The following is a 72,089-nucleotide window of genomic DNA, read 5'->3' as shown; positions in this document are numbered from 1 at the left end:
GGAATTAAAGCTTTTGCTGCTGCGGTCATATGAGATAGGGAATTTAACCCCTCCAAAGACAAATTACTATTTGGTCTGCTTAATATTACTACATCTGGAGAAAGTTGAATTGTTTTTTTTGAGAATTGTAGCTATTTCTCTCTCTAATTCTTGCCAGAAGGGTTTTATTTTATTGCAGTTCCACCAAATATGCAAATATGTTCCCGTTTGCTCTTGACATCTCCAACATCTGTCCGTCTCCGTCAATTTATAGGCATACAACCACTCAGGGGTTTTATACCATTTGGAAAGCAGTTTGTAGTGGCTTTCTTGGAGTCGCACACATGGGGAGATCCCGTAAGAGAATTTAAAGATTTTCTTCAGTTCCGCCTCTGTTATTTTTGTGTTAAGATCTTTTTCCCATGATGATATATATGTTGGTCTGCCTAAGACATCCTGCGTTGTAATAATGTTAGTCAGGTGTGAGATTTTCCTAGCCTTTTTTATTTGGTTGTTCATTAGCCTTTCAAACTCTGTCCTGGGTCTTGATGATGGGTGCTGTATTTTAAAATTTAAAATTGTGGCCGAGAGGTGTGAGATGTGTAGATCTTGAAACTTCCTTTGTGGGGCAAGTGTACTTATTATGGTTTTAGAGTCTTTATGTATGATAGTTTGTAAGTCATGGATTGACAACCCTTCAAAGATTTTCCATAGATATTCTGGGGTACAGATCTTTGATTGTTTAATAATAAATGGAAGGAGGCTTAAGGGTGTGTTGGGTGAGGGTGTGGATGCTAGAATATGGGAAAGGGAGTCCCAGGTCTTGCAGACGCCCCTCAACAAGACACTGACGTCTCTAGAGCGGTAAGTTTTCGGGTTGGGGAGCCACATATCTTTAAGGAAGTTTCTTCCATGTGTCAGTTGTGCAATTGCTCTTAGTTTGTGGTTTTTTAACGGAAACGTTAATTCTAGCCATCTATTCACGTTGATTGCCTTATAGTAATCTAAAATGCTGGGTAATCCTATGCTTCCGTATTGTCTTCTCTTGGTCATTAATGAGTATGCTAGCCTCGGACGTTTGTATTTCCAGAAAAAAACTCGAGAATAGTGTGCTTATTTTTCTGAAGAAGGATTTTGGTATGTGAATTGGAAACATCTGTAATTTGTAGAGAATCTTGGGGAGTATGTACGATTTGGTAAGGTTCTTTCTCCCGAACCAGGATATGATTGGGAGGTTATATGATAGGAGGAATTCACAGGAGCAGGTAAGTCTATAGTAATTTCAATTATGCCCTTCACAGTTATAGACTAAAATAATAATTTTTATTAAGATCCTTTTAAAAAGAAATATATGGGCTATACGGACTCACATAACATAGACACAAAGGGATGTCACAATATCCCTTCCACACAACAACTGATAATTTTTTAAATCAGAAGGTCCTGATGGTAGTAAATAGCAAGGACACTTCGTGGTAAGATCAAAAATTGACCAATATGATGAAACCTACGAAGGTAGGAATAAACTCATAGGATTGTCCACGGATCATTCAATGTAGTCCGGGAGATGTATATGAGTTTATTGGTTGCGCTCAATTTCGGGCTCAATTCGGGCTCAACGCGTTTCCCCACAGTTTTTGTGGTTCATCAGGAGCAGAGCCTATATCGGGCTAACTACTTATGTTGTTATACACAGTTCTGTGTTGCGTGATAGGTAGACTTTTTGTGATATAACAATGATTAAATAACCTCTGATACTAAATAGACTTCCATACAATGTGGGATCCCTTTAACACTGTATGTTATCTATCAGATAGACCACTAGAAATAAAGGAGAGAAAAAGAACGTTTTCCTCCTCAGTAGAAGTTACACCTGTATTAGTACTTCATAGTATGGTACACTTAGGAACTATAAGAACAACATCAATTGCTCAAACACAGTCACCTATCAGATGGCAAAAGGTGCTGCATGTAGCGATTATGTATGCATTGCTTATAGTAGATCCAAAGAATAGTTTGGATTGTGGCTTATTGTTATCAGTCGCTGAGAGCAATACAGGCGCCTATATAGGCGGATTTGTTTCCTAAAGAAAGGACGTCTGTAACAGATGCCAGACTACCGTAATCAACTATGTTACATATGAAACCAACAGCAATATAGATAAAGATCAGCCTATTTAATAAAGCTGTCTTTGGCCAATTCAGATGTATTTAGATTGTTTTCCTTTCTGATGATGCAGAATGTATCATCTATTGGCTCAAAAACTAGCAGCTATGTTGCCTGCATGACCAGCAGCAGCATAGATAAGAATCAGCCAATTTGATAAAGCTGTCTTTTAGCCAGTTTCAAAGTGGTCAGATTGTTTTTTGCTCAAAGTGCAACGTGCACCATAAATTCTAGTGTCTATCTATTAGATCCAAGTATGTATCAGGGTTGAAAGAGATAAAAATAATAAATCAAATGATAAAGCAAATAATAAAGAGATGCAGCGTCTGTGGCTCTGATGGTGAGCCAGAGACATAAATGACAGCTTCAGAATGAGTGCTTTATATAGCCCCTAAGGGTACACCCTTCAGGGAGGGGTCTGTGGATTGGACCTATCCTGACTCACTTAGGGTTGTCCGGGGGAGTTGTCTTAGGGTTCATCATATAGTTACTCTTATAGTGTTCTTTTAAGTATAGTGAGATACAAGAGAGAAACAGAAGCCGATAAGGCCTCTCTCTAGCACTCTATGAGCGCTTAGTGATCGCTATAACAATTCGCCGATTGTTGGTTACGGAGCGTCACCGCCTGAAGAATAAGGTCGGGACGCTTCCGGGTTCTCTGCGCGTGCGCGAGTGGCGTAATGACGTCACTTCGCTCGTGCATGCTTTGCTATGCCGCTCAGAGCCTTAGATCGGAGGTTCCCAGCGTTCCCCTGTTGCTGGGCAACCCAGGAAAACGTCACTACGCACGTTACGCTGTATCTGCGTTCCACAGTGCCGCAGTGACGTCTAGTAGGTTGGTGTCACCTGTTCTCTGTTGCTAGGTAACTCCTTGCATCGACAGCGGTGAAAGTTAATGATGATCACTTTATGGGGCATATTTCCAGCATCACAGCGCTCAGAGTAAGTAAAGGTATGATAACATAATCAATTTGCTTTATATATATTGGCTACAGTATATCTCCCATAGTAAACAATACCATTAAGTGTTATTAAAAAGATAACTGATGGAATAATATCTGCATAATAGCAGTTAATATCAAAAACAATTTTTTGGAACACCAGGGATATATATATGCATTACCACCTAAGACATTATGGATATCATAGATCAGGATCACAGTAGTTCGTAGTCAGAGGATTTGATGCATTAGATTGCACTGGGATATAGAGATTATATTCCTCCTTTAAGGATTAGATGTATACTGGAGCGGTGTTTAATGAAGAGACTGGCAATTTAGAGTGAATTGTAGCAGGATGTTATAAGAAACAGTTGAAGCATAAATTGGCATTGAGCAGATGGATTAAGCGAATCCATGCGGAAAATCCATGCTGATTCTTTCTGTAAGAGGCGTTTATTTAGGTTACCTCTGCGACCGTATGATTTTAGTACTTCAATGCCTTCGAATTTTAAGGCAGATGGATCTCCGTTGTGTTCTGTCCAAACATGATCCGCCAATGGAGTAGATTCATGGCGTTCTATATTACCGATGTGACCCTGGACCCTGCGGCGAAACTGCTGTATGGTTTTGCCAATATAATTTTTTGGACAGGGACACGTTGCCATGTATACAATATATCTGGACCTGCAATTAATGAATTCTCGGCATTGGTACGTTTTATTTGTTGCGGCGCTGGTGAAAGTTTTGCTTTTTAGGATAAAGGGACATATTGAACAACCCTTACAGGGAAATGTCCCACATGGTTTGTTGGATTCTAGCCAAGTTTTTCTGCTCTCATCTATATGGAGATGGCTCTTGACAAGGTGATCTTTTAGATTTCGTCCCCTTCGGAATGTAATACAGGGTGATGGTGGAATAAATTCACTGATATCTGGATCTTTTTTCAGTATGTCCCAATAATGTGTTAAAATGTCCCGTACTTTGGATGATGCCGTATCAAAGGTGCCAATGACTCTAATATGTTGGTCATTATGGCGTTCCCTGGGTGTTAGAAGAATGGATCTAGGTTGTTGTAATGCAAAATTAAAAGCCTCCTGTACAACATTATCCGGATAATCTCTGTCCCTGAAACGTTTGATCAATTTCTTCCCTTCTTCTTTAAATGATGTATCGTCAGAGCAGTTGCGTCTCAATCGCAGGAACTGGCCTTTTGGTATTCCTCTCTTAAGAGGAGTTGGATGGAAACTCTGCCAGCCAAGGAGACTATTCGTTGCAGTCTCTTTTTGATATAATGTCGTTGAAATAAGGCCATTTTCCTTTTTTTGGATAAGTACATCCAGGAAGGGAAGAGTGGTGGTACTTGTTTCAAAGGTGACATGAAGATTAAGGGTGTTGGTGTTTAATGTATCCACAAAATTAGTAAAGGACTCACTAGAACCATTCCAAAATATCAGGATATCATCGATAAACCCGAGCCACAGGATGATATTGTCCGACCATGTGATGTTGTTTAGGACAAACCGTTCCTCCCACCAGCCCAGGTACAGGTTAGCATAGGATGGGGCACAAGGCGTCCCCATCGCTGTACCCCTGAGCTGGTGGAAGTACTTGGTGTCGAACATGAAAAAATTGTGGCTCAGTGTGAATTCTAAAAATCTCAAAACACATTGGTTGTGGTTGGAGAAGTGAGCCCCTCGTTGTTCCAGGAAGAATCTAGTTGCATTAAGACCCCCTTCATGTGGAATGGAGCTGTATAATGATTCAACATCAAGTGATGCTATGATAGTGTTGGGTTCGACTGAGATGCCATCCAAAAGACGTAGGACGTCCATTGTATCTCTCACATAGGAGCGTAAAGATGTCACATACGGTCGCAGAATTTTATCGATGTAAATACTCAAATTCTGCGTTAAAGACGTCCTTTCTTTAGGAAACAAATCCGCCTATATAGGCGCCTGTATTGCTCTCAGCGACTGATAACAATAAGCCACAATTCAAACTATTCTTTGGATCTACTATAAGCAATACATACATAATCGCTACATGCAGCACCTTTTGCCATCTGATAGGTGACTGTGTTTGAGCAATTGATGTTGTTCTTATAGTTCCTAAGTGTACCATACTATGAAGTACTAATACAGGTGTAACTTCTACTGAGGAGGAAAACGTTCTTTTTCTCTCCTTTATTTCTAGTGGTCTATCTGATAGATAACATACAGTGTTAAAGAGATCCCACATTGTATGGAAGTCTATTTAGTATCAGAGGTTATTTAATCATTGTTATATCACAAAAAGTCTACCTATCACGCAACACAGAACTGTGTATAACAACATAAGTAGTTAGCCCGATATAGGCTCTGCTCCTGATGAACCACAAAAACTGTGGGGAAACGCGTTGAGCCCGAATTGAGCCCGAAATTGAGCGCAACCAATAAACTCATATACATCTCCCGGACTACATTGAATGATCCGTGGACAATCCTATGAGTTTATTCCTACCTTCGTAGGTTTCATCATATTGGTCAATTTTTGATCTTACCACGAAGTGTCCTTGCTATTTACTACCATCAGGACCTTCTGATTTAAAAAATTATCAGTTGTTGTGTGGAAGGGATATTGTGACATCCCTTTGTGTCTATGTTATGTGAGTCCGTATAGCCCATATATTTCTTTTTAAAAGGATCTTAATAAAAATTATTATTTTAGTCTATAACTGTGAAGGGCATTATATGATAGGAGGGAAGCTATTTCCGATGGCAGCGGTGCTAGGTTGGTCTCAAATAGTTTTGAAAGATTATTTGTTATTTTAATACCCAGATAGTCTATATAAATATGTTATAAGAATGCGCCTCGATGCCTTTATCAGAGCATGTTATATAGTTTTAACATGAAAAGACAAAAAATGAGTATTAACTCACCTGGTGTCAGACGAGGATACCTTTCAAAAGGCACCTCGCTGACACCGTAATCCAAGTTGGCTTGTAGTCGAGCCTTTATTCCATCCAACCTTAATCGGAGAGCCGCAGGACAATTCCAATAAGCTAAACCGGATGACCGGGGCTTAGTTCAAATACACCAAAGGGAAGAAAAAACGACTATCCGCGCTCCAAAGAATATCGGGCTCCGATACAGGATGATAATGTCCTTCTTTATTAGTAATACATATCAGGTTCCGCGAGCAACGCGTTTCGGTAAATAGAATACCTTTCTCAAGCTCTATGCATTTACGAATGACTTACAAACATAAATAGACACTCACATGTCCACGGGATTAACTACAGCTAGTCGCTGTGTAGCTCCGTAATTAAAGGGGGCGTGGTAGAAGCCTCCCAGGTAACTCGCATGTCATCCAGGTGGAAAACTTGGAACGCCCTTCAGCGATCCACGTACTTCAACAAAACTTTATTTGGATTGCTAATGAACAGCAATCTCTATCCAGCATATGTGCACACCCGTCATCCAGTGTTCCACCTGGATGATGTGTGAGTTACCTGAGAGGCTTCTACCACGCCCCCTTTAATTACGGAGCTACACAGCGACTAGCTGTAGTTAATCCCGTGGACATGTGAGTGTCTATTTATGTTTGTAAGTCATTTGTAAATGCATAGAGCTTGAGAAAGGTATTCTATTTACCGAAACGCGTTGCTCGCGGAACCTGATATGTATTACTAATAAAGAAGGACATTATCATCCTGCATCGGAGCCCGATATTCTTTGGAGCGCGGATAGTCGCTTTTTCTTCCCTTTGGCAGATAGTCTATATGGTGTTCTGACCAAGCGTAAGGTGATGATTTCTTGATCTCAGCTGCTCTATGTGGGGGTAAAGATATATTCAGTATCACTGATTTATTTTTATTCACTTTTAGGTTAGAGAAACTGCCATATAGGTCCAGAACTTGGTTTAAGCTGGTTAGCCCCTGCAAAGGATTCGAGATCAAGAAGAGTACATCGTCTGTGAAAGCTGCCGATTGAATGCATTCCCCCCCTATATCAAGCCCCTGTATTTCTGGGTTTTGTCTGACAGCTTGTAGTAAAGTTTCTAATGTGAGGATGAATAATGTGGGGGATAATGGGCAGCCCTGACCGGTACCATTTGTTATATTGAATGGTTGGGATAAAATGTCATTTACTTTTAATCTTGCATATGGCTTTGTGTACTGAGAGAAAATGGCTTCAATTAATTGTGGGGGGAAGTTAAATTTCAGGAGAACTGCTCTCTGTCCAATCCACTCGGTCAAAAGCTTTTTCATCATCTATTCCTAGAAATACTAATGGAATGTTCTTTTTTTGGCATGTTGTATAGAGTGCAGGAGTATTGCAGAATTATCCCTGCCCTCTCTACCCTTTACAAAACCCCTCTGTTCATCCATTATTAGTTTGGGGATAATCTTACTTATACAGCTTGCTAGTAGTTTGGCCCAAATTTTTATGTCTAAATTTAATAGGGAGATTGGTCTATAGTTGTTACATTGAGTGGAATCTTTGCCCTCTTTATGTATTAGGGTGATATGGGCTTCTTGTGATTGTTGGGGGAGTGGCGCACCTTTCAAAAGTGCATTTAGTGTAAGCCTGAGATGCGGTAGTATCGTCTGCTATAAGGTTTTGTAGTAGCCTATAGTCAGGCCATCAGGTCCTGGGCTTTTGCCACTGGGGAAGCTATTAATGATCTCGGTGAGTTCATCTTGGCTTACAGGAGCTAATAAGTCTGCCGCTTCTTCCAGGCTGAGAGAGGGAAGTGTCAAATTTTTTAAGAATGTGTTCATTTTTTTGTATTTATTCCTCAGGTTGGCTTGAGGTGTTTTTGCATCTAGATTACATAGTTTGGTGTAATATGCTTGGAATGCTGCAGCAATACCCTGAGCGGATGAAGTTTTCCCCCCTGATTCTTTCCTAATTTCCTTATCTGGGTCTTTTCTCTCGCCTTTTTTATGAGTGCTGTCATTAATTTCCCTCCTTTGTCTCCATGTGCGTAGACTTTTTGTTTATAGATCATGTGTGATTTAGAAAACTTTTTATCCAGAAGGGACTTTAGTTGGTCTCTGAGGGAATTGAGTTCCGTTTGTACTTTTTCTACTAGTGAGAGCTTCCTTTTCTGTTCTAGCGATGCTATTTTTATTAATATCCCATCGATTTTCTTTTGTTTTTGTTTCTTGAGTTTGGAGCCTACAGAAATTAATAAGCCTCTGACATAAGCTTTGTGTGTTTCCCAGATAATGGGGAAATTTGTATTATGCTGTGAATTTATTTCAAAAAATTCTTCAAGACCTTTCCTTATCTCCTGTTTAGGTTCCTCTTCTTTTAGTATTGATTCGTTCAGGTGCCATCTCCATTCCCCCATATTATTTGGTAGAATATTTTTTTTATAGTGTGTATTGGGGCATGGTCAGAGATTGTGATGTTGTCAATTTGTGATTTTAAGACTGCATTTAGTAATTTTGTTGATATAAAGATATAGTCGAGTCTCTGGTGTGAGGCGCGGACCTGTGAATAGAAGGAGTAATTTTTCTTTGTTGGATTTTTGTACCGCCATGAGTCTATCAGGTTCATATCTTGTAGAGTGGAGTGGATCCTTTTCAGAGGTCTCTGCGAGACCTGGGACCTCCCCCTCAAGGAGTCGAGGAGTGGGTTTAGAGTGATATTTAAGTCTCCACCTAGGATTATATGTCCTACCGCAAAGGATTTTAGTCTGTGTAGGGTCTCTATTAGCCAGCTGGTTTGGTGCGTATTTGGAGCATATAAATTGGCTAGAGTGTAATGTGTTCCGTTGATTGTGCCTCTGACAAAGATGTATCGGCCCTCAGTGTCCGCATTCTGTTGTTCGATTTGAAATGGCAGGCCCTTATGAATAGCTATGGAAACTCCTTTTGAAGCTGAAGAGGGGTTGCAGCTGTGGTACCATTGTGTGAAATAATTCATCAGGAGAGAGGGGATCTTGTTGCTTTTAAAGTGTGTTTCTTGTAGAAATACTATTTTTGTTTTGCTTTTCCTTAATAGCCAGAATACATGATGTCGTTTGTTAGGCAAGTTTAATCCTTTAATGTTAAAAGAGGAAACGGTTGTTTTTTTCTAGTTGGGAAGGTGCGGATGTCTGTTGGCTGGATTTGTTGTTTGATGAGTTGTAAGAACTATAGGGGGGGTTGAATGTCTGGTTGGCATATTATAGAGTATTCAGCTTCAAATGGAGGCTGAGTATGAGACAAGAGGGGGAATAGGGTAAAGGATTACAGAAGGAGATGGGTTTCTAACTTGAACTTCTTGACCAGAATAAAATATCTGGTTAACCTGGTGGCTAACTGTTTAAGTGTAACCGCGTGGATCAGAAGCACCCCGACAACACCGCAAGGTGTATCATTGTTGTCGGAGTCTCTCTCATCGACTTGTTACCTCCTGTAAGGGAGGATCGTGTTCCTGATGTGTGTGTTGGAGTCTCACTCACATTTGATGTTCATTTCGATGGTGTGGGGTCGTGTGACCTCTCCCACAGGACATGCACTATCTAGTACGTCTTTTCGTCCGGGAGATGGCCTAAAACGCCACACGAGGAGAGCTGGTGCGTCCCGACCAAGAGGGGGAGAGAGGGGAAAAGGGAAGGCGGGAGGCAGGGGAGAGAGAGAAATGCAAAGAGGAACAAGAAACAAGCAATACTATGTCCCCTCTCCCATCCCACCTCGACATAAACAACATCAAGAGTCCAAATGTGTTATATGTGTATCCTCCGATATCCTATGAGCGGCCCATCCGGCAGAGGGCCCCAGGCGGTCGCCCTCCGTATGACCCCAGAGGCCCTACAATGCCCCACACACCGCCCCGCTCCTGTTTAAAGAGTTCGCCTGGAAATTCCCAATGCACAGACAATGTATCCATCCACTGACACCGCTATTCGGAGGCACATCAGACTACCGAGAATAAGAACTTCTAATCCGGCTTCAGAGCTCCCTCATGCGGATCATGCTCGCTGCTCTACCCAGTGTTCATCGCAATTTGGAGTATACCCCTCATAAATGACTAGGAAGATTGCTTAGCAGGATATTTTTTACCCTTGGACGATTTAAACTTGGTGATTGTTTTCCAAGAATCCCCCTCTGGTAATGGGGGTATGGTGAAATCATACTGTGTGGGCATCCAGGAAGGTATCTCGATCGGATGGAAGGTGCGATGTCCTGGAAAAGTTGAATTTGAGAGTCACTGTATTTGAGCGGTTGGTGTAATCTTGCCGTGCTTAGTATTGCGTTCGTATCGGTGTAGGAGAGTAGGCCACAAATTACATCTGTTGGTGGGTCCTCTATCTTAGGTTTTGGTCTAATGGCTCTGTGGATCCTCTCTATTTGTATTTGTGAGGCCTTCTCTTCTCCTAGTAGATCTGTGAACAGTTCACCTGCCACTTTGCGGAGGGACTCCGCTGCCCAGGATTCAGATAGACCTTCAATCCGTATGTTGAATCGTCGACTTCTGTTCTCTTGGTCTTCTATCAATGTAAGGGCTCGATCGAGGTATGAGCGATGTACTTCTATCACTTGGGAGGTAGTTTTTGCATGTTTAATGATGGCCGAGCATGATCCCTCTAAATCTTCTACTCTGTGGCCGATGTGTTGTAGCTCCGTTTTTATGTCGGCCAGCTCTGTCATTATTGGTTGAGTAACCTTGAGAAGGGCTTTTTGTAAAAATGATTTAGAAATTTGTGCTGCCAGGTTGCTCTCTTCTTCTTCAATCTCGCTCTCTATCTCTGAATCCTGGGGTGCTTGTTCTACTGAGTTTTGTGGAGGTTGTGATCGTGGCATGAGGCTAGGTGATTGCGAATTCTTTTTCTTTAGGAACTTTTGCATGTCCGCTTGATTTTTTTTGTCTTCTTGGTGTGTCTGGCGGGTCACAACTGCTCTCTCTGTTGCCCTTCACCATCTTATGTTATTCTTGAATGTAGCTTGTATGTTAGTTAGTTAAACGTTGGAACCTGGTGCGTAAGACTTGAGATTTTTATCCCGTAACGGGTCATAGGGTGTCTCCCTCCACACGGTCTCCTCTTAGTCGGCCATTTTTAAGGCGATTTGCTGCCCATGGGCAGATGGTGTTTTGTAATAAAAATTGGTATCAGGGTCGGACTCTCTGCATGAGGGTACTAAAAAATTGCTTTGAGTTAGAGCTGAGTATTTAGTTCCTAAAAAAATTAGAGCTACACTCTGTTTAAGGATTCTGTCTACCCCTTTTGCCTCTGATCACACAGTCCGTGAGGCTAGAAGGGGGGGGGGGGGTGAGGAAGATGGCGGCAGTTATGCGTGGGATTACTAGCTTAGGGGGGGGAGGAAAGAGGAGGAAGGGCGCTGTTGGGAGGGGGTGGTTGGGCTTGTGATGGAGGCTCTCAAACTGTGCTACGGGTGTCTTATGTGACGGGGCTGGGGGTCTCGTACAGTTCAATACTCAGACACCTCCGCTGCTTCTATCAGCCTCCCCTTCGGTCCCCTCCGCATCCGCTCGTGGTCCCGTCGGGCTTCAGTGCTGAGCCGCCGGGTTTCTTCGGGACCGTTTCTGGCCTTTCTTATCTTCCGCCGCCAATCCGGCAGAGTCTAGGGTAGGTCCGCTGCTCCTTGTGCAGTTATCAGCGCTCTTGGTATTACTTCCACGCGCTGCTCTCCTTTCACGCCCAGAAATTTAGGTCGCGTCTCCGTGGAGGCTGCCAGGCCCCAAATTTCATGTGTGGCAGATTCTGTCAAAAAGCCCCTCCAAATGCTCCTTACCCTGCAGGGGTGATGTTGGAAGAGATGTACGGGACGCCTGGTGGCTTAAGAATGCCAAAGATGCAGCAAATCATCTATGGCTTGGGAGCCCGGGGACAGTGCGTCCGTACACTCTGCAGGCTTAGCCACGCCCCCTCGCTGAGCAAGTTCTTTACCCATATACACACGTTTTCACCCAATCCGAGCTGCCTCATTTTATATATCAATCTATTATGCGGCACAGTGTCAAATGCTTCAGAGAAGTCCAGATATATGGGATCAATAGACTCTCCCAGGTCCAGCCTAGAACTTATTTAATCGAAGAAGCTGATCAGATTGGGATGATTTAGTGAATCCTGCACTGAGTAGGGGGTTGGGCCAGATGACCCTCGAGGTCTCTTCCAACTCTACCATTCTATGATTCTATGAGACAACTAACCCAAGGAAACATGCCTGCATGTGGAATGTTTGTCTCGACAGAGATGACCTCATGCTTGAAACTAGGGACCTACCTTGTCCTAGATGATAAGTGATCCACAGCAAGACACAGTTAACACTACATATGCTGAAACCTGCTCAGACTCACAGGAGCATGCTGCTGTTCACACTCAACACACTGAACAAACAGGGTAAAAGTCAGCAGCCTCTAGTAGAGGAGGTGGTATATTTGAGCAGCAGACCTGGGGCATTGGCTGGCTGGAGCAATCCTCACCCAGCCAGTCCAATCAACCCCACCTGTGAACTGTGCTTCTAGAAACCCATGTAGTACAACAGATCCCAGCAGCACAACCCTAACACATTCTTTTGAATGCAGTCATACACATGAACAATGTTTTTCTTTACTGCGTTGCGGTGAGGAAAAAATAGCTGCATGTTCTATTTTTTCACATTCCCAGGAACAATACACCTATTGTTTTTAATTTGACCTTAAATACTTTGCATGGCTCTCGCATGTTGTGTGATTTGCATATGAGTGTGATACAGGGTTTTTCTACTGACACACTTCTGTTACTTTATCGCTTGTGAAACTCATGCGAGAGGATCAGAATTTTACAAAAGGGATGCGAGGAGGGTGAAACGCACTTTGCCGGGCTCTGATATCACCCTTGCCTGTGTTTAGGTAGCCTCACACAGAGATTTTATCCTTAAGACAACGTCCTTATTTAACCTCTTAAGGACGCTGCACATTTTTCCCCCCATTTTTGTTTTTTCTCCACCCCCTTTAAAAAAAATCATAACTCTTTTATTTAACCATCAACATAGATATCTGAAGGCTTATTTTTTTCATGACGAGTTATATTTTTAAATGGTACTATCTACTGTACCATATAATGTACTAAAGTTTTCTAATTAAAGTGAAATGGAAAAAAAAAGAAATTTTGTCAACTTTGAGTTCATCTTGTTTCTTGGCGTACACACTGCTAGAAAAGCAAGGTCAGGCATTGCAAAAGTTAAAATAGTCAAATAGGCAAGGGTCAAAACCAATAACATACAACATACAGGTTCTTTGTCACAACAGTTGAATGCGATTAATTGCTTAGGCATCCTCTTTAGATGAGCCAGAGAATAGGACAGCAGTATTCGTGCCAGTACAACCACATTTAGGACCTCCTTCAATTCAACCTTGTACGGAGGGCTAAGCAGTAGAGTGTACCACTGGCAATGTACTCAGCACAGAAATGGGCACCTCTGGAAGCAGTCTAGGTAATGGAATTAGCATCTTTGATTGCAGTCTGGGCACTGAAACTGAAACTAGCATGTTCAGCTTTGGTCCAGGCACTAGAAATAATGTCTATGGTTGAATACTCAGGATTGAAGGCTTCACTGGCAAGAAACTCGTAACTGTAGGTTTCACTGGCAGGACACCAAGGACTGAAGGCACCGCAGGTAGCGGAATGGATACAGAAACCTGCACATATGACTGCTGACTTGGAATGGGAACCAGCACTTCTGGCTACAGACTTGGCACCACTGGAGACACAGTAGGCTTGCATCTCTGGAAAAACAGTACACAGACAATATGTATAGCAATGAATACTCCAGTGTGATATTGGTTCAGTATGCCAGATAAATAATTGGAGAATGTAGGTGAAGCCAAGGAAATCCCATCAACACTGAGTTTATAGCTCTGGGTAGAACCAATAAAAAAATGATCCTTCTGTGCTGATATCCAATTTACAAATCCAGTTGGACAGCGACAATCCTGATGGTTTTTAGACAGGAGCTCCCCATCAAAAGATGTGACAGAAATAAACTTCTTCAAGGGTAGCATAGGTATCCTGTACTTGACCACGATGTATTGGTGGATAGAATTCCCAGCAGATCTGGAGTCTAGGAATGTCAAAAACCTAAAACTGCCACAGGTAAAAGACACAGAAAACAAAAACTTTGTAGAGGGATCTATGGCATCTAGGGTGGCCTATCCAACTGTTTCTAGCTAATGGAGATTATCAGGCTTCATAGGGCTAAACCTGCATAATTTGTGCGTTCACCTTCTCAAGTATTCCTCAGACAAGAGCTTAGTTCTTTCTACCTTCATAGGTACCTCAGGACAGAGGATGGGAGTAGGCTAAAGTGTGCTAGAGAAATCCGGAGATAAACCCAACAGCCATTCCAGTGATTATGTCTTCTGTGCCTTCACACAGGAATGATGAGCATTAACTGAGTGCCATGAAGTACTGGACATACATTGTCACTTACAGTATATGTAGCAGCATAGGTCACCTCTGTTGCATTGATACCGCTGTTGAAATGGATTGCGAAGTTTACTTCATTCAATGGCTGTTGCATAGGGCAGCAGTCTTAGGAATCAGTCTGCGCATGCGTGATAGTAAATGTTTGATGTGTCTATGGTTACTAGGATTGACATGACAACGCTCACATGAACTATACAGTTCCCGCACGTGCACAGTTCCACCAAATGAAATGCTATAGATGTAACCATACGGATCTTGTGGGATCTCGCGCATGCGCAGTAAGGATTTCTAGATGCTGGGATCTGCAAGGAGACTGAATGGGACCCAATGGTGATAAAAGATCTATAGATTTAATTGCCCTGGACATTTATGAGGTATGTTGCTCACTTGTTGGTTGAAAACACTTTGATTTGTCTGATGGTTTGCATAAATTGTATGATTTGTGTATGTATAAACAGCTTACAAAGACTACGGTCGAAGCATTGCTGCTGCTACTGTTCTGCTGTGGAATAAAAGAGTCCTCTTTGGGGAGAAAATTTGCACCTTTAATGTTGCTTGATTATCTTTATATGTGGACATTAATAGAGACGGAGCACACCAGAGATCTCTTCTGGATGCCTCCCATCATTCAGACTAAAAAGGCCAACAAGTTTGCTTGATTTTTAGGTGAACTGAAAATAAAATGACTCCATCAAGTGAGTAATTGTTGCTCACTTGCTTGGTTGGGTCCTGTGTTTACATGGGAAAACTGTCACCCATAATTGCTTTGCTGCGAGATTATTTAGTTGACTGTTATATTAACATAATACCAGTGCATAAGGCTGAAAAAAGATATATGTTCAGTTAAACCTGGTATCCTGCAGTGTTGATAGAGAGGAAAAGCTTCCCATAAGGTAGAAATGTGGCATGTATTCTTTATTTTTAACAGTCTTACAGAGAAAATCACAAGGCATAAGGTATGGGAAACATGGAGGCCAAGGAAGAAGTTCACTATCGTCACAACCTGCACAGCCTAACCATTAGAGATGAGCGAACGTACTCGTAATGAGTACTTACGCACCCGAGTACCGCCATTTTCGAGTACTTCAGTACTCGCGCGTAAAGATTCGGGGGGCGCCGGGGGGCGGGGAGAGGCGCGGCGGTGCGGGGGGTAGCAGCGGGGAACAGGGGGGAGCCCTCTCTCTCTCCCTCTCCCCCCCACTCCCCGCTGCAACCCCCCGTGCCGCCACGGCGCCCCCCGAATTTTTTCGCCCGAGTACGGAAGTACTCGAAAATCGCGGTACTCGGGCGAAAAAGGGGCGGGGCCGAGCACGTTCGCTCATCTCTACTAACCATCCATTTGGTAGTCGCCTAATGAGCTCACTTCTGACTTCATTGTGAAAGTATTGGGGTGCCATGGTCTATTAAGAGATGAAACATGAGACTTCCTATTCTAGCTGTGGCAGAAGCCATATTCGTATCATGTCCAGGTATAAAATATCCAGTAATCATGTACTCATGAAAAAAGTAGTCATATACTTTCCTACAGGCCATAGTGCAAAATACACTTAGTTGAGTCATGTATAGACTACACGTAGGCATTTGGGTTTTTCCCACACTAGATTCTGGCATTATGATTGTTAATAGAGATGAGCGAGCATACTCGTCCGAGCTTGATACTCGTTCGAGTATTAGGGTGTTCGAGATGCTCGTTACTCGAGACGAGTACCACGCGATGTTCAAGTCACTTTCATTTTCTTCCCTGAGAAATTTGCACGCTTTTCTGGCCAATAGAGAGACAGGGAAGGTATTACAACTTCCCCCTGCGACGTTCAAGCCCTATACCACCCCCTGCAGTGAGTGGCTGGCGAGATTAGGTGTCACCCGAGTATTAAAATCTGCCCGCCCGCGGCTCGCCACAGATGCATTCTGGCATAGTTCAGGGACAGTGCTGTTGATGCCGGAGCTGCTATAGGGAGAGTGTTAGGAGTGATTTTAGGCTTCAAGAACCCCAACGGTCCTTCTTAGGCCATAGAAATCGCAGATCGCACCTATGTGCGATCTGCGATTCCTGTTCTCATCTCTATATGCGCTCAATGGGGCCGGCGGCAGCAGCGCTGACCCCATTGAGAACATATAGAAAACAAATCATTCTTCTCTGCCACAGCTGTAACAGCTGTGGCAGAGAAGAACGATGTTTGCCCATTGAATTCAATGGAGCCGGCAATACAGCAGGTTCCACTGAAAACAATGGGCTGCCGGCGATCGCGGGATGAATTGTCTGGAAGGGCTTAAATATATAAGCCCTTCCCTGCAATTCATCCAGAAATGTGTTACAATAAAAATATATACCGTATTTACCGGCGTATAAGGCGACGGGGCGTATAAGACGACCCCTCAACTGTCACCTTATACGCCGGGAATACAGCGGAGCAAAGAATAAAAATCATTACTCACTTCCCCCGGCGTTCTGCGGCGTTCTGCGGCGCTGCTGCAGGCTGTCGCTCCCTCCTGGTCCCCGGCAGAGCATTGCTTTCTGGATGCAGGGCTTGAAATCCCCGCCTCCAGAAAACACACGTGCCTTCAGCCAATCACAGCCAATGACAATGATGTCATTGAATGGCTGTGATTGGCTGAAGGCACGTGTGTTTTCTGGAGGCGGGGATTTCAAGCCCTGTGTCCAGAAAGCAATGCTCTGCCGGGGACCAGGAGGGAGCGACAGCCTGCAGGAGCACCGCAGAACGCCGGGGGAAGTGAGTAATGATTTTTATTCTTTGCTCCGCTGTATTCCCGGCGTATAAGGTGACAGTTGGGGGGTCGTCTTATACGCCCCGTCGCCTTATACGCCGGTATATACGGTATATATTTTTATTTTTACACATCTCTGGATGAATTGCAGTGAAGGGCTTCTATATTTAAGCCCTTCCCGACAATTCATCCCACGCACGCCGGTAGCCCATTGCTTTCAGTGGAACCTGCTGTATTGCCGGCTCAATTGAATTCAATGGGCTAACATCGTTCTTCTCTGCCACAGCTGTTACAGCTATGGCAGAGGAGAACGATCTTTATGCTGACAGTGCGGGGGGGGGGGGGCACTCTTGCCGCTATTGTGGCTTAATAGTGGGACCTGGGAACTTGAGATGCAGCCCAACATGTAGCCCCTCGCCTGCCCTATCCGTTGCTGTGTCGTTCCCATCACTTTCTTGAATTGCCCCGATTTTCACAAATGAAAACCTTAGCGAGCATCGGCGATATACAAAAATGCTCGGGTCGCCCATTGACTTCAATGGGGTTCGTTACTCGAAACGAACCCTCGAGCATCGTGAAAATTTTGTCCCGAGTAACGAGCACCCGAGCATTCTGGTGCTTGCTCATCTCTAATTGTTAACTCTGCTCGAAAAGTGGAAGGTGGCTTTATAACTAAATAGTAAATATTCCATGAAACCATCGTTTTCCATTATAGTTTGCAAAATATCGCAAAAAGATCTAGTTTCAGGGTATATAACAATTGCAATCAGTAAGGATAACATTACAAAGTATCACACAGAATCTTCTACACAGTTGGCTGCAGGACGTCCAAATCTTTGCTTGCTCTGTAGGTTGATTTCTGAGGACTTCATGTGAAACTTGCATAGAACTGCTCCACTGTTTACACACTTACTGGTGAATGGACAGATGATTTTTGCTTACAGATGCAAGCTTTTGCCTTAAAATTGCAGTACCAATTGCAAATTGTGTGTCCACTGGGAGGATCTTCCCTAACATTATATAAAAATTACATTGCACATTACAAAAAGGACTGAAAGACTTGAAAATTAAGGGCACAAAATACTCTGTTGTTTTAATCGTCAGCTATTTTGTCTCATATCCGCCTAGCGAGGACTATTGAAGAAAACAACTTTTTGTTCCGCTTTTAGAAAACATGTCTAAAAGTAAGAATGTCCTTTTTGCCAAAGCAAACAAATGCAGTGTAGCTTTCATTTTATCGCAGTTGATTGAGAAATATAAGCTTGGTTGTGATTGGTTGCTATGGCCTACAAAAACAGTCTCACTGTTATACAGTTTTGCTCAATGAAAATTTTTAATTTCTGTTTTCATTGATGAATTTATATATCTGAGTGTCATTAAATGTGAGTTATGAGTGTTTCAAATCAGATTGATCAGTCTTTGAAATGTCTTTGAATATCTAATAAAAAGGGAAGAAAAAGTTGTATGCTGCATTTAAACTCGTAAAGTGTTAAGTTAAACTTTACTACATCTGTAAGTCTACAAAAAACAAAAAAAAACTTTAAATATAATTGCTAAGAGAATCTAAAGCTTTAACATTTTTTTATTTGTTAACGTCACAATAACTCCCCAGACCTCTTTATTTCTCAGACTGTAGACCAAAGGATTCAACATTGGAACCAAAATAAGATAAATCATTGAAAGCAAGGTGTCCTGTTCTTTAGACTCTTCTGAGTCTGTTTTCATGTACAAGAACAAACCTGGTACATAATATAAAATAACTGTGATGAGATGAGAGGTGCAGCTGGAGAAAGCTTTTATGCGTCCTGCTGAGGAACGGATTTTTAATATGGCGGAGAAGATAAAGACATATGAGAAAATGGTGAGTATGAATTGTCCAAGATAAATAACACAAAGTTCAAAGAATATGTAGATTTTTCGGCTTTCAGTGTTAGTAGTGGAAAGAGCAATGACTGAATTCAGGTCACAGAAGAAATTATTGATTTCATGTGAATGACAAAATTGTAGAAGAGATGTAAGTAAGGTATGTAAAAGAGAATGGAAAGCACCAAATAGCCAACAGAAAGCCGCCATTGCAATGTACATGTTCTTTCTCATGATTGTGTAATACTGTAAGGGGTTACATATTGCCAGATAGCGATCATAGGCCATTGATGTGAGCATAAAAACTTCACTATCACCAGAAAAGAAGAAAAAATATAATTGTGTCATACAGCAACTAAAATAGATTCTGTGATCCTGAGTCAGTGTGATAAAAAGTAGTTTAGGGACACAAGTAGAGGTGGATATGATACTTGCAACAGAGAGATTAACCAAGAAGAAATACATAGGGGTGTGTAATTTTGGCACAAAAGGCACAAGAAAAACTATTGCCAAGTTCCCCAAAATAGTAATTAAATAAATAATCAAAATTCCAAGAGAGAGACCAAGTTCGCCCGATGGAGACAATGAAAATACGACAATAGTAAATTCCTGTTTGGAGCTTCCATTTGGACAGTCATTCATGTTGTCTTCGTGGAGTTATATAAAATGTAGTCTAATTCATCAATAAATATAATGTAAATATGTTGACAATTTGCACGTAACAGTAGCTTTATGATGACATTGAAAGAGATTTTAAAAAACCCTACAGGTAACGGGCCATTACTGCCAAAATGCTGCTTTAGCTAATATTTGAGTTCAGCAAGAAAGTACAGACAATTTCATTATATATATACTATATTCATTCTGCTAAAAAATAATTAAGGGAACAGCTAACCATTATAATATAATCACTGTAAGTCTCTTACACTTCAGGGATGTCAATCTGTCCAGTTAGGAAGCAGAAACAATTGTGAATGCTTTTCACCTGCTTTGGTGCAAATAAAAGTTGACAACAGGAGGCCGCAGCAAGACACCCTCTAAAAAGGGACTGCGGTCAATTACTTTCTACTTCTGATACCCCTTATGTGTGGAAAAGAAGGTAAACAATAGACCAGTTTTATCGTAGGCAGAGAGTCATCAGATGGTACAAGAAGAATAATTGGCTTGATACCTGTTGTAGATTGGACCATATGCCTTCTCTGTTTCTTTTGACAGACTACATTGGGGTTCTGCTTTTTCTGTTTTGGAGAAACCTGGATTAGAAGGAACAATTTTAAAGGTGAAGAGAACTCTATCTACCCCCTTTAGAATAACAAATGGTGCCAGATCCTGGTATGACAATGGACAATTAAACCCAAGGCAGAAATGATTGGATCCCACCCTTCCATCCAAGGTATTCACATTGGATTGTGCCAACATAAAATCAGTCTTTTTGCTGATGATATTATTATTACTATAACTTACCCTTTGGAATCCTTGAGAGCAGTTTCTGGAGTTGTACAAGAATTTGGGAAAATCTCATACTACAAAATCAACCCCAATAAATCCCAGGTACTAGGCCCATTTATTCCAAATGACCTAAAAACATTATCCAGACCAAATTTCCATACCAATGGACATATGACAGCATTTCCTATCTACTAACTAAATTATGTTTTGCCTGTCTTAATTAGCTACTAATAATTTCACTCCTTTATTAGATGGTATTCAAAAAGAATTGAAGGGTATTGCCAAAAGAGAACTATCATGGCTAGGATGAGAGGTGCTTTACAAGATGATCATCCTTACCAAAATGTTATACCTCTGCTGCACCCTAATTATCCAAGTTCATCAATCTGTTTTACAGAAACTTCAACACCAGTTACATGTATTTGTTTGGGGAAACAAAAGAAACAGAATAGCTGCAAGCAACTTACAAAAACTAAGACTTACGGAAGAGAAAATATATGGTGAGAATTGTGCTTTGCAAGTTCACATATAATAAGGCATTATTGAGGATATTACTCACCCGGCACTCAGTGGGTTAACTCTAGCTAGGGAAATCCCACCAGCACCCTCCGTCCTGGCTGGCATGGAAAGGTATCTTTGTCCCCAATCCAGTGCTACTAGAGTGACGTCCAGTGCCGATGAGCAATCTGTTTCCAAGTGCTCACTGAATATGACACTTATAGCAAAAATAGGCGCCGCACTGCTGTGGTCAAAAGTAGCACTACTGCATGGTAGTGCAACGCATAAAGTTTCAATTCCAATGCTACGCGTTTCGGCACTATAAAAATGTGCCTTTATCAAGCATACATCTATGCTTGACATAGGCATGTTTTTATAGTACCGAAATGCGTAGCATCAGAAATAAAACTGTATGTGTTGTACTACCAACGGGACTTTTAGACAGAATGAAACATTACTTAGACTCCCATCCACAAACTTTCACACAAGTTCCCCATCCAATCTATGAGTTTCTGAATGATGCACTAAAACAAACATTGGATACTACTAAGCAATTATATGTATATAGTAATGGAAAAGCAGTGATCTCCAAGAAAATGCACAAAATTAATTGGGAAAAAGATCTTGGAACTACCTATTCTATGGCACATTGGCTCACCGCCTTGAAGTGGGCTCTAAAAGCCTCATTGTGTGCTAAAATTCAAGAAATATATCACAAATCGTTTTTACTGTGCAATTATTACCCCTCCAAATTAGCTCACTTATTTCCTGGCCTTTCCAGTCTCTGCTGGAGGAATTGTGCACTGGCACTATTCTTCACATCTTTTGGGACTGTCCTATCATTACTCCTTGGTGGAGAAATATGTTTAATCTCCTTACACAAAACTTTGGTATTAATATATTACCTAATCCAGCCCTGGCCTTACTGGCATTAGGAATAGAAGCTCTCCCCTCAAACAGTAGAAGGCTTTCATACCATATTTTTATCTCAGCCCTATTGGTGATAGCAAGGAATTGGAAATCTGCCAATTCTCTGTCTAAACGTTAACAAAAATGGTTTCTGAGCATTGTTTTATGAATGTTTGTTTTTAACCAAACAAGGTAGACTTTCTGCATGTCACTCCTGGTGAGATCCTTGGTTACATTTTCTCATATAAATGAACACATTTTTCTCCAACATCTATAGGTGGCCTTAAACCAGACTTTTTTCAGAAATTTATTATAAGTCAACATTCCAACTCTGACTTGGACTGTAACACTAACACTAATGCAATCATTTTATAACTTTTGAGTCAGGCCTGGCTGTCACAGAAACGCTCCATTTAAATTTAACTCCACAACCTGATGGTTATTTCATATTTATATACTATGGCACTCAAGTTATCCTTTTTTTCTCTCTTCATCTTCATATAATTTTATGTTTTCAACTGATAAATTAGATTTTAATATGTGTAGTAAAATTGAAGGTTGATTGTTATGTTATTGTAACTCTAACATAAAACTTAAATAAAAGTTATTGTTACAGAGAAAAGAAGGGAAACAGCATTATCCAAAATAACTTAATAGCTAACTATAATAATGTAGTATGGCAAAAAAAAAAAAAATCACAAAACTAATTTTGCTACCATAAAACATTACATTTCTCCAATTGATATTGTACTCACCTTATTGCATATAGATTGTCATAATGTGTATGCGATCTCCGGCATGTGAAAATGAAAAAACCCACAGATTTACAATTATATAATTGACAATATACCCTAATACTGCTAAAAGAAAAAAACACTTAGCACTTATTTATTCCAATTCTACAAAGAAACAAAAGAAAACAAGTTATTATTATACAAAATAAATGATGTGATGTAATGAGCTTTCATGCATTGAGTGCAATTCTACTGCTCATCTGGTGAGACATGAAAAAGCCATTATATAAGATGTTATAACCCTCTAGGGTTTGGTGTCAATTGGGAAATTACACGATAGATACCTTTTGCATTATGTAATTAACAGAAAAAATGAATGTTACTAATTTTTCCTTAATGAATGGTTAGAGAAAACAAAATTGTATATATACGACTATGACAAACATGACCACAAGAAAAAAAACAAGGTGTAGTATGTAATGTAGAACACATACTATATTACATATATGTTCTGATGTGTTTGGGCATTAATGGCAAAGTGGTGACAGAATAAAAGGTGTCATCTGTATGACGGGTGTCATAGTGCCAGGGTGCATCAGGGTGAAGCCCAGGATCTTTTTTCGGCTGCTGGGGTGTGGCAGGATGCTTTAAGAAGAGACTTATATACGCAGGTTATTTTTAAACCACAGATGTCTCCAAAACTAGGTGTTAGGGATATTCCAGAGACCCCAATAATATGTTGCTGAGTACCAAATTAGTAGTTGTTTCAGGCCTGGAGAAGTGAGTGACAACACAGACAGGTTGCTGCATTTCAAAGAGTTCTAAACTGTATTCTACAAACATAGACCTTTTTGGGGAGAGAAAGGGAGTGGCTTTATGCCAAAGCTGTATACAGCTGTTTTTTTTTGTTTTTTTTTAAAGAGGTGATAAATGATAACAGACCTCATTGCATAACACGTACATAGTCTTAACAAATCGCAAGCGTAGTCATGTCAAACTTACAACTCAACAGGCATTTCATGAGAAACTGATAAACAGTACATTTTCACACCAACTCAAGACATTACAACTAAGAAATGTTTTATGAGAATAGCTGTGCTGGCAATGCTGTTTGCAGGCCCAGAAAATCCATCTCTCAGCTTGCAAAAAAAATTAGGCTAAAGTTCATGAGATAGCTGACAGGAGATGAGAAAGTTAATGTTCATAAAAATGGCTGAAAGGAGACAAGAATGGAGGACAGGACCTGGATCTTAACATTTCCCCCATTTAAAACACTTCATCTGAAAATTCTTGGTGACGTTGCATTAATCCTTTCTAGAGATGAGCGAACGTACTTGGCCACGCCCCTTTTCTGCCCGAATACCGCGATTTTCGAGTACTTCCGTACTCGGACGAAAAAATTGGGGGGGGCGCCGTGGGTGAGTGGGGGGTTGCAGCGGGGAGTGGGGGGGGGAGAGAGAGGGCTCCCCCCTGTTCCCCGCTGCTATCTCCCACGCCGCCACGCCTCCCCCTGCCCCTAGGCGCCCCCCGAATCTTTTCACCCGAGTACTGAAGTACTCGAAAATCGCGGTGCTCGATCGAGTAATTACTCGAAACGAGTACGTTCGCTCATCTCTAATCCTTTCCAATCCACTGTCTAACCTCTGAAGACATTATGATTTAAAGCTGTACAGCTCGGATGTTGGAAGACGTCCGTCGGGGTTCTCTTACTGTATATTGCCAGCCTCTCTGCTGTCGGAGCCTATCCAACGTGTCACCTCATGCAGTACTGGCTTTAGCCGTGTAATGCTCCGTTGTGTATTGGCAGAAAAAGAGTAAGCCCCCTAGGAAAACCAGGATAGAAATTGGATTGGGGTTAAAGGTACATTCAAGGGTTCTATTTCACCCCTGCAGGACTTGTCCTTTTATTTTTCTTCTGTTTTTCTTGCTCGATTCCCACATCACTGACTCTTCAGTGGCTGTTTTATCTCATATATAGGCAGGCGCTCTGAAGTCTCCTTGCTTGTATCCGTCCTTGGCAGAACTAAATGTTTATCGAACATAAAATACAAAGAAAACATAATTACCACAGGGTAAAATAACAGATTGCATTATTATTACTTCTGTTTAATGTGAGGTTAGGCTAAGGGTTTTATCAAGACTGTTCCTGGTGTGCCTAAAAGATCCCATACTTAGATATATTAAACAAGGTTTACATTGTATACAGCAACACAATATACAAATGACCTCAGTGTCATTATGAATTACAGAGAATACACTTTTTAGTACTGAAGTTGAAGTAGGTACTGTAAACAGGTAGGTATGCAGTATGTCCTCACTACACTTAAGGTTTTCCATACACATATTAGTAATATTTAACATATCCCGGGCCAAGTATTCCCACATATTAGCATGCACTTCTGCCAATTGCATCCACCCCTTCTATGCCTTAGCTGCTCTGTTTCCTTAGCTGGTGGGAAACCAAAAAGGAGGAATGCAAAGATTATGGCAGTTATTCCGCATGCTATGAATGTTACAGTTTTCATTTTTCCTCCGGGGGTGCAGCTACTTTTTTGCAATGTGAGGTGAGGATCCAATTTGGCTTTCCTTCCAGCTTCACTGAAGTGCTGTTGCTGAGGAGGACTTGATAAGGGCCATCAAATCTGGATTCCAACACTCTACTCATGTGCCTCCACATTACAACCCAATCTCCAGGCTGCAGGTCATGTGTAGGATTAGGATCTGGAATGGAAGAGAATACTTGGTCGTGTGTTACTTTCAGACATTTGCTCAAGGATTGTACATAGTCAGTGTCCCAAACTATGCTTGCAGTTGTTGAATGAAGTACAGGCCCAGTCCTGGCAAACTGCCAAACAAAATTTCATAGGGAAAGGCCTGGGATACACCCAGAGCAGACATTATATGTTGCATTATTTCACCTGTGAAGTGTGTATGTCTGTCTGACTCAATTACTTCCGGTAATCCCATATTGGCAGATTACCTGATTCCTGAGCTTATTTGCGGTTATCTGTGAGGTTGCCTTGGTAACAGGGTAGGCCTCAACCCAACTTGAAAACACATCAACAACAACAAGCACATATTTATACATCCCAACAGGTAGGAGCTGAATGTAGTCAATTTGCAATCTCTACAATGGGTACAGTGGCCTAGGCAAGTGTTTTTGTGGCACCTTTACCTTCTGTCCTGGGTTGCTTATGGCAAAGATCATGCAAGATTGGACAAATGATGCTGCAGCTACAGAGAATCCAGGAGCCACCCATCCTTTCTGAAGAGTCAGTAGCATAGCTGATTTTGATAGATGTGTCTTTCTAAGTGTCAGCTGGGCTATCATGGGATGCAAGGATTGTGGTAGGCAAGTTCTGTTGACTGTTTGCCATACGCCGTCCCTGTCGCTCCTATTTTAGTCCATTTGGCTTGTAACTGTAAAGTCTTAAATATGTTTTAATGTCCAAGTTTTTGTCTTTGACTCATGCTCAGTAGCTTCTTTTCTTCGTTCTTCCATGGCTTGAGGTCCGCTGCCTTTGCTGTGAAGTCTGCTAGGGCATTGCCTCTTGCTTCTCCAGTGTCAACTTTGGTGTGAGCTTTCACCTTGAGAACTGATACTTTTTCTGGTAGGTGTAGGGCCTCCATGAGACTCTGCACTACTGCACCATTCTTAATTGGCTGTCCTGCTGAGGTAAGAAACTGTCTGGCTTTCCATATTGGGCTGTAATCCTGAGCTATGCCAAATGCATACAGGGGATCAGTGTAAATGTTTGCTGACTTACCTTCTGTCACTCTACATGCTTCAGTAAGGGTCTTTCAGTTCCACTTCTTGTGCTGAGACATGTGGAGGCAGTGCTTCTGCTTTTAGGACATCATGTTCTGTGACCACTGTATATCCGGTATGGAATCGTCCATCCTCACCCTGGTACCTGGAACTATCTACAAAAAACTCAAAATGTGCATTAAGTGGAGTTTCAAAACTGTTTCAAAACCTGCAGTTTCTTGTTGCATTAATGCTAGGTAACCATGCTGATGTTCTACTTCAAATAGATCTGAATCTTGCTGCAAAGAATTTAAAAATAACTGATCTGCAGTACCTAGATCACCTATGTCTCTCCCTCCCCCATTTGAACCAGAATCAGGTCCAGTCTTTAGGAGACGTTTACTGGCTTTGTGGAGACATGAGGCGGAGGACCCGCCTGGAAGGTAATTGGACAGGGGAGAGTGCGTTAGTAAAGCCCTTATGCTCCTCCACATCCTGACAGACAGCATTGAGGATAATGAGGTTACCCCCAATAGTTACTTTATCTCGATCCAACTCTGTCTGTGTTCTGTGGTTATCCTGTTATGTTGGTCTATCCTTGTTTTCTGCATAGGTACGGCAGTTCCTTCCAGTCTTGTCACTAGGTAGTGTAGGGTCAGTGTTGGCGGCCTGGACTTGTCCACCTTCAGGGCTATCTCCAGGAGGGACATTGGTGTGGGTGAAGATCAGGGAGTCCCACGCCGTGCGTACCTGTGCATACTACTAGTATTGTAACAGTACACTAGAGTGAGAAGAGAGGCTCCTGGTGGTAGTTTTGACCTACACGTGTACATTGACGTCATAGGGTAGCCAAGGGGGGTACCTGACGAGTTTAAAAAAAAATAAAAATTAGAGACCACGTTAAAGCTAGATTCGAGTCCATTTTTCCTGATCATTATGGTAAATAAAATGTTGACTGGATTAATGATGTTTATTAATGACTTTTCAAAATAGAATGGCCTTAGGTACGATTTTAGCTAAAAAGGGGAGTGTCTGTAAGATGATAGGGGAAACTGTACCTACATCCCAGACAACACGTGATCCGCAGGTAAAGACGCAGTTGCCATTAAGAAGCTGACCGCACTAACTAAACAAAGCTAACCTTTGGGACCAGTACTCGCCATGGATGAGCGGGTGGCAAAGGATCCTGGCTCAGATGGGCGTCGCTGTTGTATGTGAACTGATTATCTTTTCCGTTCTAGTCTGCGAAAGTAGGAAAGATGAACGGTGCCCTAAAATCTAAGATACAAGGCAATAGAGAAAACGGACTAAGTGCCTTTTATTAGCCTGTTTCCTCAGTAAGGTACATACCTAACAGAAGAAGAAAAAATAAAAAATACGTTTTAAAACATTGTGTATTTAGAACACTGTGATAGGTTTTTGCTAAGATTTTGCTTTATTTTATTTGCAGTGCACTCTGCTCATGCCACGCAACATGCCTAGGTTACAACGCCCCTGAGCCCGCTACCTTGCCGCCTCTGGAAAAGGGAAGTGGGAATAATCACCTCGTAGTTTTCCTTCCAGACTGATAGATATGATTATGCACTTACTAATTAGACAGAGGTTCAGTCATGTTGATCAGTCATTAGATAGTCCTAATTTTGCACTCTTTGTGGATGAATCGAGGTAGCGTCAAGAAGGCGGGTTCTACACAAGTTATGCAGTGTTTACCTGAAATAGTAAAAGCCGCACCTCTCCTAACCTAATGCGTCGAGATCCCAGGTGGTAGCCTAGACCTCCACATGTACAGAGATGCCGTAAGGGTACCTATGAGGGTACCAGATGAATATAAAGCCAGAGATCAAGTTAAAGCAGAATGGGTCTGGTCCTGTGGTAATCTTCCCTACACAAATATCCCCACCAATATTCCAGGAGGGCCGTGTGCACTGTCCTGGCTAAGTATCCTTATGTACCAAAGACCCGATTGCCATAAGCCCACAACCTTTGAGCCCACACCTAGGTATCGGAGGGGCATTTACAGCCTAAGCGACAGTTGTGAAAGACCGCCACTCTGCTGAGTTTTCAGAACATTCTACACTAGAGTTTATTCTGATAAAGAAGTTATTAATTATATTTGTCACCTTTATAGTCATCCTAATTTCTGTTTGTTGTTGCCTACAGTGTATTCCGACCCTGATGACTACCTGGTCCACCTGTTTCACTATGATGTCCAACAAAAAGCCCACTGTCAGTGCAAACGTCGTCATCATGGATCCAGAATATGATGATGTCGAACCATCCTATACCCCCATGGCAGTGATAGCCCCAGTCTACAACACAATGCAGATCTAAGGTCAATGGTGGGGGATTAGGGTGGGACAGAGTAGGGACACGTAGTGTAGTGAGGTTAGTGAAATAGATAGTTTCAAGGGGGGTTTGTAGTGGAAACCCAATATATCTATATTTTGGATTGTGGACCTTTGTAGTGGACAGTGAACCTGTTTTTATAGGTTTAGCATTCTGTATAATAAATGACAGTACTTTTCCATTGCCGGCTGTTCTGATACAAATATAGATATATACTCTTACATGTATGCAATATATCTACTTCCTTTAATGAAACTTCTATTCTCTAAACTCTGCTGACAAAATAATATTGAGCATAAACATGCTATATTTTTTCCATCTGCTTTGTAACTTTAGAAGAAGTAAAGTCAGACATAAATAACCGCAGTCTGAAGCAGCTACCGCAATAATAACCCAGGCAGTTTTACTGGAAAATTATGCAAATAACACGGGAAATTTATACAATTAATAGTTCAAGCTGTAATATCCAATCATATCGGAGGAACAACACGTGGGTCCAAGACAACCCACTCATCTCGTCCTGCTACCACATGATGGCCAATGGCAGATGACCGGAGGATGGAAGAATTTCAAGATGCTTATCCAATAATTAAACAATACGTTGTATCTATGTAATCTTTGACCTGCCCAAATGGGCAATATGTTAAACTCTTTAAAAGAGGCTGCGTGCCCAACAATAAAGCAGAATTGAGGAAGCTTATACATGCTGAACCTGTGTCAGTGTGAAATCTTCTTATGCGCATAATCAATTCATAATTCATCTGGAAGGGTGTAAGCATTCCTAATTGAGTAAGTCGTTGGACGCAAAAGGAAATCCATGACACTAGTTCAGCTGCGAAGGTCTCATTAATGCAGTAATGCTCCTCTTCTTTGGCCCAAACCAGTGTATCAGATAACTGTGGTAACACGAGAGCAAATATATAATGCCCAGTGCTGATCCCCTGACCCCAAGCAGGTGGAGGAGGTGGTCTTACAAGGCCAAGAAACCAGGACCAGGACCCACTATAGCCTGTGTGGGAAGTATGTGAGCAGGCCCTGGGTCCGGCTCGGTCCCAGCAAACACACTGTGGTACCCAAGGTGCCGCAGTTACATAGCAATGGGCAATCCGGGTCCCCTCACACTATTCATTCTGTGTTGGTGTCAGATAGCTCAATCGACACCGCAAGGGGAAAGCCATCTGCACTCTGCCCCCTACCCAAGTTAGTCAGTGTCTTTGTGCCAGACAGGTCAAACACCGCGATGGGAACTAAGTGTGCACCCACACCATGGGTGGGTCCAAGGAACTTAAAGACGGTACACATAAAGAAATCAGAGTGCCCAAACATGGCAGACTTTCACTGCGCCAAGGACATAGGCCTCTGCACAAACCCTCAGCAATCGCGGGCATGAGGTGGACTTCGATGCTAGTTCTGCTGTGAACATCTCATTAAGGCAGTAACGCTCCTGTTCAGTGGCCCAAACGAGTTTCTCCGATAATTGCTGTAACACGAGAGAAAATACATATTGGCCTCGGCCCACAATTGATGCCCTAGTCAATGAGTGTTTTTGGGCCAGATGGGTAAAACACCGCGATGGGAAGTCTGTGTGCACCCATAGTATAAACAAACCCCTGTAACATTCCAGTAGAAACGGTATAAGCAGACCCCTGTAACATTTCGGTTGCAGGAGTATAGGAAGACCCCACTACCATTTCTGTTGTAGAAGTATAGGCAGACCCCTGTAACATTTACGTGGCAGAAGTATTGGCAGGCCCCAGTAACATTTATGTAGCAGCAGTATAGGCAGACCCCAGCACCATTTATGTAGTAGAAGTATAAGCAGACCCCTGTAACATTTACGTGGCAGAAGTATAGGGAGGCCCCTGTAACATTTATGGAGCAGCAGTATAGGCAGACCCCTGTAACATTTACGTGGCACAAGTATAGGCAGACCCCTGTAACATTTATGGAGCAGCAGTATAGGCAGACCTATGTAACATTTACGTGGCAGAAGAATAGGCAGACCCCTGTAACATTTACGCGGCAGCAGTATAGGCAGACCCCTGTAACATTTACGTGGCAGCAGTATAGGCAGACCCCAGTACAATTTCTGTTGTAGAAGTATAGGCAGACCCCTGTAACATTTATGGAGCAGCAGTATAGCCAGACCCTGTGACATTTATGTGGCAGAAGTATAGGCAGACCCCTGTAGTTTCCAGATTAAGGGACGCCATACATGTTCATTGATGTATGTCATCTACTTACTCACCTGCCCGTGTGGCCTACAATATGTCGGCCAAACAACACAGGAGGTGAGGAGTAGAATTTCGAGTCACAAGAGTGCAATACGCATCAAGAAATTAGATCAGCCGGTGCCACGCCATTTTTATGACAGTGGACACTCGGTATGTCAACTGAAATTTCGCATCATTGATTCGGTACCTGAAACATCTAAAGGGGGTGACAGAACACGAATGTTAATAAAGAAAGAATTATATTGGATCTATACACTTGATACCATGACCCCGGAGGGTCTAAATCATGATTATGATATTCATATGTTCCTGTAATTATTTCCGTGCTTCTCTGCATTGATTATGCCATTTATATGGATTTTAATTCACTTGTGCATTTGTATTTTTATGTTTTCACAGTGCATTTATGATGTCGTTATGGCACTAAAGAATTTACGCTACATTGGATTGTTATGCGAATGAATAGCAAATTTTGGTGCATTGATTATACCCGATTATTGGTGGTAGTCCTGTGGTGGCTACAGCATTATTTGAATATTGAGAAATGCATGATGAGCTATTTTGACATTCATGTCCACTATGAGTGCCGTTATTGACCTATTATTATGATTATGTACATATGACATGCTATATTCGGATTTTTTGTCCAATTGCTTTGCAACAATTCATGATATTCTGTAGATGTCTGTTTTCTTCGAATATAGACATTTAAGAGTTAATGAGCAAACTATGGGGTTTTTCACATAGAGGCCACGCCCTTTTGGGAGGAGCCTACGTGTGTGGTTATGACTTAGCAACTACATAATGTATCTCCGACTTACTCCTTATTGTGTGTCTTTACACAACAATGCCTTATATATCTTGTGATGTTCATTATAGAAGCTATTTATTCAGGGCATGTCACATAGTGGGATCTGGATGCGCGTTTATGACACGCCTGATGACGCAGCACATCTCGGACATGTGATCACGCTCTATTGGCGCGGTTTGATTGCGTCAAGATGACTATCAGGAAATACTGATATTTCCTGTCTATCAGTAGCTCTATGGAGCAGGATTGGAATATGATGTGTGCCAGATGACGCGGCACTCTCTAGTCACGTGACCACGCTGTATGGGCGTGACGTAATGACGTCACGATGAACGCGATGAGACTTACACAGATTCTGGCCAGTAGGAGCCCCACATAACAGATCTCCATGACAACATATCCACACAAGGAAGTAAACGGTTGCTATCACAATGCTCCTCCATGGTTACAACCCCGCAACATGTGCATGCCATGATGACATCAATGAATGCAGGTGAATTTTATCATGTGATCTATTGTGACTGGTTTACTTTGATATTAGACACACTATATATTTGTATGTTGTTCACTTGTTGTCCATACTTGACAAAGACTCTTGTAGTCGAAACTTCGTGTTTATCTGTCTGGGAGGAAAGAAATAAAGAAAACGTCATTGCTTTGCAACTTGATCTGCTGCCTTCACTACTTTTTCAACATTTGTACTAAGAAACGGTTTGGTTTGGATCCCAAGCTCAGTGGGCGTGCAGGACACCTGTTCACCCTTATGGTATTTACATTGTGCTGCTGACAACCTTTTGCTTTTGGATGCAGCAGAAGTATAGGCAGACCCCTGTAACATTTAAATGGCAGCAGTATAGGTAGACCCCTGTAACATTTATTTAGCAGCAGTATAGGCAGATCCCTGTAACATTTATGGAGCAGCAGCATAGGCAGACCCCTGTAACATTTATGTGGCAGCAGTATAGGCAGACCCCTGTAACATTTCTGTAGCAGCAGTATAGGCAGACCCCAGTAGCATTTATGTGGCACAAGTATAGGCAGACCCCTGTAACATTTCGGTAGTAGGAGTATAGGCAGACCCCAGTACCATTTCTGTTTTAGAAGTATAGGCAGACCCCTGTAACATTTTTGTAGCAGCAGTATAGGCAGATCCCAGTAACAATCTTGTAGCAGAAGTATAGGCAGGCAGACCCCAGTAAAATTTCTGTAGTAATAGTATAGGCCAACCTCTGAAACATTGGGGTACCATGAGTGTAGGCGAAGGCCTGGAAAAATTAGTTGGATAAGAGTGTAGGCGTGGGCCCAAAAAATTTGTGTACCAAGAGAAACAAGTGTACCTCTGAAAAATTTATCAACCGAGAGGGTAGGTGAAGCCCATAAATATTTTTTGAAAGATACAGCTCACTGTTGCTTAATTTGTAACACAGCCTGGAGGCAGCCCTGTTGAAAAAATTGGTTCATATTAAAGTATCAATACTTTTAAAACTTAAAAATTGTAAAAACATTGTTAGATGAGCCTTTTGGGCCGCAGAAAAATTGGCAGTTCAGCGCGATGACATGTTGTTTCTGGAGGAGGACTAATATCAGAGACAGATTGACAAAGCTAAATGCCCAGTTTTTCCGGTGATAGAGAAGAGTGCTTTTATCTGTGGTTGCAGCGAAAAGAATCTTTAGGTTCTGCTGCTTTCCGCCGGTGGAGGAGAGAAGTCTGGGGAAATTCAGGCTTTGTACATCTTTATGAGTGTAAGCATGTCGGCACTGGCAGTTGACAGCTGGTTACACTTGTCCGTTTTGTGCACTAAACACCCTCTCTGACAAGACGCTAGTGGCAGGGCAAGCCAGCACCTCAAGGGCATAGAGCGAAAGTTCGTGCCACATGTCCAGCTTTGACATCCAATAGTTGTATGGAGCAGAGGCGTCACCGAGGACGGTAGTACGATCGGCTACGTACTTCCTCCCTACCATCTTTTTACAGTGCTCCCTCCGACTCAGCCTTGACTGGGGAGTGGTGACGCAGCCTTGCTGGAGAGCCATAAAGCTGGCAAAGGCCTTGGAGAGTGTTCCCCTGCCTGCGCTGAACATGCTACCTGATCTCCGCGCCTCCCCTGCTACTTGGCCCTCGGAACTGCGTTTTCTGCCGCTAGCGCTGTCAGATGGGAAGTTTAGCATCACTTTGTCCACCAGGGCCCTGTGGTATTGCATCACTCTCGTACCCCTTTCCTCTTCGGGAATGAGAGTGGAAAGGTTCTCCTTGTAACGTGGGTCGAGAAGGGTGTAGATCCAGTAATCCGTGTTGGCCAGAATGCGTTTAACGCGAGGGTCACGAGAAAGGCATCCTAACATTAAGTCAGCCATGTGTGCCAGGGTGCCAGTACGCAAGTGATGGCTGTCCTTGCTAGCAAGACACGCTGCCCATACACACTGAACAGATAAGAGGCAAGCAGCATGGGTACCCTCTGCAGTGTGCCCATCTGTCTCTTACCCCTCCTCCTGCTACTCCTCCTCCTCCTCCAAAACGCGCTGAGATATAGACATGAGGGTGGTCTGGCTATCAAGCGACATACTTTCATCCCCCTCTCCTGTTCCAACCGCAAAGCGTCGGCCTTTATGCCTTGCAGCGAACTTTTCAGCAGGCATAGCAGCGGGATGGTAACGCTACTGATTGCAGCGTCGCCGCTCACCATCTGGGTAGACTCCTCAAAGTTTCCGAGGACCTGGCAGATGTCTGCCATCCAGGCCCACTTCTCGGTAAAGAATTGGGGAGGCTGACTACCACTTCGCTGCCCATGTTGGAGTTGGCATACCACTATTGCTCTACGATGCTCATACAGCCTGACCAACATGTGGAGCGTAGAATTCCACTGTATGGGCACGTCGCACAGCAGTCGGTGCTCTGGCAGATTAAACTAATGTTGCAGGGTCCTCAGGGTGGCAGTGTCCGTGGTGGATTTGCGGAAATGCGCGCAGACGTGGCGCACCTTGCCAAGCAGGTAGGATAAGTGCGGGTATTTTTTTCAGAAACCACTGAACCACGAGATTGAAGACGTGGGCCAGGCATGGAACGTGTGTGAGGCTGCCGAGCTGCAGAGTCGCCACCAGGTTACAACCAGTGTCCCACACAACCATGCCCAGTTGGAGGCTCAGTGGCGAAAGCCAGAGGTCGGTCTGCAAAAGTTCGGGGGCCATGTGCCTCTTGTCACCTAGGCTGAGTAGTTTCAGCACGGCCTGCTGACGCTTGCCCAATGCTGTGATGCCGCACCACACCAACTGCTAGCGACTTGCTGCTCACATTTCTTAATTGAGAGGTAGAGGTTGCGTAGGAGGAGGGGGAGGGTTTAAAGGAGGTGGCATAGACCGCCGCAGATACCAGAACCGAGGAAGGACTTGCAATTCTGGGTGTGGGTAGGATGTGTGTGGTCCCAGGTTCTGACTCGGTCCCAGCCTCCACCAAATTCACCCAATGTGCCATCAGGGGCATATAGTGGCCCTGCCCGCCAGTACTTGTCCACGTGTCCGTGGTTAAGTGGACCTTCCCAGTAACCACGTTGGTGAAGGCACGATTGATGTTGCGGGAGATGTGCTGGTGTAGGGCTGGGACGGCACACCAGGAAAAAAAAAGTGGCGATTGGGGATCGAGAAGCGCGGGACCTCCGCCGCCATCATGTTTTTGAAAGCCTCCGTTTCCACAAGTCTGTATGGCAGCATCTCCAGGCTGATTAATTTGGCAATGTGCACGTTTAAAGCTTGAGTGTGCGGGTGCATGGCGGCGTATTTGCGCTTTCGCTCCAATGCTTGCGCTAGCGACAGCTGGACACTGAGCTGAGAGACATTGCTGGATGGGGTCGAGGACAGCGGAGGTGAGGGTGTGGGTGCAGGCCGAGAGGTGCTCGTGCCTGTGACCTGAGAGGGGGGTTGGATCTGAGTGGCAGGTTGGGGCACAGGGGAAGAGGCAGTGGTGCGACCCGGAGGTGGTGAACGGCCTTCACCCCACCTTGTGGGGTGCTTGGCCATCATATGCCTGCGCATGCTGGTGGTGGTGAGGCTGGTAGTGGTAGCTCCCCGGCTGATCTTGGTGCGACACAGGTTGCACACCACTGTTCATTGGTCGTCCGCGCTCTCACTGAAAAACATCCACACCTTGGAAGACCTAGGCCTCTGAAGGGTGGCTTTGCGCGAGGGGGTGCTTTGGGAAACAGTTGGGGGATTCTTCACTCTGGCCCTGCCTCTACGTTTGGCCACCCCACTGCCTCTTCCAACCTGTCCTGCTGCTGCACTTGTCTCCCCCTCTGAAGACCTGTCCACAGTTGGCTTAGCAAACCAGGTGGGGTCAGTCACCTCATCGTCCAGCTGCTCTTCCTCCGAATTCTCTGTGCGCTCCTCCCTCGGACTTACTGCCCTTACTACTACCTCCCTGATAGACAACTGTGTCTCATCATTATCGTCCTCCTCACCCACTGAAAGCTCTTGAGACAGTTGCCGGAAGTTCCCAGCCTCATCACCCGGACCCCGGGAACTTTCCAATGGTTGGGCATCGGTCACGACAAACCCCTCAGGTGAGAGAGGAACCCTCTTTTCCCAATCAAGGCAGGGACCCGAGAACAGTTCCTGGGAGTCTGTCTGCTCATCAGAATGTGTCATTTTCATGGAGTGAGGAGGCTGGGAGGAAGAAGAAGCAGCAGCCAGAGGATTCAGAGGTGCAGCAGTGGACGGCGTAGAAGACTGGGTGGTCGAAACATTGCTGGATGCATTTTCTGCCATCCATGAAAGGACGTGCTCACATTGCTCTGTTTGTAATAAAGGTCTACCACGTGGACCCAAAAATTGTGATAGGAAGCTGGGGACCCCAGAAACTTGTGTCTCTCCTAATCTTGCAGCAGCCGGCTGCGATTCACCTGGACCAGAAACTCGGCCTGTGCCCACACCCTCACTTGGACCTCCACGTCCTCGCCCGCGTCCACATCCACATCCTCTAGCCCTACCCCTACCCCTCAGCATGATGGATTACGAATAGAGCAGACACAGAGCGGTGTAAATAATTATGGAATTATTTGCGTACAGTTGGAGGCTGACAGTGGTATTATAACGCTAACTCCAGGCAGAAACAAAGAATACGGAAGGCTGCAAACAGGCCTAGCTGTGCAATACTGATGCACTGTAACTCCCTCCAGACACCCAGTAAATTTCAGACGGTCAGAGTTAGCCCTACGAAGGAGCTTTTATTTTAATTTTTTGGAAAAAGAATACAGGCTACATAGCGTGTATATGACTTTGCCTCTATAAGCGGCTGTGGCCATACGCTGTGCGTAAAGTTCACTTCAGACACAGACCGGTGTAAGAAATTATGAAATTATTGGCGTACTGTTGGCGGCTGACAGCTGTAATGTAACGCAAGCTGCAGCCAGAAAAAAATTATACGGAAGGCTGCAAAAAGGTCTGGCTCTGCAATAGTGATGCACTACAACTCCCAGCAGCCATGCAGTAAAATGCACACGGTCACAGGTAGCTCTAAGAAGGACCGTTGGGATTCTTGTAGACCGGATTCTACACTACCACTGTCCCTGTCTCACCAGCACTGCCCCTATACTCTGTATAATTGACTGCAGACTGAGAAGGCAGTAGCTGTAATAGCCTGCATAGCCCGAGATGAGAAAAAAGTTTTTGGTGTAAATCTGCTCCCAGCAGCCACAACAGTAATGCACACAGTCAGATGTGGCCCTAAGAAGGACCGTTGGGGTTCTTGTAGACAGGATCCTACACTACCACTTTCCCTATATCATCAGCAGCACTGTCCATGATCTCTCCCAGTGTGTGTCTGAGGCGAGCCATGGGCGGGACCGCTTTAAGTACTCGCGGTCACTTGATCTCACCAGCCACTCACTGCAGGGGTTGGGATAGGGCTGGGACGTCCCAGGAGAAAGTTGTAATGCCTTCCCTGCATTTCTATTGGACAGAAAATGGCACTAAACATGCAGGGAAGGAAATGGAATTGACTTGAGTACCGTGTGGTGCTCGTCTCGAATAACGAGCATCTCGAGTACCCTAATACTCGAACGAGCATCAAGCTCGGACAAGTATGCTCACTCATCTCTAACAGCCGTCATAACAAACAAAATAAAAGATACTGATTATAAAAACAACGCAAATAGGGATCCAAGATAATTAGCTAAGGACAATTCTAAGCCCCATGTAATGTTTATGAACATGGCCTACTAGATGATTTTATTAGTTAAAGCAAGTTACCGATTGTCTAGAGTACTAAATTTTTACAGTAATAGGGCTAGCTAACCAACTAATGTATTTTAGGATTAATTATTTTTTTTGTTAGCAACCAATACACAATAGTGCTAGATTACTTTACAGCTGCACAAAAGTGGTATATGTTAGTATGTTTTGCATTTTTGTCACACTTAGGTATTCTCATGCATCCAACATTTGACTGCAATTTAGAGCTAAAGGGAATCATGTGTACTGGTTGAAGCCTGTGATAGACCTTCCATGCTCCTTAGCAATAGTGAAGTAATAGCTCTGGGAGTATCACTAGTGGGGTTCTGGGGACTGGCTATAACTAGTGGCAGAGTGATAAATGGAATATCATGTGGTTTAGCAAGAGCACTTAATGCTACCTTATAGGCATTTGACTTATTACTGGTGGATGTGCAAAGCGCTTAAGAAGCTGTTCTACAGAACAGAAAACTGATGTTATTTGATGATTGATGTAAGAAATGTTGTGGTATTTGTTATTTTAACCTAACTGATAGTTTGATTGACTTCTGGGTTCCTGCTTCAGTCTATTTTTGGGTTTTTGCTTATTTTTCTGTATACTTTGTAGTGTCGTGGTAAATTGTATACTCTTTGGCTGTTGCATTCAGGTGTTTTTATAGAATAATTGATTCATGGGTTTGTTAATACACAGATTCCTAAGTTATGTTTGGTTAAAAAGAAAAATGTGGTTAAGTTGTTTAGCTAAAATCCACCTCAGATATGACTAAATTATTGCATCATGCTTCATCACCTATCACAGAACGCAGCATACATTAATCGTCTGCTTTCAGACCCAGGGTTAGAATAGAAGAATTAGGGACAAGGTGGGACCACCCTACGTGGATGTAATCAGAGGACGATGGATGGTTCCTAGAAACCTCCGCCTTCCTGGTGAGGTTGATGGTATGGGGGAGGGGCTGTACAGCAAGATGAAGCAGTCACAAAAGGGGGGACTGTTAGTTAAATGTCACTCTGTGTTGTATCCCATGCGTAGCCATTTTGCGAACAAGTAGCCATCTGGTATGCCTCTTTTCATTATATGCATTTGTCCTCTTTGTTGAGGGTTTATAAATATTCAATATTTACTCAGAAAGCCTTGAGTGAATAACCAAGGCCAGACTCGCAGTTGATAGCAATGTAGCATCTAGACTGGTTGGCAGGGAAAGATGACATATTTCTCGATGTTCACATATGTTACAAAATATTCTCTCTAAACAACTTATTGTTTATAAGTTAAATAGCTTACTGTACATTTGTGCTCTGAGAACCTAATCATGCATGCTTTTTCCACGCTTGCGTGCATTTGCCTTTTTAATTTTAGATGTTAAATTACTTATATAGCATATTCATATTATATTTATGTTTAATTGATCAATGATAATAAATGAATTATAATTAATTTAAATTATTGTAAATTTAAGCATGTGCCTCTATAAAAACTGCTGCCTGTCAATCAATAAAATTGCTGGGCCCATATATACTTCTAACCTATTTAGACTCCAGAAACATATTGTATAGCAAAAAGTTTTGTTTGCACTAACAAGTACACACATAAGTTTTGAGCTTACCTTTTCAGGCATCCCTCAGATAAAAACTTAGGTCTTCCTACCTCCATAAGTTTCTTAAAAGACAGGACAGGGGAATGCTAAAGTGGTCTACAGAAATTAGGAGCTAAAAAAATCTCTTTTCTTCATAAAAGATTTCAGATTGGTGTTCTCTAGAGATGAGCGAGCCTACTCAGCCACGCCCCTTTTTCGCCCGAGCACCGCGATTTTCGAGTACTTCTGTACTCGGGCGAAAATATTCGGGGGGTGCCGTGGGTGAGTGGGGGGTTGCAGCGGGGAGGGGAGAGGGAGAGAGAGAGGGCTCCCCCCTGTTCCCCGCTGCTAGCCCTGCGCCGCCACGCCTCCCCCCGCCCCCCGGCGCCCCCCGAATCTTTTCACCCGAGTACTGAAGTACTCGAAAATCGCGGTGCTCGATCGAGTAAATACTCGAAACGAGTGAATTCGCTCATCTCTAGTGTTCTCCGAACTGAAAATTAAATCTTGAGGGAAAAGAGGTTAGATTTTCCATAGACAAGGGTAAATCTCTGCCAGCCAACTTATCTTTATTTCTTTCAGAAATCCCATTGTATTTTGGTTCTATTGTTCTATTGATAAGAAATGTATGCATGTGAGTTTCATTAAATATGAGTTATGAGTGTTTCAAATCAGGAAAATCATTTATAATAATCCTGCACAGATGTAGAAAATGTAATCCAACATTGATAGCTAGCTGATATATCCAGCTTCACAAAGTTAATTTGGTAAAGGTATTTACCGTTGTTTTCTGAAGCTGTAGTTGATTCAGAGAAACCGAGGAATAAAATATGTATGCACTTAGAGGATCATTAGATTCTCCTCAGACTGCATGTATTGATGTCCCTCTGCAGAAGCAGAGGAATGGAAGCATGTGACCCAAAGAAGGAGGGGGGGGGGGGTCAGGAGTCAGCCAGCACCCATACTGCTCAGGAACCAGTACCAAGCTCTCATGCAGGAGGACAATAAGATGTACAGCAAGAAATGACTCTACCCACAAAGAACTGTGTAGAGTCCTCTTAAATGAAGAAAAATAAGCGATGTTGTGAAGAAGAAAAGAAGAGTGGTGGTTGTGGAGGATTCCCTATTGAGAGGAACAGGGGCCACTGAGAGGTGTGCTGTCTTCCAGGCGCACAAATCAAAGATGTGTCTGATAGGCTGTCAAGACTCTTCAGTCCTACAGAGCACCACCCATTCCCACTAATACATGTAGGGACTAATGGCACCGCAAAAAAGGACGTTGCAACTATCTGCAGAGACTTTGAAGACCTCGGAAAGAAGTTGAAGGAACTAGGAGCACAGGTGGTCTTCTCACCAATCCATCCAGTGGATGGCCATGGAATAAGAAGATGGAACACTTTTCCAGAGGTGAACAACTGAATATATTGATAATGCCATCAGCAAACATATGGATTTCTAGACCATGGAATGAATTGATGTACTGCTTGCTAGAGACTGCTTGCACCTTACAAAAACAGGTAAGCATACATTTGGTGGGTGTCTTGCTTCACTTATTAGGGGAGCTTTAAACTAGAACAATATGGGAAGAGAAGTGAAAGGCCAGGTAAAAATATACAGCTAATTAATACATTTGAGAACCTTCCAATCAGAGGTGGAAAAAAAGAAGAAAGACAAAAAATTCAGAAGGAAAGTAGAGAAGTTAGAGACACTGATCACAAATAGAGATGAGCGAGCACCAAAATGCTTGGGTGCTCGTTACTCTGGACGAAATTATCGCGATACTCGAGGGTTCGTTTCGAATAACGAACCCCATTGAAGTCAATGGGCGACCCGAGCATTTTTGTATATCGCTGATGTTCGCTAAGGTTTTCATTTGTGAAAATCTGGGCAATTCAAGAAAGTGATGGGAACGAAACAGCAACGGATAGGGCAGGCGAGGGGCTACATGTTGGGCTGCATCTCAAGTTCCCAGGTCCCAATATTAAGCCTCAATAGCGGCAAGAGTGGGCCCCTCCCCACCCAACAATTTTTACTTCTGAAAAGCCCTCATTAGCAATGCATACCTTAGCTAAGCACCACACTAGCTCCAACAAAGCACAATCACTGCCTGCATGACACTCCGCTGCCACTTCTCCTGGGTTACATGCTGCCCAACCCCCCCCCCCCCCCCCCGCACGACCCAGTGTCCACAGCGCACACCAAAGTGTCCCTGCGCAGCCTTCAGCTGCCTTCATGCCACACCACCCTCATGTCTATTTATAAGTGCGTATGCCATGAGGAGGAACCGCAGGCACACACTGCAGAGGGTTGGCATGGCTAGGCAGCGACCCTCTTTAAAAGGGGCGGGGCGATAGCCCACAATGCTGTACAGAAGCAATGAGAAATGCAATCCTGTGCCACCTCCATCAGGAGCTGCACACGTGGGCATAGCAATGGGGGACCTATGTGCCAAACACTATTCATTCTGTCAAGGTGCCTGCATGCCCCAGTCAGACCGTGTTTTTTTTATAAATAGTCACAGGCAGGTACAACTCCACAATGGGAATTCCGTGTGCACCCACAGCATGGGTGGCTCCCTGGAACCCACCGGCGGTACATAAATATATCCCATTGCAGTGCCCAGCACAGCTGAGGTAATGTGATGTTTAATGCAGGTGTGCTTCGGCTTACACTGCATGCCCCAGTCAGACTGGGGTTCTTTAGAAGTGGACACATGGAGTTACAACTCTGTGTGGACTGACAGCATGGGTGGGTGCCAGGAAGCCACCGGCGGTACATAAATATATCCCATTGCAGTGCCCAGCACAGCTGAGGTAATGTCATGTTTAATGCAGGTGGGCTTCGGCCCACACTGCATGCCCATGTCAGACCGGGGTTTTTAATACATAGACACAGGCAGGTACAACTCCCTAATGTAAAGTCCGTGTGGACCGATACCATGGGTGGCTCCCTGAAACCCACTGGCGGTACAAAAATATATCCCATTGCAGTTCCCTGGACAGCAGAGCTAATGTCTGATTAAATACAGGTGTGCTTCGGCCCAAACTGCATGCCCCAGTCAGGCTCGAGTTTTTTATAAGTATACACAGGCACGTACATCTCCCTAATGGGAAGTCCATGTGGACCGACAGCATGGGTGGGTGCCAGGAAGCCACCGGCGGTACATAAATATATCCCATTGCAGTGCCCAGCACAGCTGAGGTAACGTCAGCTTTATTGCAGGTGGGAAAAAAATTACTAGGATTACACTGTAGGCGAGAGCCCCAAAAAATTGGTGTACCAATGTACCTCAGAAAAATTGCCCATGCCCAACCAAGAGGGCAGGTGAAACCCATTAATCGCTTTGGTTAATGTGGCTTAATTTGTAACTAGGCCTGGAGGCAGCCCAGTTAAAATAAAAATTGGTTCAGGTGCAAGTTTCAACGCTTTAATGAGCATTGAAACGTATAAAAATTGTTTACAAAAATTATATGACTGAGCCTTGTGGGCCTAAGAAAAATTGCCCGTTCGGCGTGATTACGTAAGGTTTCAGGAGGAGGAGCAGGAGAAGGAGGATGAATAGAATACACAGATTGATGAAGCTAAAAGGTCCCCGTTTTTGATGGTGATAGAGAACGATGCTTCCATCTGCGGGTGCAGCCTACGTATTGTTTAGGTATCGCTGCTGTCCGCTGGTGGAGAAGAGAAGTCTGGGGAAATCCAGGCTTTGTTCATCTTTATGAGTGTAAGCCTGTCAGCAATGTCGGTTGACAGGCGGCTACGCTTATCCGTGATGATTTCCCCAGCCGCACTAAACACCCTCTCTGACAAGACGCTAGCCGCAGGACAAGCAAGCACCTCTAGGGCATACAGCGCGAGTTCAGGCCACGTGTCCAGCTTCGACACCCAGTAGTTGTAGGGGGCAGAGGCGTCACCGAGGATGGTCGTGCGATCGGCTACGTACTCCCTCACCATCCTTTTACAGTGCTCCAGTCGATTCAGCCTTGACTGGGGAGCAGTGACGCAGTCTTGCTGGGGAGCCAGAAAGCTGGCAAAGGCCTTGGAGAATGTTCCCCTGCCTGCGTTGTACATGCTGACTGATCTCCTCGCCTCCCTTGCTACCTGGCCCTCGGAACTGCGCCTTCTGCCACTAGCGCTGTCGGATGGGAATGTTACCATCAGTTTGTCCGCCAGGGTCCTGTGGTATAGCATCACTCTTGAATCCCTTTCCTCTTCGGGTATGAGAGTGGAAAGGTTCTCCTTATACCGTGGGTCGAGCAGTGTGTACACCCAGTAATCCGTAGTGGCCAGAATGCGTGTAACGCGAGGGTCTCGAGAAAGGCATCCTAACATGAAGTCAGCCATGTGTGCCAGGGTACCTGTACGCAACACATGGCTGTCCTCACTAGGTATGACAAGTGTGGGTAGCTTTTCAGAAAGCGCTGAACCACCAAATTAAAGACATGGGCCAGGCATGGCACATGCGTGAGGCGGCCGAGCTGCAGAGCCGCCACCAGGGTACGGCCATTGTCACACACGACCATGCCCGGTTGGAGGTTCAGCGGCGAAAGCCAGCGGTCGGTCTGCTCTGTCAGACCCTGCAGCAGTTCGTGGGCCGTGTGCCTCTTCTCTCCTAAGCTGAGTAGTTTCAGCACGGCCTGCTGACTCTTGCAGACCTCTGTGCTGCCACGCGGCGCGACTGCTGGCTACGTGCTGCTGCTGCTGACACATCTTGATTGCGAGACAGAGGTTGCTTAGGAGGAGGAGGAGGAGGGTGGTTTAGTGGAGGAATCATACACCGCCGCAGATGCCAGCACCGAGCTGGGGCCCGCAATTCTGGGGGTGGGTAGGACGTGAGCGGTCCCAGGCTCTGACTCGGTCCCAGCCTCCACTAAATTCACCCAATGTACCATCAGGGAGATATAGTGGCCCTGCCCGCCTGTGATTGTCCACGTGTCCGTTGTTAAGTGGACCTTGGCAGTAACCGCGTTGGTGAGGGCGCGTACAATGTTGCGGAGACGTGGTCATGCAGGGCTGGGACGGCACATCGGGAAAAGTAGTGGCGACTGGGAACCGAGTAGCGCGGGGCCGCCGCCGCCATCATGCTTTTGAAAGCCTCCGTTTACACAAGCCTATACAGCAGCATCTCCAGGCTGATCAATTTGGCTATGTGCACGTTTAACGCTTGAGCGTGCCGGTGCGTAGCGGCGTACTTGCGCTTGCGCTCAAACAGTTGCGCTAGCGACGTCTGGACGCTGCACTGAGAGACATTGCTGGATGGGGCCGAGGACAGCGGAGGTGAGGGTGTGGGTGCAGGCCGGGGACGGTAGTGCCTGTGTCCTCAGAGGGGGGGTTGGATCTCAGTGGCAGGTTGGGGCACAGGGGGAGAGGCAGTGGTGCAAACCGGAGGCGGTGAACGGCCTACGTCCCACCTTGTGGAGTGCTTGGGCATCATATGCCTGCGCATGCTGGTGGTGGTGGCTCCCCAGCTGATCTTGGCGCGACAAAGGTTGCACACCACTGTTCGTCGGTCGTCAGGCGTCTCTGTGAAAAACTGCCACACCTTAGAGCACCTTGGCCTCTGCAGGGTGGCATGGCGCGAGAGGGCGCTTTGGGAAACAGTTGGTGGATTATTCGGTCTGGCCCTGTCTCTACCCCTGGCCACCGCACTGGCTCTTCCAACCTGCCCTGCTGCTGCACTTGCCTCCCCCTCTGAAGACCTGTCCTCAGTAGGCTTAGCAAACCAGGTGGGGTCAGTCACCTCATCGTCCTGCTGCTCTTCCTCCGAATCCTCTGTGCGCTCCTCCCTCAGACTTACTCCAATTACTACTACCTGAGTGATAGATAACAGTGTCTCATCGTCATCGTCCTCCTCACCCACTGAAAGCTCTTGACACAGTTGCCGGAAGTCCCCAGCCTCATCCCCCGGACCCCGGGAACTTTCCAAAGGTTGGGCATCGGTCACGACAAACTCCTCCAGTGGGAGAGGATTCGGAACCATTGCTGCCCATTCTGAGCAGGGACCCGAGAACAGTTCCTGGGAGTCTGCCTGCTCCTCAGAATGTGTCATTGTTATGGAATGAGGAGGCTGGGAGGAAGGAGGAGCAGCAGCCAGAGGATTCAGAGTTGAAGCAGTGGACGGCGCAGAACTCTGGGTGGTCGATAGATTGCTGGATGCACTTTATGCCATCCACGACAGGACCTGCTCACACTGCTCATTTTCTAATAAAGGTCTACCGCGTGGACCCATTAATTGTGAGATGAATGTGGGGACGCCAGAAACGTGCCTCTCTCCTAATCCCGCAGCAGTCGGCTGCGATACACCTGGATCAGGAGCTCGGCTTGTGCCCACACCCTGACTTGGGCCTCCGCATCCTCGCCCGCGTCCACGTCCACGTCCTCTAGGCCTACCCCTACCCTTCAGCATGGTGTATTACCAGTAGTGCAGAAACAGAACGCTGTAATTAAATGTGACGCTTATTGGCCTGTGGTTGGAGGCTGACTTCGCTTACGGAACGCACAGCAGAGCCAGGAAAGAATTTTGCGCAAGCCTGCTGTAACACTTAGCTGGCTGCGTATGAATTAGGACAACTACCCCCAGCAGAGACGCAGTACACTGAGGACGGTCACAGGCAGCCCAAATAGATTTTTTTCCCCAAATTTTTTTTGAAAAGCCAACTGCCTATATAGACTGTATATGTCTTCTGTCCCTGCCTCACCACTACTGGCCCTGGACTATGTAAAATTACTGCAGGACGCAATGCTCTGGACGCAACGCTCTGCACGGCCGATATACAAAAAAAAAAAAGTGCAACACTGCAAAAAGCAGCCTCAACAGTACTGCACACGGTCAGATGTGGCCCTAAGAAGGACCGTTGGGGTTCTTGAAGCCTAAAAGAACTCCTAACACTCTCCCTATAGCAGCTCCAGCATCAGCAGCACTTTCCCTGAGCTATGTCTGAATGCATCTGTGGCGAGACGCGGGAGGGGCCGATTTATATACTCGGGTGACACCTGATCTCGCCAGCCACTCACTGCAGGGGGGTGGTATAGGGCTTGAACGTCGCAGGGGGAAGTTGTAATGCCTTCCCTGTCTTTCTATTGGCCAGAAAAGCGCGCTAACATCTCAGAGATGAAAGTGAAAGTAACCCGAACATCGCGTGGTGCTCGTTTCGAATAACGAGCATCCCGAACACACTAATACTCGAACGAGCATCAAGCTCGGACGAGTACGTTCGCTCATCTCTAGTAACAATACAAGTGGAGAACAACAGAAAGGCCACCATTGTAGGCATTTACTATAGTACAGCTGGACAAGCAGCAGATAGTAATAAACTCTTTTAACATCAGATGACAAAGCTCTAAAAAAAGTATGACATAGTGATCATGGGAGATTTTGCATATGTTGTGCCTCTTCATGACCCTGTCCGGGAACTTATCTCAGGCTCTATTGTCTAGGAGTCCGTCCGGGGCCTTATTTAGGGTCTTATCTCTGTCGCTGGGGTCAGGGCTATTGCCAGCAGTGTCGGGCACCCACCTGCTCCTTGCTTCTTTCCGCCTCCTCTCCCGCATATGCAGCATCCAGCACGGCGTTTCCCGCTTCTGCACCCTCCACCTCCAGCGTTGCAGCAGAGATCCCCAATGTCTGTCCCTGCCACTGGCTCCACCGGAAGCAACGACCACCACTCCACTCACCGGGGATCAGGCGCCAAGCCGCGTCTTTCTTCCATCACAGGTCTAGGCCTTAACCTCCATGCGCAGCCGCCCCCACTCGCACAGGCTGCCAACACTTCTCCGCCGCCACGGGACACAGGGCTCTGAAAATCGTCCTCCCACTGCTGCACACTTTCTCCTGGGGTCGAAAGGAAGCCTCTAGGTGCCCAAGGTATCTTCTCCGCTATCGGGAAGCTTTCAAAATCCGTGCTTAATGGCGTAGCTCAGCCATGTGCATCCTCCCGCCTCGGCAGCCAGGCCATGCCCCCGACATTAATTATTAACATTTTGAGGAACACTGTTTTCCTACACCCAGCTAGGATTACAAAGGCTTATAGGTGTCAAAATGAAAGATACCCCCACAAATGACCCCATTTTAAAAACTACACCCCTTAATGTATTGACTGAGGGGTGTCAAGAGTATTTTGACCCCACAGTTTTTTCTTCAGGAATTAATGCAATTTTGACGAGAAATAATACAATTTAATATTGTCATTTTAAACACAGTATTGTTTTCTATAGTGCACATGAAAATGAGGATTTGCACCCTAAAATGTCTGTATGTACAATGGAGCCCAAACCAAAAGGAGCAGCCGGTGGCTTTCAGATCAGACATCTTGCTGGAAGCTGTTTTAGGCCCCATTGCAGACTTGTAGAGTCCTTGAGCGACAAAAACGACAGAGAACCCCCGCAAATGACCCCATTTTGAAACTAGACTCCTTAACAAATTCATGTAGTGATGAACTGCATATTTTGACCCCACCATTTTTGAATGAATCAAAGCAAAGCAGAAGGAAAACATTATGATTTTCTTTTTTTGGAAATATTTTTTTTTGTTCAGCATACAAAGGAATGAAGCATTTCACCCCAAAATGGATACCCCCATTTGTCCCATGTTCAGAAACATACCCATTATTGCCCTAATCTTCTGTCTGGATGTACAACGGGGCCCAAACTGAACAGAGCATCAAACTTTAACTGTCTTTTACTTTTACCTAATAGCCATTATCCACTAGATAATGGCAATGACATGACCAAGGACCACTCACAGCGGCCCCCTGTAACATCTCCAAGCTTTCTACTACCTTAAATAGCCAGGAGCAAGGAGATTTTAAATTTCCCCTTGTCCTTCTGTGCTTCTTTGCTTGCGTCCGCCATTTTGGCGTCAGGCATATACGCCAAAGCTGGGGAAAGGTCCACAGATAAGAAACCCGTTGGGGGACTTCACCTGTGACCTTAGTTAAGTAATTTCACCTCCCCACATGGATCGGATCTGTGATGGTAGGTGAAACTTTAGTTTTTTTTAAACTTTTACGTAATCGCCATTATCCATTGAATAACGGCAATCACGTGACCAAAAACCAGGTACTGTAGCCCACCTATGAAATGTCTGGGCTCCTCTGCAGGGAGATTTTAAAGTACCCCGGCAATATGCAGCATTTTGGTGATGGACACTTGCGCAAAAGCCTGGGTAAGGTCTTTGAATAAATACGGGGGCCTTAGCTATGTAACTTTATCTCACCTCACAGATATGATCCATGAGGGAAGATGAAACAAACTTTTTTTCCTTTTATCTTGTTACACATTTTTCAACAATTTTAAAGTTTTACATGATCATTGTTATCCATTGGATAGCAGTGATCTTGTGACCACAACCGCATACAGTGGCTCCTGGTGACAGCTCCCTGCTCTCGGCTACTCATTCTATCCGGTAGCAGGAACTTTTTAAAATTTTCAGGCCTTCCGGCCCACTGCATTTGACGTAATGCCATCTGGCACGCATGCACAGATGCTGGCGGCAGGTCCATGGATAATGAAAAAGACTCCGGGGGGGGGGGGGGGCTGAGTATTCTCAACTCCCCTTACAGATCCGATCCATAACGATAGCTGAAACTTTAACTTTTATTTGTTTTACATTGACTTGGGAGTGACTGGGACTGGGAGTGGGGTCCCACGGCCCGGGAGGACAGCTCCAGCATGTCGGCTATCTCCGGTAACAGATAGCATGGAGCTGCTACATCCAGAGCTTTCAGGGCTTTCATTCCCAGAGGAAGCATGTTTTTTACGCCCTCTGGGAATTAAGCCCAGCAGGCCAGGATGTAAAAAGGCAATGGGCTGATCACTAAGGTGTTAAGAGATACTGGTTTAAAATTGACATATTGCATATTGAGTGATGCAGGTTGATTGAGAGAAATGTTTTACTTCGAGGAAAATAGTTGTATTTATATTTGGAAATGTTAATAGGTGAGTCAGAGTGCAAACTGGTGGGGATAGAGAGATATAATGGGTCAACATTAGAGATGAGCGAGCACCAAAATGCTCAGGTGCTCGTTACTCAAGTCGAACTTTTCATAATGCTCGAGAGCTCATTTCGAGTAACGAACCCATTGAAATCAATGGGAGACTCAAGCATTTTTCATGCTGACTGATGCTCCGCATGGGGGAGGTTTTGTGAAACACCTAAAAATATCATAAAGTTATGGTAACACCACAGAAACGGATATGGAATGGCAGGGACAGCATGCATGGGTGCATCTGAGGGCTCCCAGGTCCCACTATTAAGCCAAATTGGGGGCAAGAGCCAGGTGGTCACCCCCCTAACAATTTACTTGGGGCAGACGATAAGCAGCACGGCACATGCGCTGGCACATCTTAGCTAAGCACCACACTAGCTACAACCAAGGACAATCACTGCCTGCGGGTGACACCACTGCCTCTTCTCCTGGGTTACATGCTGGCATTGCTGTCCAACCCCCCGCATGAGCCTGCGTCCAAAGCGCACAAAAACATTTCCCTGCGCAGCGTTCAGCTGCCCTCATGCCACACACTCGCTTCATAGCCACACCACCCTCATGTCTATTTCTAAGTGCGTCTGCGATGAGGAGGAACCAGAGGCACAAACTGCAGAGAGTTGGCAGGGCCTGGCATCGACCCTCTTTGAAAGTGTGGGCGATAGCCCACATTGCTGATGAGAATTGAAGATAAATTGACGTTCGATCATAATTCTAATCCCATGCCACCTCTGTCACAAAATTGTCAGGAGCCGCAAACGTGGACCTAAAGGGGACTCAGAGGGCAGCACTTGTACACATCTCCACAATGCAGCAGCGCATACTAACACCAAATATTGGTTTGAAGCCGGAGCCACCACAGATATAAAGTGACCCTGTGAACGTCTTATTCAATCAGTTACACTTACTGTGAACGCTCCAATCAGTATCTCGGATAACTGTGGTAAAACGAGAGATAATACATGGCGACCAGTGCTGTTCCCCAGACCCCAAGGATGAGGAGGAGGTGGCAAAAGAAGCCCGAGAAACCATGACCGAGGTAGGATCCGCAATACTCTGTGTTGGAATCACGTGAGTGGGCCCAGGGTCTCGGCCTTGTGTGATCCAAGGTGCCGTGAGTTACATAGCTATGGGAAACTCATGTGTACCAGCACTGTTCATTCTGTGTATGTGTCAGATAGCTGAACACCACAATGGGAAAGCCGTCTGCACCCTACCCAAGTCATTCAGTGTATTTATGCCAGATAGCTGAACACCGCAATGGGAAATCTGTCTGAACCTTCCCATTCTTTAGGTCGTAAATAGGGAAACTAAAGGGCACACTAGTTCAATATTTGATTAGAAGTATGAGAAACTGTGAAGATCTGCAATACATGACATAGTTATTTTCTCAAAAACCATAAAGCCTATGGAAATGATTTGTATATTGAAGAGAATCTACCTCATGTCTATGTGTATATACTGACTGGAATATATTAGATATCTGTGTGTGGGGCGGAGCCTGACCGCGGAACGAGATGGTTGCATAGTACCGCTGCTCCCTCTCTACAGCGCGATTACAGGCACTTTACAGCCGCTATCTTCATACAAAAATGGGGAAACTTACAAGAGAAAGAACCGGAGAACACGCTGGCACACCTCGCCCGGCCCGTGGACAGTCCGATATGCAGAGATTCCTCAAGGAACGGACCGCTCGTTCTCCTCATGCAGCGGGCAAGATGGCGCCGGCGGCCGCAGCTGCTGCTGCCCTAAGCACAGCGCGGGAAGGAGAAAATTCTTCAGAGGATGAGGAGGACGATCCCCCTTCAAAGGGCTTTATGAGGGAACTACTAGCCACCTCCATGGGGCCACTACTAGCGGAGCTGACTGCTATTAAAGAGGAAGTAAGGAGCGTGGGGAGGAGGGTTGAGGACTTAGAGGGCACCACGGCAGCTATTACTACCCATTCCAGAGACCTAGCTGCTGTGGTTCAAGATCAGCACACTCACCTTAATAGAATGCTCCTCATACAGGAGGACTTAGAAAACAGGAGCCGCCGAAACAACGTGCGTATAAAGGGGCTGCCAGAGTCCTGGGCTGCCGAGACGCTGCATAAAGTTTGTATGGAGATTTTTGCAGGACTGCTGGGGGAAGACAGAGCACTGGAGATCTCTATTGAAAGAGTGCACAGGGCTTTGAGACCGCTTCCAGCTCAATCGGAACCCCCAAGAGACATTCTTTGTAAACTGCTGGCATTTCCCGACGCGGCAGCCATTTTAAATGCTGCAAGGGGCAACAGAAATCTTCGCTATGAAGGTACGGATATACAGATTTTCCAGGAACTATCCCCTTCCACCCTAGCCAAGCGTAGGCTATTACGCCCCCTGCTGGAGGCGCTTAAATCTAAAAATATCAAATACGCCTGGCTTTTCCCCTTTGGGATAGGTGTGACACACAAAGGGAGAAGGCTAAACATACGGTCCCCTGAGGATCTCCAGGAAAGCTGGCATCATCTGGGACTAGACCCGATTGAGCTCCCCAATTGGCTTCCCCTGCCAGAATTCCCGACGCTTCCTCACCTTCCTACCCAGGACAGCTGGCAGACAGCTACACATTCCAAGTCACCACGTGGCAAGCAGCGAAGGAAACAAAGAGATGAAGCTGCCACTAACGACACCTGAACTTTCCGGGACAACTACTCCCCTCACCACAGAAACGGTGGTAACCTACACAAGCCCCATGGGCAACAGAATTCCCTTATCCCTCAGGGAAATGTTTGAACGAAATTGTTGAGATTGCCCGTTCACTGGACTTTGTCTACTTAACGTTCAAGTTCGACTCCGCAGTTCACAGTTGTTGGATGATAGAACTGTTTCATCTCCCCTACAAGCAAGTGCCTTTTCGTGCCCCCCCCCCCCCCCCCGATCAGGCGAAAAACAACTTTTCAGCTTATCTTACAAACCTCAAATCCACCCCATATTTGCGGCTGAGTTCCGGATTTCTCCGTAGAACTTTACCGTAAATAGTTCAACACCAGACGGTTTTGGTGCTACAACTTATTTGTGTTTTAGGCAAATTTGCTTAACCCCCTTCCTTCCTTACCCCACTTTACCCAACTTTGCCCTCCCTTCCTCCCCTCGCCCCCCCTCTATCTTTCATACCTACTCTAACAACGACCATTGGAGAGACAGACTGCATTGCTTTAGACACGGTTTTCAGGTATAAACCCGATAAGTGATATTCGTCTCATACATTCTTTCTTCCTTTTGGCATTAAGGTAGTTGGTAATGACCAGATTCTATGATGGATGTACCGAGGGTCGTGGAGCCGCTGAGAGTCACGTCATTCAACGCCCGAGGCCTGAACACCCCTCAAAAAAGGTATAGTGTATCCCAGTTGATCAAAAAATTTAATACAAAAATTTTACTGCTCCAGGAAACTCACTTTAAAGCGGACAAACACTACCCCCTCCCAGGGAGGATTTTCTCCCAGGAGTATCATAGTACACATCCTGTCTCAGCATCAAAAGGGGTGTCCATCATGTTCCATAGATCCGTAGCGTTTACCCTAAAAGCTAAATATTCAGACCAGATGGGCAGGGTACTGTTCCTGAAAGGGACTATCGACAACCAAAAACTAACAATAGCAAATTTATATACACCCAACTCAAATCAGGTAGGCTGGTTAACTGACCAACTCAGCGTCTTAAGGGAATTTGCCGAGGGACCAATTATATTAGGAGGAGACTTTAATGTCTTTCTCAATCCCTTACTGGACTCGTCAAAAGGTAGATCTTGGATCGCCCAGAGACAGATCAAAAAATTGCATAAGACACTCCAGGACACGAAGATCGTGGACGCGTGGCGAACAATCAACCCCTCGACAAAAGACTTCACATTCTTCTCTCAAATACACAATTCGTACCAGAGACTAGATCATATTTTCGTTTCCCAAGACATTCTTCCCAGAGTTAAGGGGGCCAAAATAGAACCAATCACAATTTCTGACCATGCCCCTATACATCTAGACCTGAATCTCACAAGGGAGGGACCCAGAGAGTGGGTCTGGAAGCTGAACACATCCCTGCTGGATTTAGATCTGGAGAGAGAGCGCCTCACCAATATGCTGGAGGAATTTTTCCAACTTAATGATACGGGGGACCTAGAGTTCCCGATGATCTGGGAGGCCCATAAGGCATTCATGAGGGGCCTATTCATATCGCTGGGTTCTAAAATTAAAAAACAGCAACAATTCGAAATAGACCGACTCCTAACCAGGATTTCGAAAGCTGAACAGCTTTCTAAACTATCCCAAGTAATTAACAACTCAGAGGAACTGGTGGACTTAAGACGAGAGCTTAAGCGTCTACTTGAATCAAGATTTAACAAAAAACACCTATATCTGAAATATAGATTCTACGCGCATGGTAACAAAGGGAGCAAATTGCTTTCCTCTATGATCAAAAAAGCCAAAATTAGGAACCATATCTCTTCCATTAAAGATCAGACAGGGAAATCTGCAACCTCTTCAAAAGATATAGCAGAGGCCTTCCAAAGATATTACGCAGACCTCTATAACCTAAAAAACCCAGAGGTCCTCATAAATCCAAACGACACTAAGGATCAAATAGACCACTTCCTAAATGCAGTTAACCTACCCAAACTAGAGGACTCCGACGCCGGAGCTTTAACACTCCCCATTTCCTTAAAAGAAGTAGAGGATATCATATCTAATAGCCCCACTGGTAAGAGCCCCGGGCCGGACGGCTACCCAGTTCTCTATTACAAGACTTTCAAAGAAACACTGGCCCCAAAATTGAAAGATTTAATGAATGCCCTGATGCGTGGGGAACCACTTCCCAAGCAAGCACAGGAGGCGCACATAACACTCATCCATAAAGATAACAAAAATCCAGAGCTATGTGGCAGTTATAGGCCCATCTCTCTTATTAATACAGACGTTAAATTCTGGGCGAAGCTACTAGCTAAAAGGCTCGAAAACCTAATCCCCAAATTGGTCGATAGAGAACAGGCAGGGTTCGTTAAAAACAGAGAAGGCAGAGACAATTGTTTTAGATTGCTTCACGCTATTAGATATGCACAAAACAATGATATAGAGTTGGCGCTGGTCGGAACAGACGCCGAGAAGGCGTTCGATAGGGTGAGCTGGACCTACATGGAAAGAGTTCTGTCCCACTTCAATTTCCCACCTATCTTTGTAGCGGCAGTATTCTCCCTGTATAAAGAACCGCATGCCAGACTGAAAGTGAACAACTTACTTTCCCCACCCTTCGATATCAGAAATGGTACACGACAGGGCTGCCCACTTTCCCTGACCCTTTTTATCCTCACACTAGAGCCATTATTGAGGAGCGTCAGGTTGGATCCTAATATTAAGGGTTTAAAAGTTGGCTCAGCCACCTTAAACACAGCTGCATTTGCAGATGATATTATGTTCGTAATATCTGAACCAACAACGGGCATCCCCAACCTGATCACCCTCTTAAACTCTTTTGGGAAGATTTCTAATTTTAAGATTAATTACACTAAATCTACTATACTAAATGTTTCCATCCCATCTAACCGATGCTCCCATTTGAGGTCCAGCTCACCCTTCGATTGGTCGGATTCTTCAATAGAGTACCTCGGCATAAGAATTACAAAAAATCTTGAGGACCTTTACAGCGCCAACTTTGTACCGCTGGTAACCCTAGTTAGATCCCTTTTACAGAAATACGACTTACCACACGCCTCCTGGTTCGGCAGGAAAAATATCTTAAAGACATACATACTGCCACAAATTCTTTATAAATTAAGAATGTTGCCTATTCATCTCCCACAGTCCTTTTTTAAAGCCCTACGGTCAGCCTTCATTGGCTATACTTGGAGACAGAAAAGACCCCGCCTAGCCTTTCGTCTTATGATTAAAAGGAAAACCGAGGGGGGGATTGGGTTGCCATGCGTCCACGACTTTTATCAGGCGGTCCAGCTTAGATACTGGATTGACCTAACATCCCCCTCAGGAGATCAACTGCTACGCGCACTGACTATAAGTAGAGATGGTGACACCCTCCTGGAGGACCTTTGGTATCCCTCCAAAAGAAGGTATAGAGACAAAAACTTTAACTCACTGTTGCGCGGTCCATGCGAAGTTTGGGATAAGCTCAAGTCGACTCTGGCCCCTGACCCCTCTCCTGCGGCTCCATTGAGCACTTTGTACAATTGCCTGGGCCGAACATATGACAAAGACGTTAGGAACCTCTGGAGGAGGCTTGATCCCCTGAGGATGAGGGAACTACAGGCATTGGCGCATAAGCAACCAGACGAGGCTCTAAGCACACTAGCTCTGCAACTTCCCCTCTCCTTCCTGCAAAGGGGTCATATACTCCAGACCTTCAGGGAATTTCAGAGATCCTCGAGGTCCACCAGGCCAGAAACTCCATTCGAAAAAATATTAACCAGCAACCTCCCAAGAAACAAATCTATCTCCATTATTCGCAACAAAATTTTAAACCCTGAGATACTATACAAACCAGCCTTCCTGGCCTCTTGGGAAAAGGAGCTTAAAACCTCTCTCACTACATCAGATATTAAGCTGATCCTACAAACAGCTTTTGGGCTATCACCATGTATATTACTCCAAGAAAGCCATTATAAGACCCTGGTCAGATGGTACAAGACCCCGCAATGGCTTTTTACCCACAAACTAACTGACCAGGACAAATGCTGGAGATGCAACACAGAAATAGGGTCATATAGCCATATCTGGTGGGAGTGTGCGGGATTAGCCACATACTGGAAGGAAATAGAAGCAAAACTACGCCTTCTAAAACCCAACTTCCACATTACAGCGGAAATATTGTTCCTCTGGAAACCCTCAGCGCATTTCCATCCCTTAAAAGACAAACTGCTAGCTTTCCTCTTAGACGCGGCCAAAGCGTTAATCCCCTCTTTCTGGCTCCAGAATACCCCGCCCACTCTGGCATTATGGAACTCAAAGGTGGACTCCATATATAATATGGAGGAACTCCACAGTTGGAACACGGGTACACACGAGGGATTTATTAAAACATGGCACCCCTGGAGACAGATTAACTCAGCTATTCTTGGAGACACACAACCTAACAACTGTTTGCTCAGAGTGACCAACTGAGACGTCTGAGAGAGACCCTAAGGTAACGCTTTTCCCGGAGTGTTACAATTGATCTCATTACAAACCCATTGATATTCCTGCTGGGCTGCACGACTGGCCTCGGGCGTTGATGACTCTCTCCTTAGACTGTGGATACAGCCCGCCATAGCGGCAAAACGACTCTTGGATTACAACATGGAGAGGACACACAGCGGACGAAACTGACTCCCAGTTTCCCAGACAGTATAGACAGGTAACCTTTATATTGCCTCACCGTGCCGAGTTGCCTAATTATGCTTCCTCTACACCACTTCCCCACCCCTCTTTCCCCATATACTTCTTCCCATCACCCCCTTCCCCCCCCATACCCTATAATGTTTGACGGTTAATTTACATACATCTCTCATATGCGTGGAGTGGGACGTATCCTAGAGGGGGCACACAGCGAGCTACGCCCCGGGCGATCTAATCAAGGGACCCTTTCCCCTCATCTCACATGGACTCTATTGCTAATAAGTATACACTCCACTATGTATTGTCGATTTATTTCTAGAGTTGTAAGAATGTTGTGAATTATCTTATTGGAAAATCTAATAAAACTGGTTTATAAAAAAAAAAAAGATATCTGTGTGTATATACTTAAAGTCTGTAAAGTATGTAAGCAAGCGCACAATGACTGCATGGATGAAGCATGCCTATAAGTTGAAAAAGGGGCTGTAACTTTCAGTCTGGGGGTAAATTTGAACAAAAAGGGGTAAAATCTTTAAGAGTAAAAAGTTAGGAGAGTGAGAGGTGTGGCACATTCTGGACAGGGACATGCAATATGAGGAGAACCTAATGCTCCTCTATGTCTATACATATTTTATATTATAAAGGTTTCCATGCAAATAACAGGTAAATACTTGTACCAAATTAACGTAAACGAAGCTGGGTATATTAGTTAGTTCTCTTAATGTGTATTAACTGATGTTTTTGATATTTAGATATTTACATCTGTATATATTTTATGTATGTACTATATATATATATATATATATATATATATATATATATACACATTTTTTTCCCTTTATTTTCAATTCTTTTTTCTTTACTTTTTCCCATTATCCTCATCCACCTTTCTGAATTTTATTCTTTTGTTCGGATCACCTAGTTTGTATGCTTTCATTCAGCCGAACTGACAAAAAGTTATGACCCCAAAACGCGTTTCCATGTGGTGGCTGTGCATGTGGTTGAATAAAAGAGAAGTTCTTCATTACTTTATTCATGACCCACAGTTTCTATCATGTTTAGAGTGCTGTGCCTTTTCACCAGCCTTTTTAGTCCTTTCTCCTTGATACATTTACGCCCATCTAGGTGGAGCGTTTTCTGGCAGGCAGCACCTCTACTATGTCAAACACTTATAATTCCAGATTATTATTGGGTAATCACCTTCCATCGGGTTTTTCCTCCACCCCCACTTTTTTCTAGATTTTTTTTCTCTGTTTACTATTTTTCACAAAAAGACTTTTTATACATGTCATTACATTTCAAGTAAAGAGCATTTTTATTTTTCAATTGACAGAGCGGTGCAAGTCTTGTTTTCTGCAGTACTCTATTAGTGAGTGTGTCATCACCTCGTCCTCAGGAAAAGGGTTCCATACTCTCACTGCTCTTACAGTAAAAAGTAGTGAAATATTTAGGTCGGGATTGTCCGACAAAATTTAAAAAAAAAATCATAGCTGATTGTAATTCCCCATGAAACATATGTGTGAGCATTTGCATTTGTTAGCATTGTTTACTTTTAGTGCTGGGGTCGTAGGTTCACATCCCATCAAAGATAACTCCTGCTTGTGCTTTGAAAAACTCCATCCAGAGACTGTGCATGGTCAGATTTGAACCTACAACTCCAGGACTGGAAAGCAACAGTGCAAACTATTGAGACATTCTACTTTTTTGTTCTGATCCAGATAAAGCTAATTAGCAACATGAATCAACACAAACAAAATGTAAAAAAAAATCCAGATGTTTCCCATTGTCATATTGGAACCTTGAACCCATTCAAGTTCTGATATATCCTTCTTAAGTACCAGTGCCCCAAACTGTACGCAATACTCCATGTATGGCCTGATCAGTGAATTATAAAGAGGAAGTACAGTATTGTCATCATGTGACCCTAGACCTCTTTTAATGCACCTTATGATACTATTTGCCTTGGCAGCAACTGCCTGACACTGATTATTTCAGTGAAGTTTACAGTTAAATAACTTCCCAAGTCCTCTTCCATGTTAGTTTTATCCTTTGTTTTCCCATTTAGTGTAAATAAGGAAGATGGAACAATACCTCTGCAGTGCCACCAGTGCTGGAAGGCAGCAATCCTGTAAGCAAATGTTAGAATCTTGTTACAAGCCTTATAACAATGACTGTGATTGAAAACCAGGCCATAATCCATACCTTATCAATGTACAATGGGTTTTTGACTTGATTAATGAGAGGCCTATAACATAGGTCAGGAAGGGTATAGTTTCTCCTTAAAGGGGTTGTCCCGCGCCGAAACGTTTTTTGTTTTTTTTTCAATAGCCCCCCCGTTCGGCGCGAGACAAACCCGATGCAGAGTTTAAAAAAAAAAAACGGATAGTACTTACCCGAATCCCCGCGCTCCGGTGACTTCTTACTTACCTTGCGAAGATGGCCGCCGGGATCTTCACCCACGGTGGACCGCAGGTCTTCTCCCATGGTGCACCGTGGGCTCTGTGCGTTCCATTGCCGATTCCAGCCTCCTGATTGGCTGCAATCGGCACACGTGACGGGGCGGAGCTACGAGGAGCAGCTCTCCTGCACGAGCGGCCCCATTCAGAAGGGAGAAGACCGGACTGCGCAAGCGCGTCTAATCGGGCGATTAGACGCTGAAATTAGACGGCACCATGGAGATGAGGACGCTAGCAATGGAACAGGTAAGTGAATAACTTCTGTATGGCTCATATTTAATGCACGATGTATATTACAAAGTGCATTAATATGGCCATACAGAAGTGTATAACCCCACTTGCTTTCGCGGGACAACCCCTTTAAGGAAAGCACCTAGTTTTGAGACTTATTAGACCATCCATGCTCTTCTGGGAAATATGCAAATAAGGAAGATGGAACAATATCTCTGCAGCACCACCTAATGGAAGCCAGTTTTCCTGCAAGCCAATATTAGACTGTTTATACAAGCCTGGGAATTGAAAACAAACTCTTTCACTAGCCAAGCCAGAAACCTGCTACACACTGAAGAGGGGCAAAAACGCCAAAATAGCTATTTGTGTATGGATTCTGTCCAGTTTCAAATTCCCAGCTATTGCTATAATGCTTGTGTAAAGTGTCTAACATTGGCTTGCACAGAAGAGATATTTTTGCATCTCTCTTATGTGCATGTTTCGTAAAGGAGCAATTTGAGTCTCCTCACTTGACTTTGCGGTGGTCCCCTTAAGAAGAAACTATACCCTTCCCATTATTATTATTATAATATATTCCCTGCCCAAATGCATAGCTTTGCATTTAACAGTGTTAAACCTCATTTGCCACTTTTATGCCCAAGCCCCAACTTATGCATATCTATTTTCAACCATATACTGTCCTCTCTTTTGAATCATCTACAAAAATTTATATTTTACTGTACAACCACAATGTGATTAGTTAATATATTTAAAAAAGAGCCTGATACTGACCACAGCAGCACTCCACTAATTATGGTGAGACAATCAGGGTATGTACCACTAACAACCACGCTCTGCTTTCTATCACTGAACCAGTTGCTTACTAATTTACTCACATTCTCACCCAGACCAACTATTCACCTTTTAGATACCAACCTTTTATGTGTCTCAGTATCAAACACTTTGGAAAAGCTGATTTATACGAGATCCAATGACTCTCCAAGAACCAATCTAAAACTTACCTCCTTGTAGAAACTGATCAGATTGGTTTCACAGGACTGACCCCCCCATAAACCATGCTGATATAAAGTTATACAACTATAAGCAATGAGGTACTCCAGGATAGTGTCAGGCAAACAGATGTGTATCCGGCTTGCCACACACCAGTATGGCTGCGAGCTAACTGAGGTGTTAGCACCTCCAGGACCCCAGTTAATATGCTTATCAGCTCCAGATGGGATACCAGATCTCAGATAATCTCAGTAAAGTGGCTGCTGACACTGCACTGTCTGAGACTCGGTGACTGATGGTTTGAACAGACACATAATGGAAAAGCGGGCTTGGGTCAGGACTAGAGATGAGCGAGCATACTCATCCGAGCTTGATACTCGTTCGAGTATTAGGGTGTTCGAAATGCTCGTTACTCGTAACGAGTACCATGCGGTGTTCGGGTTACTTTCATTTTCTTCCCTGAGAAATTTGCGCGCTTTTCTGGCCAATAGAAAGACAGGGAAGGCATTACAACTTCCCCCTGCAACGTTCAAGCCCTATACCACCCCCCTGCAGTGAGTGGCTGGCGAGATTAGGTGTCACCCGAGTATTAAAATCTGCCCCTCCCGCGGCTCGCCACAGATGCATTCTGACATTAGTTTAGGGAAAGTGGTATCTTGGTGGAGCTGCTATAGAGAGAGTGTTAGGAGTATTTTAGGTTTCAAGAACCCCAACGGTCCTTCTTAAGGCCATAAATCTTCTTTATATGCGCTCAATGGGGCCGGCGGCAGCAGCGCCGACCCCATTGAGAACATATAGAAGACAAATCCTTTTTCTCTGCCACAGCTGTAACAGCTGTGGCAGAGAAGAACGATGTTTGCCCATTGAATTCAATGGAGCCAGCAATACAGCAGGTTCCACTGAAAGCAATGGGCTGCTGGCGAGCGCGGGGATGAATTGTCGGGAAGGGGTTAAATATATAAGCCCTTCCCTGCAATTCATCAAGAAATGTGTTACAATAAAAAATATATACCGGCGTATAAGGCGACGGGGCGTATAAGACGACCCCCCAACTGTCACCTTATACGCCGGCAATACAGTGGAGCAAAGAATAAAAATCATTACTTACTTCTTCTGACGTTCTGCGGCGCTGCTGCAGGCTGTCGCTCCCTCCTGGTTCCCGACAGAGCATTGATTTCTCTACGAAGGGCTTTAAATCCCCGCCTCCAGAAACACACGTGCCTTCAGCCAATCACAGCCAATGACAATGATGTCATTGAATGGCTGTGATTGGCTGTGTTTCTGGAGGTGGGGATTTCAAGCCCTGCGTCCAGAAAGCAATGTTCTGCCGTGGACCAGGAGGGAGCGACAGCCTGCAGGAGCGGCACAGAACGTCAGAAGAAGTGAGTAATGTTTTTTATTCTTTGCTCCGCTGTATTCCCGGCGTATAAGGTGACAGTTGGGGGGTCGTCTTATACGCCCCGTCGCCTTATACGCCGGTATATATTTTTATTGTAACTCATTTCTGGATGAATTGCAGGGAAGGGCTTATATATTTAACCCCTTCCCAACAATTCATCCTGCGATCGCCGGCAGCCCATTGCTTTCAGTGGAACCTGCTGTATTGCTGGCTCCATTGAATTCAATGGGCAAACATCGTTCTTCTCAGCCACAGCTGTTACAGCTATGGCAGAGGAGAACGATCTTTACGCTGACAGTGCGGGGGGGGGGCACTCTTGCCGCTATTGTGGCTTAATAGTGGGACCTGTGAACTTGAGATGCAGCCCAACATGTAGCCCCTCGCCTGCCCTATCCGTTGCTGTGTCGTTCCCATCACTTTCTTGAATTGCCCAGATTTTCACAAACGAAAACCTTAGCGAGCATCGGCGATTTACAAAAAAATGCTCAGGTCGCCCATTGACTTCAATGGGGTTCGTTACTCGAAACGAACCCTCGAGCATTGCGAAAATTTTGTCCCGAGTAACAAGCACCCGAGCATTTTGGTGCTCGCTCATCTCTAGTCAGGACTGGTGGCACAGGGGTGTAAACAAAGTCCAGGCTGAAGGTCCGAGCAAGCATCAGACAAAAGTAAAGTCTAAAATACAGACCTAAGGTCAGGAATAACAAAAGTCTGAATAGACAATAAACAGGGAAATGTCAAAACCAAGAACATACAACATACAGAGGCTTTGTCAGAATAGCTGAATGAAACCAATTACTTAGGCATCTTCAATAGGTGAGCCAGACAAAAGAATAACACAATTCATGACAGTACAACCCTCATTTTACACTCTCTGTTTCTGTTAATATAAAAAATTTTGCATTTGAGTTTTTCAAATCAGGAAGATCATTTGTAATAAACATGCTCAGATGTAGCAAAATTTAACTCAATGCTGATAATGTGCTGCAACAAGACATTTTGACACAACAAAAATCTTTAAAAAAATCTACTTAAAAGGTGAGAAAATTTTTTAATATGTACAGTTAGATTTTGCTACATCTGTGAGGCTACTCTCAAACGGGCTTTTAAAAAAAAGGCTGAGTTCTTCAACGCTATGTTTGCTGCATTTTAGGGCTTATTCAGACAACCGTATATCGGCTGGGTATTCACGCCCGGCCAATATACAGCGTCCCTCTTGGCAGGGGGAAGAGGCTGGAAGAGCCGGGAGCAGTGCTCTGAGCTCCCGCTCCCTCTCCGCCCGTCATCACTATTTGCAATAGGAGGGTGTGATGGGACGGAGCTAATTCATGGAGCTTCGCTCCACCCCCGTCCTACCCCCTCTTATTGCAAATAGTGTAGAGGGATGGAGAGGGGGCGGGAGCTTAGTGCACTGCTTCCGGCTCTTCCAGCCTCCTCCCCCTGCAAAGAGGGATGCCGTATATCGTGAATACCCGGCCGATATACGGTCGTCTCAATAAGCCCTTAAGCTGCGTTGACAGGCATTATTGACAGCATTTGGCGGTGCTTTCAGCACAGTTATAAACGCAGCCCAGCAAGTTGATAATGCCAGAGCTGACAAAACTCGTCAAAAACGCTGCTGAAAACGCGGTTAACACATTTTCAGCATCGCATTTTCAGCAGCACTGAAAACAACCCCCATGCATTTCAATGGCCAAAGCATTGCATTTAAAAATGTAGAAACATGTGAAAATAGAACAGACAGCACTTGAAAAACCCAGCGTGAACAACTCTTGTCCGAGAAGCCCCATTGAAATAAGGGATAGTGATTGACAGTGTTTAGCACTGTGCTGCAAATGGGTTGTTATACGCAGATAAAAACACCGGTATGCGATTTGTCCAAGTCTCAAAGAAACAAAGAATAACTTTACATGTAATTGCTATAAGAAACTAAAGCTTTAACATTTTGTTATTCCTTAACATTATAATAGCTCCCCAAACCTCTTTATTTCTCAGACTGTAGACCAGAGGATTCAACATTGGAACCAAAACAAGATAAACCATTGAAAGCACAGTGTCCTGTTCTTTAGACTCTTCGGAGCCTGTTTTCATGTACAAGAACAAACTTGGTGCATAGAATAATATAAATGTGATGAGGTGGGAGGTGCAGCTGGAGAAAGCTTTCATGCGTCCTGCTGAAGAACGGATTTTCAATATGGCGGAGAAGATAAAGACATATGAGATAATGGTGAATATGAATTGTACAAGGAAAATAGCACAAACTTCAAAGAATATGAAGATTTTCCGGCTTTCAATGTTAGTAGTGGAAAGAGTAATGACTGATTCCAGGTCACAGTAAAAATTAACGATTTCATGTGAATGACAAAACTGTAGAAGAGATGTAAGTATTGTATGTAAAAGAGAATTTAAAGCACTGAAAAGCCAACAGGTAGCTGCTATTGCAATGTACACATTCTTTCTCATTATTGTGTAGTACTGTAGGGGTCTGCATATTGCCACATAGCGGTCATAGGCCATTGATGTGAGTGTGAAAACCTCAGCATGGACACAGAAAAGATAGAAACATAATTGTATCATACAGCAACTAAAAGAAATTCTGTGATTCTGAGTCATTGTGATAAAAAGTAGTTTAGGGACACAAGTAGAGGTGGATCCAATATCTGCAATAGCAAGATTACTCAAAAAGAAATACATTGGGGTGTGCAATTTTGGAACAAAAGATACAAGAAAAACTATTGCCAAGTTCCCCAAAATAGTAATTGAATAAATAATCAAAATTCCAAAAGAGAGCACAAGTGCCCCCGATGAAGACATTGAGAAGGCAACAATGGTAAATTCATGTTTGGAACTTCTATTTGGACAGTCATTCATCTTGTCTTTATGGAGTTATAACTGATATATAAGATTTAGTCTAATCTATCAATAAATACAATATAATGTAAATACTTATGACAATTTGCACGTTACAGTAGCTTTATGGTGACATTAAAAGAGATAAAAAACAAAACAAATTCACTACACTTAATGGGCTTATACTGCCAAAATGTTACTTTAGCTAATATTTGACTTTAATAAGAAAGTATAGACAGGTTGATAGAATATATACTGTATCCACAGTATAACCGATTAAGTCTCTTACACTTCAGAGATATCAGTCTGATCATTTAGGAAGCAGGAGCAATTCTGAATTATTTTCACCTGCTTTTGTGTAAATAAAAAGGGACAATAAGAGCACCAAAGAGGCCACAATAAGACACCACCAAAAAGGTATTGTTCTTTGCATTGTTCTTGCTTTATTGTTAATAGGGATCTCATATTGTGTATGCGATCTCCAGCATGTACAAATGAAAACACAGATTTTCAATTATATAATTTACAGTATAACCTAATATTGTTGAAAGACAAACAGCACATATTTATTGTAATCTACAAAAAAAGAGAATAAAACGTGTTAATTTTCCACATTAAAATTATGTGATGTGATGAGCTTTTATGCAGTGTGTGCAATTACCTCACTTTCCATAACCCGTAGTCTTGCTCATCTGTTGAAACCTGAAAATGCCATATATAAGATGTTATAACCCTCTAGGTTTAGATGGATGTCCATTGAGAAATTACAAGTTTAATACCTTTTATATGATATAATTAACAGAAAAGATGATATGACATATTTTTTAGTGATTAATGGAAATCAAAATTGTATATATACAGTGTATAAGGGTAGTACACAGAATGTAGGGGGCTGTATAGAGGCAATCTGGGCAATGAAATGAGGCTAAACACTTATGAGTGTGGCAGGAAGTAATATAGAAAGATTAGTTCCTGCCCCACTCAGGGGGAAATTGACTGCCAGCTAGAGTGAGAGGCTGTGCAGCAGCGAACAGGCACTTGAAGCCTGAGGTCTGCGTGGACCAGATTGGGCTCACACAGGTCTGACAGAGAGGGATGCCCTCTAGATGCCCCGGAAGGAAGATGGTGATGGCAATCTTGTGGGTTGTAAATAGAGATGAGCGAGCGTACTCATCCGAGCTTGATACTCGTTCGAGTATTAGGGTACTCAAGATGCTCGTTACTCTAGACGAGCACCACGCGATGTTCGAGTCACTTTCATTTTCTTCCCTGAGAAATTTGCGTGCTTTTCTGGCCAATAGAAAGACAGGGAAGGCATTACAACTTCCTCCTGTGACATTCCAGCCCTATCCCACCCCCCTGCAGTGGGTGGCTGGGGAGATCAGGTGACACCCGAGTATTAAAATCTGCCCCGCCCGCGGCTCGCCAGAGATGCATTCTGACAGAGATCAGGAAAAGTGCTGTCTTGCTGTAGCTGCTATAGGGAGAGTGTTAGGTGTTATATTCGTCTTCAAGAACCCCAACGGTCCTTCTTAGGGCTACATCTGACCGTGTACAGTACTGTTGAGGCTGCTTTTAGCAGTGTTGCACAATTTTTTTTTTTTTGTATATCGGGCGTGCAGACCATAGCGTCCTCAGTCTGCAGTCATTTTACAGAGTATAGGGGCAGTACTGGTGAGGCAGGGACAGTGGTACAGGGAAAGAGATATACTGTCTATATAGGCAGTGGGCTTTTTAAAAAAGAAATGGGGAAAAATACTATATTTGGGCTGCCTGTGACCGTCTTCAGTTTCCTGCGTGTCTGCTGGGGGTAGTAGTCGCTAATTAATACCCAGCTAAGCGTTACAGCAGGCTTGCGCATAATTGTTTCCTGGCTCTGCTGTGCGCTCCGTTACATGATCGCCGTCATCCCGCCAGAGGGAAACAGTATACATATATACGCTGCATACGGTGTCTGTCTGCTTTTTCACCTCACCATTTTAAAAAATTGTAGCAAAATACTTAAGGCCTACCACTGGCCTTTGGCCACTTGACTGGTTTTGCGCTGTGAATTACACTAGCTCAGTCTTATGCACCTAGGTCTCACTACAGGCTTGCGCATAATTGTTTCCTGCCTCTGCTGTACGTTCCATAAGCGAAGTCAGCCTCCAACCACAGGCCAATAAGCGTCCCATTTAATTACAACGTTCTGTTTCTGCTCTACTCGTAATACACCATGCTGAGGGGTAGGGGTAGGCCAAGAGGACGTGGACGCAGGCGAGGACGCGGAGGCCAAAGTCAGGTTGTGGGCACAGGCCGAGCTCCTGGTCCAGGTGTATCACAGCCGACTGCTGTGGGATTAGGAGAGAAGCAAGTTTCTGGTGTCCCCAGATTCATCTCACAATTAATGGGTCCACGCAGTAGACCTTTATTAGAAACTGAGCAGTGTGAGCAGGTCCTGTCGTGGATGGCAGAAACTGCATCCAGCAATCTATCGACCACCCAGTCTTCTACGCCGTCCACTGCTGCAACTCTGAATCCTCTGGCTGCTGCTCTTCCTTCCTCCCAGCCTCCTCACTCCATTAAAATGACACATTCTGAGGAGCAGGCAGACTCCCAGGAACTGTTCTCGGGCCCCTGCCCAGGATGGGCAGCAATGGTTCCTCTCCCACCGGAGGAGTTTGTCGTGACCGATGCCCAACCTTTGGAAAGTTCCCAGGGTCCGGGGGATGAGGCTGGGGACTTCCGGCAACTGTCTCAAGAGCTTTCAGTGGGTGAGGAGGATGATGACGATGAGACACAGTTGTCTATCAGTGAGGTAGTAGTAAGGGCAGTAAGTTCGAGGGAGGAGTGCACAGAGGATTCGGAGGAAGAGCAGCTGGACGATGAGGTGACTGACCCCACCTGGTTTGCTAAGCCTACTGAGGACAGGTCTTCAGTGGGGGAGGCAAGTGTAGCAGCAGGGCAGGTTGGAAGAGGCAGTGCGGTGGCCAGGGGTAGAGGCCGGGCCAGACTGAATAATCCACCAACTGTTTCCCAAAGCGCCCCCTCGCACCATGCCACCCTGCAGAGGCCGAGGTGCTCAAAGGTGTGGCAGTTTTTCACTGAGAGTGCAGACGACCGACGAACTGTGGTGTGCAAGGTTTGTCGCGCCAAGATCAGCCGGGGAGCCACCACCACCAGCCTCACCACCACCAGCATGCGCAGGCATATGATGGCCAAGCACCCCACAAGGTGGGACGAAGGCCGTTCACCGCCTCCGGTTTGCACCACTGCCTGTCCCCCTGTGCCCCAACCTGCCACTGAGATCCAACCCCCCTCTTGGGACACAGGCACGACCGTCTCCCGGCCTGCACCCACACCCTCACCTCCGTTGTCCTTGGCCCCATCCAGCAATGTCTCTCAGCGCAGCGTCCAGCCGTCGCTAGCGCAACTGTTTGAGCGCAAGCGCAAGTACACCGCCACGCACCCGCACGCTCAAGCGTTAAACGTGCACATAGCCAAATTCATCAGCCTGGAGATGCTGGCGTATAGGCTTGTGCAAACTGAGGCGTTCAAAAACATGATCGCGGCAGCGGCCCCGCGCTACTCGGTTCCCAGTCGCCACTACTTTTCCCGATGTGCCGTCCTAGCCCTGCATGACCACGTCTCCCGCAACATTGTATGCACCCTCACCAACGCGGTTACAGCCAAGGTCCACTTAACAAAGGACACGTGGACAAGCACAGGTGGGCAGGGCCACTATATCTCCCTGATGGCACATTGGGTGAATTTAGTGGAGGCTGGGACCAAGTCAGAGCCTGGGACCGCTCACGTCCTACCCACCCCCAGAATTGCGGGCCCCAGATCGGTGGTGGCATCTGCGGCGGTGTATGCTTCCTCCACTAAACCACCCTCCCCCTCCTCCTCCTCCTACGCAACCTCTGTCTCGCAATCAAGATGTGTCAGCAGCACGTCGCCAGCAGTCTGTGTTACGCGGCGTGGCAGCACAGCGGTGGGCAAGCGTCAGCAGGCCGTGCTGAAACTACTCAGCTTAGGAGAGAAGAGGCACACGGCCCACGAACTGCTGCAGGGTCTGACATAGCAGTACGACCGCTGGCTTTCGCCACTGAGCCTCCAACAGGGCATGGTCGTGTGTGACAGCGGCCGTAACCTGGTGGTGGCTCTGCAGCTCGGCAGCCTCACGCACGTGCCATGCCAGGCCCACGTCTTTAATTTGGTGGTTCAGCAGTTTCTGGAAAGCTACCCACGCTTGTCAGACCTGCTCGGAAAGGTGCGCCGGCTAAGCGCACATTTCCGCATATCCAAGATGGACGCTGCCACCCTGCGGACCCTGCAACATCGGTTTAATCTGCCAGTGCACCGACTGCTGTGCGACGTGCCCACACAGTGGAACTCTACTCTCCACATGTTGGCCAGGCTCTATGAGCAGCGTAGAGCTATAGTGGAATACCAACTCCAATGTGGGCGGCGTAGTGGGAGTCAGCCTCCTCAATTCTTTACAGAAGAGTGGGCCTGGTTGGCAGACATCTGCCAGGTCCTTGGAAACTTTGAGGAGTCTACCCAGGTGGTGAGCGGCGATGCTGCAATCATTAGCGTCACCATTCCTCTGCTATGCCTCTTGAGAAGTTCCCTGCAAAGCATAAAGGCAGACGCTTTGCGCTCGGAAACGGAGGCGGGGGAAGACAGTATGTCGCTAGATAGTCTGAGCACCCTCATGTCTATATCTCAGCGCGTTGAGGAGGAGGAGGGCAAAGAGACAGCTTGGCCCACTGCTGAGGGTACCCATGCTGCTTGCCTGTCATCCTTTCAGCGTGTATGGCCTGAGGAGGAGGAGGATCCTGAAAGTGATCTTCCTAGTGAGGACAGCCATGTGTTGCGTACAGGTACCCTGGCACACATGGCTGACTTCATGTTAGGATGCCTTTCTCGTGACCCTCGCGTTACACGCATTCTGGCCACTATGGATTACTGGGTGTACACACCGCTCGACCCACGGTATAAGGAGAACCTTTCCACTCTCATACCCGAAGAGGAAAGGGGTTCGAGAGTGATGCTATACCACAGGACCCTGGCGGACAAAATTCCCATCCGACAGCGCTAGTGGCAGAAGGCGCAGTTCCGAGGGCCAGGAAGCAGGGAAGGCGCGGAGATCAGGCAGCATGTACAGCGCAGGCAGGGGAACACTCTCCAAGGCCTTTGCCAGCTTTATGGCTCCCCAGCAAGACTGTGTCACCGCTCCCCAATCAAGGCTGAGTCAGCGGGAGCACTGTAAAAGGATGGTGAGGGAGTACGTAGCCGATCGCACGACCGTCCTCCGTGACACCTCTGCTCCCTACAACTACTGGGTGTCGAAGCTGGACACGTGGCCTGAACTCACGCTGTATGACCTGGAGGTGCTTGCTTGTCCTGCGGCTAGCGTCTTGTCAGAGAGGGTGTTTAGTGCGCCTCGGGGAATCATCACGGATAAGCGTACCCGCCTGTCAACTGACAGTGCCGACAGACTTACACTCATAAAGATGAACAAAGCCTGGATTTCCCCAGACTTCTCTTCTCCACCAGCGGACAGCAACGGTACCTAAACAATACGTAGGCTGCACACGCGGATGGAAGCATCGTTCTCTATCACCATAAAAAACGGGGACCTTTTAGCTTCATCAATCTGTGTATTATATTCATTGTCCTCCTCCTGCTCCTCCTCCTGAAACCTCACGTAATCACGCCGAACGGGCAATTTTTCTTAGGCCCACAAGGCTCAGTCATATTACTTTTGTAAACAATGTTTATACGTTTCAATTCTCATTAAAGCATTGAAACTTGCACCTGAACCAATTTTTACTTTAACTGGGCTGCCTCCAGGCCTAGTTACAAATTAAGCCACAGTAACCAAAGCAATTAATGGGTTTCACCTGCCCTCTTGGTTGGGTATGGGCAATTTTTCTGAGGTACATTAGTACTGTTGGTACACCAATTTTTTTGGGCCCTCGCCTACAGTGTAATCCTAGTAATTTTTATGGGCTTCGCCTGCACTCATGCTACAGCAAAGTGTGTGGGGTTGGCCTACACTTTTGCTACATAAATGTAACTGGGGCTTTGTCTATACTGCAACTACTGAAATGTGAAAGAGACTGTTATCTCCCTAAACTGCTGCAACGGGAATGTTACTGTGGCCTGTCTTGACTGCTACTATTACTGAAATGGAACTAAGACTGTGCTCCCCCTATACTGCTGCTAGTGATATGTTACTGGGGCCTGTCTAGACTGCTACTACTACTGAAATGGAACTAATACTGTGCTCCCCCTATACTGCTGCTAGTGATATGTTACTGGGGCCTGTCTAGACTGCAACTACTACTGAAATGGAACTAATACTGTGCTCCCCCTATACTGCTGCTAGTGATATGTTACTGGGGCCTGTCCCTAATGCTACCGCTGACATATTACTAATTCTGGGCTCTGACTATACCGCTGCTAATGCTATGTCACTGTGGTGTGGAAACGGAGGCTTCCCAAAGACATGATGGTGGCGAGGCCATTTCCCACCAACGCGGTTACTGTTAACATACATATTACCAGTCTGACTGGGGCATGCACTGTGGGCCGAAGCCCACCTTTATTGTATGTGACGTTAGCTCTGCTGAGCAAGGCTCTGCAATGGGATACATTTATGTACCGCCGATGGGTTCCAGGGAGCCACCCATGCTGTGGGTCCACAGGGACTTCACATTAGGGATTTGTACCTGCCAGTGTCTATGTATTAAAAACCCCGGTCAGACTGGGGCATGCAGTGTGGGCTGAAGCCCACCTGCATTTAATCTGACGTTACCTCAGCTGTGCTGGGCAATGCAATGGGATTTATTTATGTACTGCCGGTGGCTTCCTGGGACCAACCTATGCTGTCGGTCCACACGGAGTTGTAACTGCATGTGTCTACTTATAAAGAACCCCAGTCTGACTGGGGCATGCAGTGTGGGCCGAAGCCCACCTGCATTTAATCTGACGTTACCTCAGCTGTGCTGGGCACTGCAATGGGATTTGTTTATGTACCGCCAGTGGGTTCCAGGGAGCCACCCATGCTGTGGGTGCACACTGAGTTGTAACTGCATGTGTCTACTTATAAAGAACCCCAGTCTGACTGGGGCATGCCGAAGCCCACCTGTATTTAATCTGACGTTAGCTCTACTATCCGGGGCACTGCATTGGGACAAACTACAGGAGCAATACAGCGCTAATGAGACGTGCACAGCTACG

Source organism: Eleutherodactylus coqui, chromosome 2 (genome assembly GCF_035609145.1).
Source record: "Eleutherodactylus coqui strain aEleCoq1 chromosome 2, aEleCoq1.hap1, whole genome shotgun sequence".
NCBI classification, from domain to species: Eukaryota; Metazoa; Chordata; class Amphibia; order Anura; family Eleutherodactylidae; genus Eleutherodactylus; species Eleutherodactylus coqui.
Note: the sequence above shows the minus strand (reverse complement) of the source record.